Source organism: Rosa rugosa, chromosome 3 (genome assembly GCF_958449725.1).
Source record: "Rosa rugosa chromosome 3, drRosRugo1.1, whole genome shotgun sequence".
NCBI lineage: Eukaryota > Viridiplantae > Streptophyta > Magnoliopsida > Rosales > Rosaceae > Rosa > Rosa rugosa.
Window position 1 is genome coordinate 26,466,494 of NC_084822.1, and position 59,316 is coordinate 26,525,809.

At 42.3% G+C, this 59,316-nt stretch overlaps 1 protein-coding gene and 1 long non-coding RNA gene across 2 annotated transcripts; both read left to right on the top strand.

Annotated features, from left to right (window-relative positions):
• The first annotated feature begins 26,391 nt into the window (after nucleotides 1–26,391).
• Nucleotides 26,392–27,420, top strand: LOC133736872 (ATP synthase subunit delta, chloroplastic). The gene has a single exon (XM_062164472.1). It carries the CDS (start codon nucleotides 26,540–26,542, stop codon nucleotides 27,293–27,295), a length of 756 nt encoding a protein of 251 aa, XP_062020456.1. The 5' UTR covers nucleotides 26,392–26,539; the 3' UTR covers nucleotides 27,296–27,420.
• An 11,873-nt stretch (nucleotides 27,421–39,293) lies between these two features.
• On the top strand, nucleotides 39,294–41,230 carry LOC133741121 (uncharacterized). The gene is made up of 2 exons (XR_009861616.1): nucleotides 39,294–39,514; nucleotides 40,325–41,230. It is a non-coding gene; the product is annotated as an uncharacterized LOC133741121 (long non-coding RNA).
• The last annotated feature ends 18,086 nt before the right edge of the window (nucleotides 41,231–59,316 follow it).

The window sequence follows — 59,316 nt, forward strand, 5'->3', positions numbered from 1 at the left end:
ATGGATCCAGCAATTGATTCAAAAATATGAATTCTAGGAGCCAACTCATATCAACTAATATACTAGTTCTAACAACATTAGCAGGATATAACAGTTCAAGTAATAATAATAGCCGAATAGCATAACATTGTCAATGCATTCAATTTATTTATGATGCAAGAAGCAAGTAGATTTTGGACGCAGGTCACTCCTAATGAACAAATGAAAAGAAACAACTAACATTATCACAGCAAGTATCTATGCTTAATGGTCTCGAACAAGTTCATGGTTTATCATTTCGGCAATGAACTTGCATTTCAAACCAAAAATTTGCTCCTTGAAGTTGAAACTGGGTTAACCAAACAAACATTCTAGATAATAACGGCAATCTAATACCATGAGAGAGTAAAACAGTTTTAGTGTCCTTAATGATTGAATAGTTAAGAATTTCTAATTTCTCTATTTTTCCAGCAACCAAACACAGAATACTCTAAAAATAGAATAATATCAGATTCACTGACCTAAACCAAAGACCCAACTCCTCAACCATACAAAGCAGCCGCTCGTACACCTCGTCTTCCTTGCTTTGAATTAACGAAGCACACTTAGCTAGCGTCCACACCACTTCTCCAAGCCAAGCCCCAAAATCAAATGAATAGCGAGAATAGTAAAAACAAAAACAAAAATTTCCGATGCCATTGAAGAAAGGATAAGAAGCACTCACAGATTACCGATAATGCAAAAACCGAAGCTCTGAATTTTCAGCTCACCGCTCGATCTCGTACCACGACTTGCACACCAGCGAGATCGAGTTTCGGTCGCCGTCAAACTGCAGGAACGAGAACACGTGCTCCAGCACCTCCTCAGGGGAACGACCGCGTGCTCCATTTTCAACATTTTCCAAGCTCGAAATCGATTTCAAATCCAAACAACGTTGTCTCGCTCCAGATGCGAAGCGAGGGCAGAGAAACAGAGAAGAAGAAGAAGAAGAAGAAGCACGCCATTGGAGAGAGAGAGAGAGAGAGAGAGAGAGAGAGAGAGAGAGAGAGAGAGAGAGAGAGAGAGAGAGAGAGAGAGAGAGAGAGAGAGAGAGAGAGAGAGAGAGAGAGAGAGAGAGTTGGGATAAAAAAAAGCTCCGATCAAAATCGAATCAAGGTTTTAGGTTTTGATCAGATAATCGTCTTCTATCTTTTGGATTTCTAATCGTAGCTCTATTTGGGATTTCTGATCAAAATGAAGAAGATTTGAGCTATGAGATTCTTCGATATAAAGTTTTATAGGCTTTAAGGGTAGAATCAGAATTAAAAAATTAAAAACTGACCTTTTTTAACATCACCTGATTAATCATAAGGACTAAATTAATATTAATAACCATTCACGTACAATGGACCTTTTTATCAAATGGGAAACTAGGTGACCTTTTTATCATTTCACTCTCTAAAGTGGCATTTTCAATCATTTCCCTAATAATCAATGAAAAATAGATTTTCTAATAAAAAGAAAAAGAAAAAAAAATACTTCATATTTTTTTGTACCTTTTCTGGTTAATGAATGTTCTTCCTGTATTACCCTCTCTTAATAAAAATATTTTTCTTTTGCATATTGATAAACTATGGGCATGTCAGAAAGTTCAAAAATTTAACAATTCTAAAATAGAATTGGCTTAATATAATAGATTATTAATGAGATTAATCATACAACATTAATATTAAAAATAATTTAATGAATGGTTTTTATTAACAAATCAAATTCTATATGGCACGTTGACCCATAGATATCGTTATCATCAGAAGAAAAAAAAAATATCTATGACAATTGTTAAGATTATTGACTAATCTTTATTTTCCACGTGTTGATTTTAGATATATTTATCTCACAAAAAATATCTATGTTTCTAAGAAGATAATCGCCTAATCTTCATATGACATGTGTTACTACAGATACTGTTATCTTTAGAAAATATATCTAGGATATGTGATATGATTTTTAGCCTAATAATATGTAACACGTGTACTTATCTTAACTTTTTATCTTTCAAGATTAGTAATAAATAAGCGTTAGACTTCATTCTCTACTCACACCTCTCATTCTACACCTACATCTCTTTTAAAATCTTATTATCCATCTCATTTCTCCTCTTTTCGATGGAAGAATAAAACAAATGGTTGTTGAATGGGAAGCGTGAAAATATGGAAGAGCTTGAAATTATTCAAGATAGAAACTCTCAAGTGGTTTTGATGGTGGCGCAATATCAATTATCAGAGACACCTAAAAAATGTGGTTCACGATTTGGCTGTGCCCCAAATGTCGAAAGACATAGAGAAGTCTAGTGTCACGCCCCGAATTTCGAATAAAGAAATTCGAATCCGAAACGCGAAACTTAACAAGCACAAGAAAACACATAGAAAAATCTTCATTTAAATTAAGCGATAAAACAAACAGAGCTCACCAACATCAAGTACGGACTCGTTCTTTAGAGTCACATATTAATGTACAAAGAGTTTACAAATTAAACTAAATGACAATTTAATAAGTAAACACACTCACTACACAACGGAAGAATAAAACTAACGTACACTTCAACGTCCAAGCTACACAGCAACCAACCCTCAGCTTCGATGACTGTTACTCCGACCTGCACAATAAACCCTACACCATGAAATAGTGCACCGGGTTGAAACAACAAACCCGGTAAGCTTTTGCAAGTTCGTGTGAGTAAACCTAAATAATCCCAAAAACGCATTTCCGACTTGAGGACAAAAACCAACACAATGATTAATTCCAATAGCAAAATCCTTTTCTTTTCCTTTTTAGGAACACACACGTCACAACCGTGACAACTCAAATCATTCTAAATGAAAACCAATAATCCCTACATAGAACTTTAGTTCAGGAAATCACCAACAGTATACAAACCAAAACCATAGTAATCCCTGCATATAGTTTAGTTCAGGAGATTACATTTAAAATCGCACAATTAGAATGAAACGGAAAATAGATAAGGAAGTCAAACAAGTCACACTAAAGTCGATGAAATCCCCCTTTTAATTCCATTTCAAATTACTCAACTCAAGAGTAATTTAAAGTAACCAAAATCAACCCCACAATTCATTCGAAATCAAAGTCCCACATGGACGACAAAAGAAAGGACAACCAAAACTCTCTTTTATAAATATATACTCATGAGCACGATAACACAAATTATCCCCCAAGCAGTATATTGTACTCAACAGCACGATAACTCACAGTTATCCCCGAAGCAGTACATTGCACTCAAGAGCACGATAACACAAAGTTATCCCCCAATTGGCAGACAGACTAGAGCTCTAACTGAATCGTTGCCTGTCACCTTGGCCAAGGTTCAAGCATCCGATATTTTGCCTCGATTAACAATGTGATAAAATGTTCCCAGACCGAAACATTTAAAAAGTCCACATGACTCAATGTGTTACCAAAACTCGACTACTCTTTCAACACAATAAAATTAGCAATTCCATGATATAATGTATTTCCACAAAGAGTAAACGCTCGAAATTATAATTCAATCAAATCACAATCATTACTTCACCCTATGCCACACCATCCAAATATATATTACACGTAAATATATATATATATATACACACACACACATAGTCATCCACTCAAGAATACCTACTAATACCAACTATAGTTCACACGTATTAAAACCAAGAAATCCATTTTTTACCTGTGAGCCGTAGCCCTATGAACCGTAGTCGAACGAGTTCATATTATTTCAAACAAATCTTTATTTTCGAAAACGATTTACATTTATCAATCAATTCTGACAATTAAATAACTCGGTTCGTAAATGAACCACGTGAGATTTACTCACCTCTAAATCCTGTTGCGTCTTCTCTTACAGCAGATAATGTATCGAATATGCTCCTTCAGTCACCTAAGTACAATACGATCTTAACTTAGTACTCGAATCGAAAACGATTATATTTCGAACTCCCATTTGCCCTAAAATCCCGAAAGTATTGCCAATTAAGGCGAAACTTCATATGAGACCATCCGAGCTCTTCAGAATACTTATACAATCATTATATCAAAATTACAAGTCGATCGGATGGCTGAATCCTCACGGATCGAAAACCGATTGAACCGAAAACCCTTAAACTTTGAAAATTCATAACTTGCTCATACGATTTCCAAAAATTACAAACTATATATCGAAATGCTCGTATTAACGAGTAGATCACAATGAGGGGCAGAAATGTCCTTGAGGTGGCCGAAAAACACTTCCACAGTGGTGGCGCCGCCGCCAATCCAAAGTCGGAATTTGGCCAAAATTCCTGAATTTTTCCCGAATGCGATAACTTCTTCATACAAACACCTATTTTTGCGTTCCGCATATGCACGAACTCGTATCGATGTGCTCTACGACTTTCGTGAAGGAAGTTTTCACATAATCCAAACGTACAAAAGTCAACTCTTGAGACAAAGCATTCCGAGCGAATAATTGTTCGAAATACTTTCCGCTCCACCCTCGAACCACGAAATTGTGATATCGAACACTTTAATAGTCCACAAAACATTTAGGACTTAATAACAAATTTTCGGAGTCTTACATCTAGGGTCATTTTCTCCTCGAGGATTATTTTGTTGAACGTCTAATGTATGACGATGCAGGCTTTCAGAGGTGGTGCATGATGCAAAGACATGTATTCCAATGCATAATGGAGGACCTTTGCAGCCTCAATAGTTTTTTGGGGAAAAAACCAGATGCCACTGGAAAAATAGGATTGCTTTTCGAACAAAAAATGACATGTGCCCTAAGAATGCTTGTGTACGGGACAATTATTGATCAATGTGACGAAATCACTTTGATGGAGGCTTCTACAACGCTGAAAGCCTGCTTCGTAGACAAGTTTGGTATCTTTACCCGGGATGGTTCCTTTATCCTCCAAATCCCACTGACTTACGTAGTCTTCTCAACAGAGGACAACACAACGATTTTTTAGGCATAATTGAAAGCGTCGACTGCATGCATTGAGAGTGGAAGAATTGCCTAACTAGCTTGGCTGGAGCTTTCACGGGTTGAAAGGGTAAACCAACTATCATTCTTGAAATAGTGGTGTCATACGACACGCATAAAAATTAAACATTTATAACGCACAACTATCATTCTTGAAACAGTGGTGTCATACGACACGCATAAAAATTAAACATTTATAACGCACAAATAATAATAATAATAATAATAATAATAATAATAATAATAATAATAATAATAATAATAATAATCAGTATTAATTAAGCCAATAAGGCTTGAGGTTAATTTTCAAAAAACCTAGTAACAATAACAATAATAGTAATGATTATTATTATTATTATTATTATTATTTTTTTTTTTTTTTGATCAGAAAATAACTTCATTCATTAAAACTGCAATTACACTGCAATCACAGCACCCATCATCAGGGTTTACAACGAAGGACAAACACCAAGAGACTAACAACACAAATTCTCACTCCGACTAAGAGAGAAAGACGCGTCAATGGATCTAACAACCACAATCGAATTGAGCCGCTGCTCGCGCACATTGGACCAAAATAAGTAGCACTAACTAGAATAGGTACTAACCAATAGAACACTATTGGGCGGGCTATCCCAGGATCACCCTTTCTCCTCAACACAGGCTGATAATGAAAACCCAGCACAAAGACCAGGTAGAACTGGATCCGGACAACGAGCCAGCAACCCAAATCGATCCGATTGCCGGAAACCACGACGACAACTGAAACTTTGATTGGAGAATGTTATTATTATTATTATTACATTGGAGAATGTTCGAACCTCTGATCTAGTGTAGTCCTCCTAACTCAATTCTCATCGTTTGGGCTAAGCCCAAAAGGCATTTTTATTTATTTCAAAGCATTCATAATTCTTGTTTCCTATGTTCTATTTTTTTTTTCTTTTTTTTCAAATGGGGATATTTTTTAAAACTGCACATTGTTCTTCAAATCACACATTGTAATTTCAAAATCTCGTCTACTTCCGGAAATCACATTAATTTATTTTTTTCTCAAAAATCTCTATTCCAGAATCTCCCACCAACCCCCACTCTGCCTTTAAAGTGAACGTAGACCGATGGGTTGGTACGTACGTACATAACCCATATCATATCTCCTTCTTCTAATACAATTCCGGCTAATTAAGGTCTAGAGGAACACCAATACGAAGAGCATTATTGCTAGTGGAGAATTTAGTTACCGTTCTCATCGAATCAATGATTTACCAGAGGTATATATATCTACCTCTTTACCTCTTGTACGTGTTCTGTCATGTTTATGATATTTTATTGCTTTTCATAAACCCATATATAATATCTTAATGCATATTCTTTGAAAAGATTTGAGAATTTTTAGATTGATTTTTAATTTTTTTTGTTTACTGATTATCGCTTTTTTTTCATTTCTATATTTTTATTTGTAAACTATTGACTAGAGAAAAAAATTTCTTAAGAACCGGTCTTAACCACGTGGTGTGGTGTGTTGGTCGAATGGCCTAGTCTGGAACCCCCAGGTCTAGCGTTCGAATCCCAGCTCCATCCCGTGGCCAGCAGATTTGAGGGACCCTTTGGGTTCGTGCGTCTGCGGTGCAGTGGATTAGTCTGGCTTTGCCAGGCTTTCGCCGCAATGTCGGTGCAGGTGTCCTGGCGCTGGGATACCACTGCATAGGTGTGTGAGTTACTAACAACTAACCCGATCAAAAAAAAAAAAGAACCGGTCTTTATTTAGTTCAGATTTTTTAATTTTTTATTATTTGGTCAACATAACTGAACTCTTTTGGAGCATGAGATGACCATGAAGTCATGAACTGATGAACCCTCCCCCCGCCCAAAACAAAAAGAAAAAAAAGTTTTACCTAATTTTTCAATTTTCAAATACTTAATGTCATCTTGAATTTGTTTCAAGATTGACTATTCATTTATGTTTCCTCATTTTCATGGGTATTTCTCAGACCTATTTGACTGTGATCTATATTTAGATTTTCATTTACATGTTTCAAACTTTAGGTTAGTTTCTCTATTAGTAATTTTTGTATAATATGCAAATAAAACACGTATTGATTATTATTTTTTTAAAAAAAATACTTCCATACTTTTTGAAAGGGACTCCTTAAATTTTCTGTATTTTTGAGTTAAAAGTAGGGCTAAATACAAATTACTACCCTGTGGTTTAGGTCCAAAATCAATTCAGTCCCTGAACTTCTAATTTCATCAAAAACACCCCTGCACTTTCAATTTTGATCTAATAGGTCCAATTTGTTAGTTTTCCGACAATTGAGTTATTTAATTTGTTAATGTGGATCATATATGGCCTATGTTTTATGATGCGGTGTCAAGGTGGTCTGCATTGTCAATTTAGGAGTGAGTCCTACTATTAAAAATAAATAGTTTTTCAACAAATAATCCAACTATTTGAAAGAATATTAACGAATTGGACCTATTAGATCAAAATTGAAAGTGCAGGGGTGTTTTTGATGAAATTAGAAGTCCAGGGACTAAATTGATTTTGGACCTAAACCACAGGGTACTAACTAGTATTTAGCCCTTAAAAGTATTATACACGTATTCTGCACAATTTTACTTTTTTCCCCTCATATTTTACACATATTATTATTTTTGAAATAGACTGCACTTTCATTAAGAACCAATCAAGCAATATAGAGGTCATATTGCATTACATCATGAATACAATTAGGGGGTCGATGAGCCCAGACCACGTTACAAAGAACAGAGTCAAAAGCATAAGCAGCAAGCTTATGTGCTACTGCATTGCTGGTCTGTTTTACATGCTGAAATCGAACCTGTGGTAAACTCACCAGATTGTGAAGAATGTCATCCACAAGGGCACCCAACTCGTCCAAGTCATGGTCCTTGCTAAGAATTAATTGCACAGCTTCAAGACAGTCACTTTCAATGGTGACTTGCTGCATATTTAATCCCTTAACAAGGTCCAGTCCTTGTCTGATAGCGAGCAATTCAGCATGCTTTGCTGAGCTAACATGAGGCACCGAGTGTGCAAAGGCAGCGATAAACTGACCTTGTGAATCTCGAAGTATTCCTCCAGCTCCACCTCTTGTCATCTGAGACACAAAGGCCCCATCGACATTTAGCTTTGGTATACCATCTCTCTCCGGTTGCCAGGTTTGCTTTGAAGCCAGATTCCCAGACTCTGAAGTGGTCCGAGTCATTTTGAACTCCTCCAACCAAGTGAGCGACTGCAAACTCAGGCTGTGAGGAGTCTGGGATTTATTATTCCATAACCAGTCATTTCTTTTTTTCCAAATTGCCCACAACAGTACCATTACCTTTTCAAATATCTCCAATCGCAGATGTGTCGCACATTCCAGAAGCCATTCTTTGAAATTGTGTGCAGGCAATAATGTGTGTTGTATCTGCAACGAAGGGTCTGACAGTACTTCAAAGTTCAAATGCAGTGGGACATTTACAAAACAGATGCAAGGACTCTTCCATACGATACATGCATACTGGGCATTGCTCATCACCATCATAGCCCTTCGTCCTCAATTGGTCCCTGGTGGGTAACAGGTTATTTGCCGCTCGCCATACACAAATCTGAACTTTACCCGGGACTTTCGCTCTCCAAATTTGGTTCCATAATATCTCATAAGGGTCTCCACTAGAGGAGGAAGCTAGAGCATTACCTAACACTGTTTGACGAGCAATCCAGTAAGCAGATTTCACGGTGAACTTACCTCTCTTTTCTGGGCTCCAGGAGATCTTATCTTGCCTACTACTCCTACTCAACGGTATGGCTAAGACTTTATTAGCAATATCAACTGAAAAGAGGGATCTCACAATATTATATTTCCAACACCGATGCTCCACATCAATTAGCTCTGAAACCCTTACCTCACTAACATGTACCGGTCGCTGGACTAGATATGAAGAGCAGTTTGGTATCCAATTATCCGCCCAAATGTTAATCTGTGTACCATCACCCACTCTCCACTTTATTCCCGCTTTGAGGGTTGGTCTTCCACTAATGATGCTACGCCATGAGAATGAAGGGGAGTCCCCCAATTCTGCATCCCAAAATGTGCCATTGGGATAATATCGGGCCTTATAAACTTGAGCAATAAGTGAGTGAGGATTGGTGACTAGTCGCCATCCCTGTTTTGCTAACATAGCAAGATTGTAGGCATGAATATTTTTAAAAGGGAAAATTTTACAAATAGTACCCGAAATAAAGTTCATTCATCATTTTAGTACCTCAATTTTTAAAACTATAACAATGGTACCTCAATATAGAAATCCCACACAATATTAATGTCTTCCGTTAATAACGCCGTTAGGGCATATTTTTTCCATGGGCAAAATCGTCTCTAGCCCTAGTTTTGAGAAAGAAAAAAAAACTGTTTATTATTTTTTTTCCTGCTGCCACCCTAAACTTTTTTTGTTTTTTTCCTGCCTCGTCCAGCCCTATGGACTGCCTTCGTTTTCCTTCAGTACCGGAGATCGGATTCGTCGCCGTTCCAGATCAGCGCCAAGCCTGACCTCGCCCGCACAAACGCTCGCCTCTGCCCAGCCGCCTCCCGTTCTGCATCGCCGGAGCACGCACAGACCAGCAAGCACCATACCTGTCCCAGAGAAGACTCAGTCGAACCTGAACTCAGCGCAGCAAATCCGGCCAAGTCCCAGTGCCCCAGACCTCTCGGCCGGCGCTTCCTCCGTCAGCTGGCCTCCATTACCACACCCACCACCGTCCCATATTTGCCCAGATAGAACGAACCAGAAGGAAGAAGAAGACGCAAAAAAAAAAAGGAGGAAGAAGAGAAGAAAAATTCCCATGGAGAGACGATTTTGCCCATAGAAAAAATCGGCCCCAACAGCGTTATTAACGGAAGACATCAATATTGGGTGAGATTTCAATGTTGAGGTACCATTGTTATAGTTTTAAAGATTGAGGTACCGAAATGATGAATGGACTTTATTTCGAGTACTATTTGTAAAATTTTCTCTTTTTAAAACCCATACCTCCTTCTTGCTTAGTAAGACAAAGTCTTTCCCAACTCCGCCAGTGAATTTTCTTCTTGTCATCAGTATCCCCCCAAAAGAACGAGGCACAGAGTTGATGAATATCATCACAAAGACTCTTGGGCAACAAATAGCAATTCATGGCGTATAATGGCATTGATTGAGCTACACATATTATTATTGAACAAAAATAGATATAAATTAATATTTTCCGAGTAATACACACTTAGTTTTCTTGTATTATACACGTCCTGTATTTTACTAAGTATGGTCAGTTTATCCTTTTTGTATTTATAAGATTAATTCATGATTTCTAATAATAATTCTTAAAATTTAATTATTGGAAAAACTTACTCTTACAACATTGCACATGACACTTTACGTACACCAAGTCATCGACCCGCATACAGTTGTTTTTTAACTCACTGAGTAGTGCGAAAAACTAAAAATAAAACAACTAACTACCTAACTACTTAATTGAGATAATCCAAAATGTGATTACCAAAAAACTGTATATCTTCTTATATTGATTCATAAGGAAATGTCGTTACCAGAAGAAGAAACTGTATATTTTGACCTCTTCATACAATTTTCCTATATGTGTTATTGACTGAGAAACAAAACCATGAGGACAAAAAAGGTAATAAATCCAAAATATGATTACCAAATATCTCCTCTCCTTATTTTGATTCATAGAGGAAATGTCATTTCCAGAAAATAATGTATATCTTGACCTCTTTATATAGTTAACTCTTTTCCTATGTGTTATTGACTCAGAGAAACGAAAACATGAGAACAAAAAAGGTAATAAATCCAAACAGTATTCAATCAATCCAATGAGGTCAATTAGAACATCGATCACCAACCTTATCTTCAGACTTACCACTCTTCAGTTCTCACCCTATAAATTCAGCTCCCTATAAATAAAATGAACCAGTCACGAAACAAACCAACTGTTAGCTAGCATCTTTAGTGAGTAAGATAATTATATATTTTTTATTTCTAACATAAGAGATGGCCATAGAATTGGAGTTCAGGTCTAGAGTAGACGACGCATGATACGCCGTCAAAATTTTGACGGAAGGTGATAGTGGGGAGCGGTTGAGAGTGAAGTTCTATGACTTCAGAGACGAGGACGATGAGGTGTACGAGGTCAAGGACCTGACGTCCATTAACCACGTGATGAAGTTCCGATCAAGGTCAGGGCTGTGTCTATTCAGGTGTAAGACACAGAATGCCCAAACATGGTGGAGGGCACGCTCGTGTGTGCCGCCGTTTCAATTTCACCAGATGACTGTCGCTTCTATGGTGCCGTTGTTAAGTTGGTGAAGATTCTTATACTCAATACTCTCACTATTATTGTGTTCTTAAACTTTGATGAACAACAATTAACCATTGATTGTGATTTTGAATCATTAGGTGAAACGTAAGAAGCATCATATTGTGGATGGAGAAGAAGAATGCCTATGCAACTTCTCTCTCACTTGGAAACATGGGCCAAAGGGTGGAAGCCTTACGACTCAACCATCGAAGATATCTATAGAGTCCAGCCTCAGACAGAAGTAATAGATTCACTTTTTGCTTTATTTCTACAAACAACAATGAGTAGGATCCTAATCGATTTTCATATCCTTCCATATCATGCTTACATAAATCAGCTCATGACTAAAGCCCACATGCTCTGATTCTCAACCTACCATCCAATCACACAAATCATAGTAAAACAAAATCACCTCAAGTAATGTTTGAAATTATTTTAACGCGCACAGGAGGATTACAAAATCATACATCATTTGTCTCAACCAAAAGGTAATTCTCACCTCAGTGATGTTTCAAATCATTTTAGTCTCAATGACAAAACCACGAAATCACACTCATTTCCTCTCGACAAGAGGCATTTGTCATCTCTATGACATTATAATTCATTTCCCATTTCTCTGCACAGAGAACAATCGTCACTGCTGTGACCATTCAACTCATTTGAACCCTCGACGATAATTCCGCGAAGAAAGCAAGGCAATCAGAATTTAAAACAAGGTAAATCAATTCTTAGTAAACCCTGCGTGTAATTTAGTTTAGGAGGTTACATTAAAACAATCAATTCAAATCATAGTAATCCCTGCATATAGTTTAGTTCAGGAGATTACATTAAAATCAATCAACCAAAATCATAGTAATAATCACAAACTCCATACTCTTGCATCTGTAGGTGGCTCCAATCTTCACAGCAACCATCTCAATCGTTGTTAACTTAATAACAAACCTACCTCCTTTACAGAGCAATGATCACAGCAACCATCTCGATCGTTGTTAACTTAATAACAAACCAACCTCCTTTAAAGTCCAATCATCACACTGATTTCATCGGTCATCATACAGATATTTCCACATCCTTTACATAACAATCATTACAAAGATCACCACACTGGTTTCACCGGTCATCAGCAGATATTCCCACACATGCTACCATATCTTCAATCACAAAATTAAGATGGTCATACTAGACCCATGGTATCTCAACAAATGAAATTCTACAATCACAACTATCCATACACTATTTCACCATTCTCAAAACAATAATGAACTCAATTTCAAAATATTGTTTCGCCTCTCACTTCCATGGTCACTCTGGACCAAAACATTTAAAGAGGTCACTCATGACCTGAAAATGTTACACAATCTCAATACTTTTCAAAACAATAGAAATCATCATTTCCACAACATATTGTTTCTCGAAAAGTCATATCTCAAAACAATAATATGAACAAAACTATGCATATTGTTTTCATCACACATCCAAATCCATCAAGATATATATTTCACGTAAATATATATATATATACATACATACATATATATACATACATACATACATACACACACACACACGTAGTCTTTCACTCAAGAATGCCACTAATACTAACTATAGTTATAGTTAAATAAATAACTCCAAGACGATAAGGTACATTGTTTGTAAATGAACACTGTGAGATTTACTCACCTCTGAATCCTGCTGCGTCTTCACACACAAACCGAGATAAGCACAAATCTCCACAATCCACTCGAAACAACTTTGTCAAGTACTTAATCACATCAAGGTCACAACTCAACACCGCCAAGGTACAAAAGCGTCTAAGTTCGAAACACGTGAACTATAACCCGAAGACTAAGTCAATCAAGACGAAACTTCATCTGAGACCACCCAAGGTCTTCAGAACACTACTCGGGTTAGATCGCCGAAACAAAAGGATAACCCAATGGTCGTGTACATACCTCCAATAATATGGAGTATTTGCTATCTCACCAAGCATAAGTAACGCCCACTTTGGGACATCCACAAGACATGGCAAGGCCCAACCGAGACATACATCGTGTAGCCCTATGTTCAGGCTACGCGGCGGTATCCGGAAGTCGCAAATCCGCCACCGGGAAGCCACCTTCCCGCCCTTGCCAAGATGCCGCCATAACATAGCTTTCTGCATGTTAATTAGACTAAGGAATAGTTGATTGCTTGTCCCACATCGAAGAACAAGTAGAGGAGATGGCTTCCTTGACTTATAAAAGGAATGCCTCCTCCCACAACTCAACACATTCATCATCCCATTACATACTTTGTAATCCCTCTTGGGCCGCAAGGCTCGACACACTAGTATAAGCTTTCAAGTGGACGTAGTCTCCCGCTCATGCGGAGGCGAACCACTATACATCTTGTGTCACTCTCTCTCTCTCTTTACTTATCGTTAATTAGATCCCCACGGATCAAAGCATTAACATTGGCGCCGTCTGTGGGAAGCCGGCACACAAAGGCTTCATCACCTACCACGAGCTTTGGCCCGTCAGCGTCCGGTCAACGCCCAACATGGCTGGTCAACGCCGGTCAACACGTGGTCAACGCTCATAGAGTGGTCAAAACTTGTAGAAACACCAGCATATGGGGCGGTCAATGCTTGGTCAACGCCCGGCGGGGTCGGTCAACGCCTGGCGGAGCAGGTCAACGCCCATCAAGGCTTGGTCAACGCTGACCATGGTTGGTCAACGCCAGCCACACAAAAAATAAAAAAAATTTGGGCGCCAAATTTCTCTGGACACCCATCCATCTTCTCTGGGCACCCAAGGCATGAAGATGACGATCTACAACGCTGCACTATGGCTCCGCTGGTCCTCTCTGATCCGCCGAACAGCTCCGCCCATCTCCGCTGGCCTATCCGTTCCGCCGGTCTCCGCTGGGAAGCTTCCAGCTCCGGAGAGGCACTGCTGGGCTCCGCCGGCGCCAGTCCGCTAGGCTCGAAGCACTACACACCAGGCTCTGGCAGCGATCACCGCTTGGCGTCATCCGCCACCGCTGACCAAGGCTCATTCCGCCGGCCTTCTTCCTCCGCCGAACTTAGCCAGCGGCTCCTCTCAGCCCAACTCCACCGCCAGGCTTGGGCTCCACAAATGTCCGACGACCTTCCACCGCCAACCATCACCTCTAGCACAGCTCCACTCCGCCGAGTTTCCTCCGCTAGCCAGATCGGACGGCAATGCTCCGCTGCACTCTAGCTCCGGCAACCGCCAATTGCAGCGCCATTCGCTAGGCTCCACCGCCAAACTCCTTCGCGGCACCAATTCTCGGCTAAACGCCGACTCACCAACAACCACCGCTGGCGGTTCTTAGCGCCCTAGGACTCCGCCGGCCAAGTTCTGCTGAGCTGCTCCACTGCTGACCATCAACGCCGAGTTTCACCGCTGGACCGAGCTTTTCCTCCGCTGGGTATCAATTCCCAGATTCACTCTAAGCGCCTCCTCCGCTGCGTCAGCTCGTTGACGTTTGAGGCTTGACGCTTGAAAGCCAAAGAACCTCATCAACTCTTTGAAACTTGACGCTTGACTCTCGTCAGTTCACCAACTCTCCGTCGAGTACAATCTCTGGCAACTCTCCAGCCAACCAGCTAAGCTACTTGCTTTTAATCAGTACCTCTGGTTGATTATAATATATATACATGGTGCATTATATCCTATAGTCTATCCTTCAATGCCTACAATTGCACGGCACTTACAAGCCCACGATAGCATGAGACGTGTGCATGTCTCCCATGTGAACAACTGAGCATGGTCATACATCAAGAATTAATATGATGCTTTCACCTTATGCCTATACCGAACACATGCTTTGTTAATTATATATTGGTAATTATGTTGCATGTGCCGCTGAAACCAAATTCCAACACCATGCATACTCATCCATATAATACCAAAACATGCTAGTGCTTGATTGAATTCCTTGTCTCAAAGGTTCTTTACATTGGTTGACTTCAACCATATGCTGCCAGCTCTACATCTTTTGCACATGGCCTCATCAATAGTTTGCCTATATGTCTAAGTGAAAATCATATTGAGTTTGCATACTCCATCTTTACTTGATCACCGACTATGAGGCTAGATTTCAGTTTGCATGCTCCATCTTTACATTTTGTCATGAGCACGTGGGGCTACTGATTCACACATTCACATGTGCAAAAATGAACATCTTCAACTACGTAATCAAATTACATATCAAAGCAGGCATACACATTGCCGATATGTATCCAATCATCACACTTATGCTATGTGATTATTTCATTTGCATATAAACGGTGCATTTGTATGTTATAATGAAAGCTTGTATGTTCCCCGCAAATTCGACATTCAAAGTAGATATATATGCATGTTATTTGGCATAAAAAACTACATTTGCTTGTACACTATGCTTAAAATTTTATCTAAGGTACATATGCAAATTATTGATGTCGATTTTACAAATCCACACATTAATCATCTATTTTGTTTCAAGGAAATTCAACTATTTCTATTGAGCATTCGACCGCAACTACGAGTTGACGAACATTATCGGAATACTTTATCCGCCACAACCAATGGACCGCCATGCTCGGCCAACTCCGCCAGCCTCCAAATCGGCATAAGATAAGTCACTATATCTTCTCTCTCCCGCTCTCGCAATTAGAGCGGGTACTACTTTTAAGCATGCCTACGGCGTGTTATTAACACCTTTACTACATCGTACATGCTTGCTCTGTGTGTTTTGTCATTTTTTCATGCAGATACAAACTTTACGAGTCTACGGTCTACGACCAAACCGCCACGCGGTAAGGCAACGCCTCATAATAGCACTGACCGCTACGCGGCATTGCAGCAAGGGACTAGTTAACACAGCTTACGGCAGCCATTGATCCGGCAGTTAACCCCGACGCTTGGGTACCAAAGATTGAGATCGCTTCCCAACACCCTCTGCTCCGTGCAGCTCCCCCTCAACAAACAAATTACCGACCATCCGGAGGTCCGTCATGGATGGGGAGTCGGGGACTCTCTAGCGGGCCTAGCGGGGGCCCACCCCATTGAGCTTCCGCTCATGCCTTCTCGGCACCCCATTGAGCTTCCGCTCATGCCTTCCCGGCAACCCATTGAGCTTCCGCTCATGCCTTCCCGGCAACCCATTGAGCTTCCGCTCATGCCTTCCCGGCACCCCATTGAGCTTCCGCTCATGCCTTCCCGACAACCCATCGAGCTTCCCGCTCATCCCCCTTGAGCTTCCCGCTCATGCCTTCCCGGCAATCCTCGAGCTTCCCGCTCACGCCTTCCCGGCATTCCCAATCTTCACATTCATGTCTACTCGACACACCACATGTTAATGCATGCCTTCCCGGCAACCCATCGAGCTTCCCGCTCATCCCCCTTGAGCTTCCCGCTCATGCCTTCCCGGCAATCCTCGAGCTTCCCGCTCATGCCTTCCCGGCATTCCCAATCTTCACATTCATGTCTACTCGACACACCACATGTTAATGGAACATGGAATTCTTCTACCATTTGTCGCTCCCGACAAATTGAATTCTTTTCGCGTTCCATTAATACGAGCGACAACCAAACCAACACAAGCGTTCACGTACTCATCATTTACACGTTACAAAACGCTTACCTTCGCAGTGCTCATACAACTTACATTTATCATATGCAATCCATATGCTCACACGACCATACGCGCTCTCGAGTTTGTCCGTCATAATCGATCGTACTCGGCGCCATTCGCGTGTATACATCAACATGTATCACGCTCCCCGTACGTTTATATATGCCCACGCATATCCATACAATTCACATTTTGTTGCTCAATGCAACGAGCATTCTACGTATGCCTGCTTTTTGTTTTTGTTGTGCAGGTTAACGAGTCCCTTCTTGCTTACGGAGTTCGGGGACTTGTAGGGGCTCCGTACCGCCCGGTTACTTATGCTTGATGACTTCATGATTTAAACTCCCCAACCAAGAAGCTCCTCTTACTTGGGGACTTCGGGGACTTGTACATACCTCCAATAATATGGAGTATTTGCTATCTCACCAAGCATAAGTAACGCCCACTTTGGGACATCCACAAGACATGGCAAGGCCCAACCGAGACATACATCGTGTAGCCCTATGTTCAGGCTACGCGGCGGTATCCGGAAGTCGCAAATCCGCCACCGGGAAGCCACCTTCCCGCCCTTGCCAAGATGCCGCCATAACATAGCTTTCTGCATGTTAATTAGACTAAGGAATAGTTGATTGCTTGTCCCACATCGAAGAACAAGTAGAGGAGATGGCTTCCTTGACTTATAAAAGGAATGCCTCCTCCCACAACTCAACACATTCATCATCCCATTACATACTTTGTAATCCCTCTTGGGCCGCAAGGTTCGACACACTAGTATAAGCTTTCAAGTGGACGTAGTCTCCCGCTCATGCGGAGGCGAACCACTATACATCTTGTGTCACTCTCTCTCTCTCTCTCTCTAAAGCTAACTAGAGATCCCACGGATCACTAACGTTAACAGGTCGGATCCTCACGAATTGAACATCATACGAAACAAAATTGAAAATAACTTAATTCGTCCAAAGGATCGAGAAAAGGTAACACAAAGTATATCCACATGTTCGTATCGACAAACACAAGATAACAGAGCAAAGATCTACTCCTGGGGAGGCCAGATGCGCCGCCATGCTCTGCCACAAGCGGCTAGGCATAAGCCTCACACGCCGCCTAACTAATTTCACAAAATGCAAAATCCACTCCAACCAACTTGTAGATCACATCAAAGGGATCAACTTTCATTTCGATCATTAAACTTCAACTGTCGATTCCGTTGCCTACGGTGAGAATCGAGTTGAGCCACTACACAGGAACCTATGCTCGAGAATAGGGCTACAAAATCCAAGTGGTATCAAGCAGGTCAGCGCCGCCTTGAAATTCACCATTCAATCCGTCGTGTATGGCTCGACCTGGGGCAGGACAGTGGCTGGGATCCAACCAGAAGGCCGAGACAAGTCGGTCTGGGCCAGTCTCACTGTTGGAGGACGTTGGAAAAAGAAGAAATCACCTGGTCGATGGTTTGGGTGAGAAAGAAAATTCTGAAAAAAGTTTCCAAAATCAGAAATAATGAATTTATGGATTTTTTTTCCCTATTTATAGAAAAATTTCTGCGAAAATAACTTCCGCTGACCATAACTTTCTCATACAATCTCCGATTTACGTGTGCTACATGTCCACGAACTCGTATCGACACACTCTACAACTTTTGTGAAAGAAGTTATTTGAGAAACTCAATGAATAAAATGTCAACCCTTGACTCCTCTAAAATTGAGTAATTATTCGTCGGAAACACTTTCACTTCACCTCCAAAGCCAATGAAAGGCATCCAAAACAAATAATTGCATAAATCAACAAACTGTTCAAGTAAACCCTAATTTGTGTTTGGCACAAACTCTAGGTTACTTGACCTAGTGGTAATAGGGTTAAATTAGAAGGATCTAGATTCCTATTCAATGTAAGATTACTTTCCTTGTATGATTGAGATTCTATGCATTGTAATCCTCTATATAAAGAGTCCCTTATTATCAATGAGAATACACAGCGAATTTCTCTCAATTTCTGATTCCCTACAACACGTTATCAGCACGAAGCCCTAACCCTAAAACAAATAGCCAAACCCTGATTCAAGAAGCTAAAAACCTTGAATTCGAATACAAAACCTTGAAGCCTTTTCTGCCTCCACCTCAAACCTTGAAGCACTCGTTCCCAGGAGTCCAGAACCGGTGGCGCCACCCCAAGAACCGGCCGGAAACTTACCGAACCGGCCACCGGAAGCTCCAAACAAACCGCAGCAAATATTTCACCGGTTCACCACCTTCCGGACTTCCGATTGCTACCAAATTTTTCCAGCAGTAGCATCTCAAACCCAGAAATCCAGAACCGGAAGAAATTCCCTGAAAACCGGCCTGAAATTTGCTGAACCGGCCGACTGAAAGTCCGGCAAAAAAACCGGCAGAAGAAAAGAAAAAAAAAAAAAAAAAAAAAGGGGGAAGAGGCAGCCCAAGCCGCAGCCCAAACCGAGCCCAAGCCACGGCCCACTGACGCAAGCCATGTCAGCAGCACAGTCAGCAGCCACGTCAGCAGCGGACAGCGCCACGTCAGCATCGGTCAACACTGGTCAACGCCGGTTGACCGTTTCCGGTCAATTTTTCAGCCACTATTCCGGCCGCCGCCGACAACTTTTCCGGCAGTTTTCCGGCCACTTTCCGGCGACATTTTTCCTGCCAACTTTTCGGGTTTTTATTACTTTTCTCTTCTTTTTCTCGGGGACTTCCAACATCCCTTCTTCTACCCCCCTTTCTTTATCATAGGGGAGACCAAATTAAGCCGAACTGTGGGGGTTCGTGCTGACTCCAAGCTTGGAGCTTGTAGAGTCCTCCAAACTTAGAGTTTGTTGAGATAAAACGATCGACCGCAAACATCATTGTTTCGATCTAATCCAACCCCTCTTGGAATTAAATTTCTTGGAAGTGACTACGCTCGGAAATTCCTAATTTCTTGGAAGCGACTACTCTCGGAAATTCCTAATTTCTTGGAAGCGACTACGCTCAGAAATTTTATATGTTTTCGTGGTAGCCTTTTACGCTCCGAAACTAACTCTAATTTCTTGTTCTCTTTCAGGATGAGTAACCTGAACAAATTGGACTTTGCTCCATTGGGAACAATTGGCTCTGAATATCACAGGTGGGTTCGTGATGTCCGCCAGCATCTCAAGGCCGATGGAATCCTGGATACGATTCTCGAGCCTGACCAGGACGTGTTAACTGTTGAGCAAGCTCAAGCTTTGGAAGCAAATAGAGCAGCCTTAGAGGCAAATAAGGCAAAAGCCATCATCCTAATGACTCGTCATATGGATGATTCGCTCCAGTACGAGTGTATGAATGAAGAAGACCCCATAAGGCTGTGGGTCTCACTCGAAGAAAGATTTGGCAACATCCATGACTCCCTGCTTCCTGACCTAGAAGTAAGATGGCATAGCCTCCGCTTCTGTGATTTCAAGTCAGTTCTTAACTACAACTCGGAAGCACTTCGCATTAAATCCTTAATGGAATTCTGTGGTAAAGAAATCACAAATGCGATGTTGATTGAGAAGACTCTCTCTACCTTCCCCGTCTCTACATTGATGGTTGCTAAGAACTATCGAATCGATGTTACTGCAGGATGGATCACAAGGTTTCATGAGCTCATTGGAGCTATGAATGTCGCTGAAAAGCATGACAACATCCTTGTAAAGAACTATAATTCGAGATCCGTGGAAATAGAGCATATTCCGGAATCCAATTATAGTCGCGCCCCCAAGAGCGAAACCCTAACCTTAGGGATACCTCAGGACGTTCTGGTCCATATAATCGCTCTACTTGGGAAGGTAATCGCCAAAATAGGCGAACACGGAACCGAAGAGGTCAACGTGGAAAGAGAGAGGGAGGCAACGCCTCTGTCCATGTTGGTGGCGCCACCAACACTAAGAGCCATCTAAATGACGCTTTCAAAGCGCCTCAATCAATGGAGTTTGAGCAAAGAGATGTATGTTCTCGATGTGGAGTGTCTGATCATTGGGCACACATTTGTAGAGCTCGTGAAGTTTGTCACCGCCTACAAAGCATATTGTGAAGCAAGAGAAGCTCACTAAGTGGAACAAGAAGATCAAGAAGATGATCTAGAGTGAAGGGTTGAAGACTACAAATCTGGCTGTGATCAATAGATCGCCAATTATGTTTAAGTCTTTATTTTTCCAAGAGATGTAATAGGCAATTGCCATATATTTTTGTAGTAAATGCCAATGGTTTGGTCTTTCTTCAAAGTAGGCTCACCCAAAGTAAGTGTGATGTCTAGGAAGGTTTTGAGATAAGTGGTACTTAAGTGAGCTTTGCTCCACCGACATCTCTCTACTCACCTGGTCATATTTATTTGGAGTTACCGAAAGAAGTCAAACGACTAACTTTGTTTTGCATTCGCTAGCATTTGGGTTAGATTCTCCTAATGGTTAAGAGACAATGATGTACTCCGTTGGCCTATGAATAAAATTTCGAGTTCTTTTCATTATGACTCAATTTTGATTCTAAGCATTTGTGACTACGATGGCTGGGTCATCAGTATTAATTCAAGGACATGGAATAGCCCAAGTTCCCCTTGCCAAAAGGCACATTGATTACTGTCGCAAAAACTCTCTACGCTCTTAGGGCAAATCGCACCTATGAATAGCCAACGAATTCCATGCGAAAACGCATGTAGAGAACAGAAATGAGTTCCTTTGCAATACCTCTAATGATTGCGAACAAAGGCACATCTTAGAGAAGTTTATGTGTCTCTCTAGTGGACTCTATGTCACTATTCGAGCTATTAAATCCAATAAAGTTATGAGAGAAGATCTCTTAGATTTAGACACATATTGGCTTTGTCACGACAGGATAGGTCATCCTGGTCATGATATGATGATCCGTCTACTAAAGACTTCACATGGACATCTTTTCTCTCGAGCGAAATGAAGCATGAATCAAAAGTTGATTCCTGGACTAAGTGTGACCGATGCTGCTGCCTAGGGCACCGCCTCCGTCCACCACCAGCCTAGGGCTGGCGTAGTCCCTATCCATGACGCCATGGATGGCGTCCATCATGGTGATGGCGCCCTAGGTGATGCTGCAATCACCAACTTGCTTCAAATAGCGTTTCAGACGCTCAGGCCTAACCAAAATTCTCATTGGTTGCTTCTAAAGCCTCTCGCTCGTTTTACAAAGCCCTTTCCTTAGGGAAACTAGGACTGAGACCGTCCTATGCAAAAGATATGAAAATACTCATTATGTTCTTACATAGAATCCGTAGGGATTCTCTGGATTGATTCAACCAACTTGCAGACGTTTAAATATCTCATGATGTTGGTTGACATGCAAACACGCTGGTCACGTGTTGTGCCATTGTCCACTTGTAATGCTGCTTATGAAACACTCCTAGCACACATCATATGACAACGGGCTCACTCCCCGAATCATCCTATTCAGTCAATTGGATTTGACTATGCTAGTGAGTTTACATCGAGATGGGTCTTCGTTAGAAAGCGTGATAAGAAAAAGAGATGGCAATCTCGCCTTATGGCGCAAGGCTTCTCACAAAAACGCCCTGGAATCAACTACGATGAGACATATTCTCTCGTAATGGATGTCATTGCACTCCACTACCTTGTCAGTTTGGTAGTTTCCGAATAACTGAACATACAGCTTACAAATGTGGTCACTACGTATCTCTATGGGGATCTAGATACGGAATATACATGAAGGTTCATGGTGAACTTCATTTACCCAAGTCAAGTGACTCTAGACCACGGAGCGCGTTTGCAATAAGGTTGAAACGCTCACTAAAGTGACTACTTGATTGGGAAGGGATATGCCCATGCGTTTCCATTACAAGTTTCGGATTCTATCGCGGTTCATGTTGGACATGATCTTCTTTAGAAGCCCTTAAAGAGTTAAGGGAAACCGCTGAACACTTGAAATTCGAGTTTGAGATGAAGGATTTTGGGAGAACACGATTATGACTCGGTTTGGAACTTGAGCATCATGTCGATAGATGCTTAGGCAATTTGACAATGTCAAACCTTCAAGCACCCCCATGATCGTCCGTAGTCTTGATCCTGAAAATGATCCTCTTCGTCCAAAGGATGATGACGAAGATGTGCTAGAGGCAGGAGTGCCTTACTTAGTACAATAGGCGCATTATTGTACTTAGCTCAATGCACAAGACCGAACATCTCATTTGCCATGAACTTGTTAGCTAAGGTATAGCTCTGCGCCAATGCGACGCCATTGGATTAGTGTAAAAGATATCTTTCGATACTAGATGTATGACTGATATGGCCATGCTTTATCACTACAGAGAGATGATGGATTCAGACCCATCACACACCAGGAACGCCGCCAACACTGGCCTGCGTCCTCTATCCCCATCCCAAAACGACATGTGTTTTGGAAGGTTTTGCTGATGTTGGGTATGTCTCTCACCCACACAAAGGTCATTCCCAAACTGGTTAAGTGTTCACCATGGGTAAAGATCGTGATATCATGGAGGTCTACAGAGCAGATCCTAGTCGCTATATCTTCAAACAATGTAGAGATTATTGCTCTTCACGAAGTGATTCGTGAATGTATATGGATTGGATCCATAGTTACGCATGTTCGAACAATTGTGGTTTGAAGTCTACCACAGATGAGCCTACGAGCATATAGGATAATGCTGCTTGGTTTGAAGCAAAGGCTACATCAAAAGCTACAACACCAAGGATAATCAGCAACAATAGACTCTCCTCAAGATCAAAGTGAACTAGGTTCAATCTGAGGTCAGTATGGCAGACTTGCTCACTAAGTCATTGCCTAAATTCCACTTTCGAGAAACATGTTGGTAGCATCGTTTGCGGAAGTTATCCGAACTCCCATGACCGTAGTCATCAGGGGGAGATGTAGTCATCAGGGGGAGATGTCTACATGTATATATGGTCTCGAAACGTGAAGGGTGTGTTGTGCTCTTTTTCCCTTTCGACCGAGGTTATTTTTGTCCCACTGAGTTTTTGTTACTCGGCAAGGTTTTTAACGAGGCAACGAGAGAAGCACCGCGTTTGGGCAACACAAGGGGGAGTGTTCAAGTAAACCCTAATTTGTGTTTGGCCCAAACTCTAGGTTACTTGACCTAGTGGTTATAGGGTTAAATTAGAATGATCTAGATTCCTGTTCAATGTAAGATTACTTTCCTTGTATGATTGAGATTCTATGCATTGTAATCCTCTATATAAAGAGTCCCCTATTATCAATGAGAATACACAGCGAATTTCTCTCAATTTCTGATTCCCTACAACACAAACTAATTAATTTCCAAAAATTATCAGAAATTAATAACAGAAATTCTGGGTATTACATGGATAGCATGAGGAGTTCGGCTTGTTGGTGGACCTACTCAATTTTGCATGTAATCGACATGAACTTTTTCCCATAACCTACTGGAAGTTATACATTTGCTGGTGATTATACGGTCTTACACGCCCAAGAATTGCACAATTAAATTTCTTCATCGACTTGTCAATTAGAACCCGGATCTCTCGTTGTTGAATGACAATTGAAGGAAATGAAGAAGAAATTGATGAAAGAAGAAGATTGGGATAGATAAAATTTTTGAAAATTTTGGTGTAAGAAATTAAGGTGAGGGAATCGGTATTTATAAAATTTATATTCAATTTTTTTTTTTTGGTCTTCTGGATAAATTTTGAGGTGAAAAAAAAAAACCTTTGTCATTTAATTGCAGCCGTCAGATTGAAGATGCAACAATTGCAATTAAATGTCTGGTACGGTTTAAATCGAATTACTATTGGAATGCACGTATACTGTCATCACTAGATGACAAACACGTGCAATACACGTGCCAGACATGAAAAAAAAAAAATTGATCGTTGGCAGCAGGCCCACATGTCTGTGGAGCCCATTGGTAAGGTCGGGCTTTAGATGATTGAAAATTGGTCAGTCAATAGGTAAAACGCATGGTCTCCACTGATTTGTCCGACTCAAGTTTTGCCGCTGCATTTAAAAAAATTGGGCTTTGACCCAATTGATCAGTCAATAACCTTACTGCTGCATTTACTCTAACAATGACATCAGAGACTTCAGTAACAATCCTATTTCAGAATTCAAAAATATTTTATTTCCCTTGTGTTCCGTGTGGTACTGTCATGCAATATCATTCATATGTTCATATTTTTCATTCGTTTTACTTCATACTTTTTTTTTTTACGTAACAAGTCTATATATATTGGAAGTACATGTATAGAGGTAATTATATTTATATCTTGAGTATAAATAATGTTGTCAACTTCAAAATATCGATATTCTTATTGTTACGGTAGGGTTGGACAATGAATGTATTGCATTAGGAAACTGCACGATGTTACTACATGTTTGACATCTAGTAATTTTTTTGGAAAATGAATAAATAAATAAAATAATATAGAGAACCGTGATTCTTATGCAACCAGAGTTTCTTCAAAACTGCCATAGTTTTTATAATTTGACTTTACTTGACCAATATCCAAAATATGTTTGAAACTATCAAAATTTTTGTAGTTTGACTTTACATTTAAACGATATCCCAAATAATGTTAAAACTTTTTTTTTTTTGGGTACCATTATTGACTAAAATATAACAAAATTTCCATTGACACCCAAAACTTCAATCAATATTTCTATAAATCTAAAATCTTACAATTTATGTCAAAACTAGAATTTTAAACTTTTTAATAGTCACATGGAAATTGATTAATTAGCTTAGGCTTTTGTTAAATGGACCAATACTTGAAAGGTTGTGGCTGTTGACTACTAACATCTATAATATTATTAAGAGAATATGTTTTTGTTAGCTAAAATAAAAAATATATTTACAGATTTAATCCTGAAATATTAAAAAACTTTGAGAATAAGTTAAATCATAAGAGTAAATATGACAATTATAAAATAAATTTTTATTAAGAAAACAATAAATAAATGATGGAACAACCCTCACTTTTCTATCTCACTATTTTCTCTCTGCAAACTGCAATAACTGTTTATTTTATTTTGACGAAGTGGTGTTAGCTCAGTGGTTAGAGCACCCACTACCTATGTACGAAGTCATGGGTTCGAGTCACCGTGGGGGCAGGAGTGAAACTCTTTTATCCTCTTTTTAAAAAAGAAGAAGAAAAAAAAAAAAACTGTTTATTTTATTTATTTTTTATTTTAATAAATATTACATATACAGAGCATATGAACAATGCTGGTGTTGTTTTAAGCAATTACAGGAGTTAGGAAACTAGGGATAGTGAACCAGACGAGGCCTTCGAAAAGGTTTGGAAGATTTTCTCGATCGATATAGGATTGTCCTATCAAACTTATCCACGCGTCAAATCCATTATCTCCTCAAAATATAAGTGGCCATGAACCTTCAAATATTGGATAAAATTCCACCACACGACATCTCCAACCGTCCATCTCCTCCATCCCCCTCAATCCCCACCGTCAACCCCTCATATCATCTCCAAACCACCCAAAACCACTGGTCTTCACTTCCCTTCTCTCAAATCATCAAACGGAGAAAAAGAGTCGCAGCAATTCCCATTCATTTCAATTCACCAAATCATTGCAGCAATGGCCACTCTCCAACAAACCCCAATCTCTCTCCAATCCAAAACCCCACCGCCACCGCTCTCCTCCGCCCTCACCGCCAGATCCACCGCCGTCTCCTTCTCCTCCACATTCACCCCCCTCAACCTCAAACTCACCGCCGCAGCAGCATCCACCTCCGTCCGCCGCGGAGGCGGCGCTTGCGGCGCGCGGATGAACGCCACCGCCGCCGCAAGCTACGCGGCGGCTCTGGCCGACGTGGCGATATCCAACAACACCCTGGACGCCACCGTCGCCGACGTGGAGAAGGTCGAGAAGTTCTTCGCGGAGCCGTCGGTGTTCGACTTCTTCACCAACCCCACAGTCAACCTGGAGAAGAAGCGCGGCGTCCTCGACGAAATCGCCAAGTCGTCGGCGCTGCAGCCCCACACGGTGAACTTCCTCAACATTTTGGTTGAGGCCAAGAGAATCGACGTCATCAAGGACATTGTCAAGGAGTTTGAGATCGTTTACAACAAGCTTACGGATACGGAGCTGGCCATAGTGTGCTCGGTGGTGAAGCTGGAGTCGCAGCACTTGGCGCAGATAGCCAAGCAGGTGCAGAAGCTCACTGGCGCCAAGAATGTCAGGATCAAGTCGGAGATTGATCCCAGTTTGGTTGCGGGGTTCACTGTGAGATATGGCAATTCTGGGTCTAAGCTGATTGATATGAGTGTCAAGAAGCAGCTCGAGGAGATTGCTGCTCAGCTTGATTTGGGTGACATCAAGCTCAATCTATAAAACTCCATTGTCTCTTGATTTTCCATTTTTTTGGATCTTACTATTATATATTGAATATATTTTCGGATGCTGTAATGGGAAAAAGCCATGTTTGAAAATATAACGCCTGCATTCCTTCTGGGAAATTTTGGAGTTTGGGTAATTTTTCTCAAACAAAAAATGTTTTTGTTTTTTGGGATGACTGAGGTCAGCCTTTATAAAAATGATACACCCATAATAGTCGGTCAGAAAAAATCATTACATAGATCACACCATATAGAGTACGCATTAAAGCATATCCCTAAATATAGAATAAGCAACCTAACACACTGATAGCACACCCGCTTTTTAGAATTACGCCCAAATTAAAGAAACTAGAGGCACAAAAAGATAACAGAGCTACTAATTTCTTTGCAACTCATTCTCTAAAAAATAAAAGAATAAAATAGTCATAATCACCTATAATAAAGAAGAAAGGATGACCAAAATAAAAAAACAAGACAAAGAAAAAGATAAAGCCCTAATAACCCATAAGGCCCAGCCCAACCATTCACAGCCGAACTTGAGGCCCACAAACTAGTTGAAAGCCTAAAAGGCCTAACTAGTCAAAATTGCTAAGGCTACCCTACGGTCACCACCACCGCACCCCAAGTCACCATGATGGATGACCTTCCATCGCTAGAAGACTTCTAATCCTAGCCAATCCACCCCATCATCGATGACTATACGATGTAGCTTCCAAAGGTAGTTAGAATAGTCACCATCCGCATTGCACCCGGCAATAGGAGAAATCAGAAAACCATCTGCAACGAATGCCATCAAAATCTGGGATGAACCCATCCACTCGCCGCACCGCTGCATTTGTAGTGGACTATTGTTCCTATCCCAAATCCGATACCAATATCCGGGTCCTACTGCCAAACTCTGCCAATCTATTCACCACAAACCCGTCACCAATGGAAGACAGCATCCTAATCAATCCCGGAATCACTACCTGTCCAGCAGCTAGAACGACCTCAAAGACAAAATAGAAGCCAAGAATTAAGAAAATATGTCGAGAAAACTTTCCACCACCGTGCCCTCAAGCCAACCAATGAAGGGAAGGGAATAAATCCCTACCCTCCTAGTCATAGGTTCACCACTATCAGCCATGAAGAAGAAATTTTGTCGAAAGCGCTTGTCGTCGGGCAAACCCTAGCAGAGCTAGGTCAGTAAGGTTTTTAAGTTATTACACAAAAGATATATGGTGGTGTAAGGTTATTGCACAAAAGATATATGGTGGTGTAAGGTTTTTAAGTTAAAGGTTCACTCCGACGGTTTGCAAGATGGCAAAGGCTGGGCTTCGTCAACTGTTGAGCATTAGGTTGGACTGTTTCTTGGGATCATTGGGCTGCGACCCTTCTAATTAGCTTAGGGTCTTTTTTTCTTTCCTACTTCCTATTTTTGTAGGAAACTATGCATTTTTTGTGTTTTTAGGTGCCTATTTACTATGTATGTTTCATAGTTCATAGGCTCGCTTTAAAATAAGTGAGCACTGATTGTCTAACGGGTGGTGCTATCATACCACGTCCTAAACTTGCCCTAGAGATGGCAAGGGAAACTATGTATCTGTGTCATTCTGACTTGCATTGAATGAAATTGATACTTTGATTCAAAAAAAAAAAAAAAAAAAAGGCCAAGTACAATTCCATATCTGGACAAAATACTGTTTACTCTCTATACTTATAGGGTTTCGACGTTTCAGTCCCTGACGATTCAATTTCACCCAGATGCTCCCTAAACTCTCTAATTTCACACAATAGGTCACTGCCGTCAATTTTTCGTCCAAAACTCTGTTATCTGGCTGACGTGACATTTTTTCACGCTAAAATGACTATTATACCCTGACTTTTTTTATTATTATTTATTTATTTTTTCTCTGTTTTTTTCTTTTTACCTCTTCTTCTTCCCCTCTCTCGTCTTCATCCTCATCTTCACCGACGGGGAGCTCTTCTCAACAAAATTGAACAACGTCGAATGAAGCCCACCATACCTCCTCCTCCCTAACCCCTACTCTTCTCATCGATGCAATTTCCACAATTTGTAATTTTACGGGTTTGACCCAACTCGCCCCCGCGCCTCCAATTGACAAGCTTAAATCCAGCTCAATCTAGCCACATCTCTATCCTCCTTTGTTAGTGCATAATGTTAGTTGATCCTTCGATTGTTCTTATTTTGGTTGATTGCAAGATTTTGAGTTGTACGGGTCGAGATTGAACCAGAATAATCAGAGAAGCGTGAATGAGCGGTCGCCGGAGGCATCGGCGACTCCAATTGTGCCTCGACCATCGACATGAGAAGGCCCAGCGATGATCGGGTTTGAGTTTAACCTTGGGATGTTGATCAGGTCGATTTTCTGCTCGTCGGTTAGGGCTCTGGAGGCTGAGGGGTTGCCGGAGGTGGAGTGGTAGCGGCGGCGTTAGGGTTTGATTTGGAAGTTGAACCACCACCGGTTGCAACGGTGGAGGAGGAGGCGGAAGCGGCGGATTGGAGCTTGGTTTTGGCTTCTAATTCTCGCTTCTCTTCCTCTCGCTTCTTTTGGATTTGCTTCTTTTCCATCTCGGCGGTGGCTTTAGCTTCTAATTCAGTCTGGGTTTTGCAGGTTCTTTAATGGCGAAGAAGGATAAAAAAAACTTAGAGGTGTTGATGGGTTGTGGTTTTTGACAAGCCGATTTAATTGAATATGAATAAGTTCTTGTAGGATTGATGCTACGTCAATATGAATGTGTTTGTTTTCTTTGATGTGTGTAAGTTTGCTTGTTTTCTTCCCGTTGGTTTCGCCTTCTAGGTAGATGAGTTTTGCATGAACATCATAACAAGCTCCAGAAGTGCAGTTGAGGAGGTGCAAGGGTAGAGAGAGGAGGTTGGCGACGACGGAGAAGAGGTAAAAAGAAAAGAGAAAGAGAGGAAAAAAAAAAATTGTCAGTGAGGGTAAAATAGACATTTTAATGTGGAAGAGATGCCACGTCAGCAATTTAACAGAGCTTTTGACCGAAAATTGACGGCAGGGACCTATTGTATGAAATTAGAGAGTTTAGGGAGCATCTAGGTGAAATTGAAACGTCAGGGACTGAAATGTCGAGACCCTATAAGTATAGGGAGTATACAGTATTTTGTCCTTAATATTATAAGGGTATTTCTAAATTTCAACTCCAACGTATTCTTCTCAAAAACATAAACAAAAAAAAAGTCTCCAATATGTTCTCATCTCATTCTCTATTTTAGGGATGTTAGAGAATCTCTAAAATTTTTGTTTCCATTACTTATTCTTATATCGAATGAGAGAAATAGAGATAATACAACAATATCAATAGCTAATATAATTATGACACGTAATCAATTACTTCATCTTTTTTTCTTTTTTTAACGGGTAAAAGTTTCATTGAATCAAAATCATAATATATAGTACATACACCATGTTAATGCTCAAAGTTCGGCGGTAGCCAAACCTTCGTTTAACGCGGGTCCGACGGGCGGACCTCTACTCTGTGGACTTGGTGATCTTCGCTAGCTGTCAAACGAAAGACAGGGCGTCAGAGGGAGACCGCGTTGGGCGGTCTTCACTTCTTCGATGCCTAAGTCAGTCAATGCATATAGACAGCATAACAATAAATGAGTAGTAAATGCGTAATTAATGAGGAGAGAGGAGAGAATCTTTTATAGGTGAGGAGGAGGCTGATCTTCTCCTTGTTTTCGATGTGGGACTGATGTGCTTCAGTCCCCAGCGTCAGGAGCTTCTGATGCTTGGCACGGCGCGTCGGCGGTGATCTGGGGGTGATCCGAGGCTCAGGCTGTAGCTCGCCTGGCTGTGTATCCGTAGGCTATTCCTTTGGCGGGAATCAGTACCTCTGGCGGTACCATGAGCGTAGCTCATTATAGCTAATTATGCTTGTAAATGTACATGTATGTACAAGTCCCCCAAGTCCCCAGTCAAGGAGGGCAATCTTGGTTGGGGAGTTGCTCAGCGGTTTAAAGCGTTTCTTCCGCTAGACTTTGCAAAAGCATAATTAGCGTCAGTGCATTGTCAACCATGGATTTACTGAGCGAACGCTTTATACCCTTTCGGGTGGGCCCCTGCTAGGCCCCCCAGGGAGTCCCCCACTCCCCGGCTAAGATGGACCTCCGGATGGTCGGTAAATTGTTTGTTGAGGAGGAGCTGCACGGAGCAGAGGGTGTTGGGTAGGGAGCCCAATCTTTAGTACCCAAGTGACGGGGGTTAATGTACCTGATCAGGGCCGTCGTAGACTGTTGACAAGTCCCCGTGTCCCGTAGGGACGGTCTGACCGTAACGCCGCGTGGCGGTCGTTGTCAGGGTGAGGCGTGGCCTCGGGATCCGTCGCTGGCTGTAGCAGGAAGCAGCGTCCAGTAGACGTGCTTGGCGGTATTTTATTGAGCGATATTGCGCTGAACAAAGTACGCAGCTTGCAAGATGAAAAAGGGGTTCCGCTAGCGGTGTGTCGTGTAGCGGAAGACGCCCCGCTTGCAGGATGACAAGGGAGAAGTTCCGCTGGCGGAAACTTCGTCACCTGGAAGGTGACAAGGGAGAAGCTCCGCTGGCGGGGTTTCGCTCAACGGAGACTTCGTCGCTTGGAAGGTGACAAGGGAGAAGTTCCGCTGGCGGGGTTTCGCTCAGCGGAGGCTTCGTCACTTGGAAGGTGACAAGGGAGAAGTTCCGTTGGCGGGGTTTCGCTCAGTGGAGACTTCCGACGGTTGGCGATTTCTTCCCAAGTGGTTACTTCCATTAGACGCTTCGTCTGATGGTGGTCGACGCGTGGCCAACTCCTAGAGGGTTAGTGTCTGGAGGCGTGTCTCCTCAGCCTGGCCGTCTTCTCGCCATTAATGCGAGTAATTATGGATTTTGTAACCGAGGCGACGCCTCGGTTAATCCGGAGAGTGAGTGGAGACGTGGGACACGTGTACGGCTGTTGCGCGATGTCGTTTTTCAGTGGACGGTTTAGAATTCTTTGACGTTGACATAAAAGGGGGGAACCTAGCGAGATTTGACACTTTGCTAAAGCTTCAAACTCTACTCGTCGTCTTCAAGCTTTGTTCGTCCGAGACTCAAGAAAGAGGCTGCTGGGATTTCATGGAGTTATCGTACCCGGAAAGACGAAGATTTCCCTCATCGAAGACTATTGTTCACCATCACACCGGAGTTTTCGCCTTTGAGGTTGGTATCTTGATTCTCTTCCCTATTTCATTGGGTCTGTTGGTTTCTGGGTTTTGTTGTTTCTGTTTTTGGGGTGTTATCTGTTCTTCTCTGGTGTTTAGGGTGTAAAGTGAGTTGGGGGTGGGTTATGGTGTTTGGCAGAGAGTTGGTGTTTAGGGATTTGCTAGATGGTCGAATCTGGGTTGAGTGTGTTTGTTCTTGTTTTGGCATTTTCTGGGTAACTGTTCTTGATGTTCTTGGCTATAACTGATATAGGCATAGGCTAGATCTTGTTTGAGCTAACTGATTTGGGTTTTAGGGTTTAGGATGGCTAACGTCGTAGAGATTTCGAGCAGTGAGGATTCCAGGTCTGACGTGTCGTTCAGCGTGGCGGATAGAATGTTTATTGACTCGTTGCGTCCGTCTGCCCATGCAGGAACCTCATTGCCAGAACCGCTAGAGGTTGAGCCGCTACAAACCATACCCTGGGAAGTAGCTATGGGTCGTGCCTCGCGTCCAGAGAGTTCTAGGGCAGGGGAGGCTGCCGCTACCAAAAATAGGCGTGATGAGCGGTTAGCAAGTAACAGCGCTGCCAGTGGTTCCGCTGACGGGGGAGGATGCTGAGTCAGCGTGGGTCCTCCAAGACGGCACCCCTGTTGATGAGGCAGGAGGGCGGATGATTGTTGCCGCGGTCAACTTGATGAAGCGGATGTTCCAGTTGCCAGGTGTAGTGAAGCTGCGTCCGCCGACGGTGGACGAGAAGGCATCGATTCTTCCAGAGGCTAGGGATTTGCCGCCATGCACGAGGCGATATTCCGCCAAGGAGTGACATTCCCGCTGGTGCCAAATCTTCAAATCTTGGTGTGCGAGTTTGGCCTTGCTTTTGGGCAAATTTGCCCCAATATGTGGCGGTTAATGTTGGCGCTGAACTCACTATGGCGGCTGTCCGGTTGTGAGGGGCCAACTGTGGCGGAAGTGCTGCACTTCTACGAGCTGGTGTATGTGAAGCGCCAAGGTTGCAGAGGGCAGGTGAATTTGAGCCGTCGTCAGGGGGCGCCCAAGCTGATCGAGAACCTGAGGGATTCCATGTCCTACTGGCGGGGGACCTTCTGTGTTGCCACGGTGGGGTAGGAGTACCAAGCTGGGTCCAACGAGGGGGAGCCGACTTTTAGGATTAAGTCGGAGTTTCAGCCTATCCGAGGTTGTTTGCCGGTCTCCGCTGAACATAGCTGGCGGTTTCTCTTATGCACAGCCTTGTACTGTACTAACGATTACTGTTTTTGTTTGTGCAGCGGGCTTGCGCTATAACCTGACTCGTGAAGAAGAGTGTCGCATGGCACGTATCAAAGGCTGTTGGCGGAATCGCAATTTGCTGGACTTTCGCCTTCTTACCGGTTGGGAGTTGTTGGTCGATCAACAACTGACTCGTGCCGTTGGTAAGAAATCTCTGCCACATTGTACCTTCGATCAGACTCTCTCAGGCTGACCGGTTTGTTTTTTTGTTTTTTTTTTTTAGAAACTCCGCCAGGTAACAAAGCGAGCCGCGACGCTTTTGACAAAGCTATGGACCATGCTGAGATCGATAATTTCTTGGAGACCATGTATGCCTCGGGGCTGGCGGCTCAGCAGAAGGTCGTGAACCAGGAAACTCTAGCACTGAGCCCGTCCGAGGTTCCAGTGGTGTTACCTATGCCGCATCACTCCCACCTTGGTGGTGACGGCCTGCCCGTCGTTCAAGCGGGGCCCAATGTGGACTGCGGGAAAAAGGGGTCTGCTACCACCGCGCCGTAGAAAGAGAGAGTGCCTACCGTTCGGCGTGGGTCACAGAAGGAGAAAGTGGTGCAGCCGGCGGGGACTGTCACCGCCACCGGGTTGGAGCAGCCACAGAAGGGGTTGCAGCCTGCTGCTGGAAACACAAGGGTGCTTCAGCGAATGCGCCGGCAAAATGACTCCGCTGATGAGGAAGAGGGGGACGATGCGGAGACCATCGGGGCCGGCCAGCAGAAGAGGGCTCGACATGCTCCGCCCAAGGCGCCAGTGGCCGCTGAGAGAGAGGTGCCTGCGAGTGACTTGGACTCATTTGCCGCATACGCAGAGTTCATGACCGACGGTGAGCGGTAATTTCTTTACCACCACTGCGAGCGGTTGGGGTTTGGCGGCCTAGCGGGGATTTCGCGCCCAACGGCCATTGACCAGTCACCCTTTAGCTCGGCCTTCGGTCACCTGTCGGTTGGGCTGCACGAAATGTTCCTGGCGGCGTCGAAGCAGCCCCGGGTTGAGCTGGAGCTCAGGGAGGAGATCCAGGGTCTTCAGAGAGAGCTGTCGGAGGCCAGGGACAGGCTGGCGGAGGTGGAACGGCGCCTGACAAATGCGGATTGTGATGTCGCAGATGCCCACGGAAAACTGGCGGTGGCCGTCAAGCGGGACTTGGAGCGGAATGATCATGTCTCCAAGCTGGAGCAAGACATGTCCCTGCTGCTGGAACGGGTGGCCGCCAAGGATAAGAAGATTGATATCCTACAGCGGGAGTCCGCCGCCAGACTAGCCGAGGTGAAAAAGCTGGAGGGTGAGGTCGCCCGCCTGAGAGCTGAAGGGAGCCGCGCTGCGGCCGCCGCTGTTGAGGTATTCAAACAGTCGGCGGATTATAAAAAGGCAATGACTGAGGCGGCGAAGGCTGGGGCCCTAGCCAATGTGGAGATGCTGAAACAGAAGGGCGCTATCGACTGGGTGAAGGCGTCCCAGCCCAACGTGCCGCCAGCTCAGAATGCCCCACCGGAGAAGGGTGTGGTCCCCGCCCAAGCTGAAGGCGCTCGCTCGGGAAGCAGAGAGAGTGGCGCACGCCCGGCGGATGGTTCCCAGCGGACTCCTCCTCCTACCCAGTCGGAAGTGTCGCGTGTTGGTTTCTTGGCGGCTCATACTCGGGCGGATGGTACAATGGAGACTCCAAGTCCCACTGCCCGAGGGTCTAACCAAACAAGCCGCGCACACCCGCCGCCGCATGCCGAAGGTGAAGATGCTGAGGCCAACCCCTGAGAGATGTTGAACTCCTTTTTGTAGCCGTTGAGGAGTAAATTTTTTTTTTTTTTTTTTGTAATGAACACTTTTGGGTGGGTTGTCCCAGCCCTGCGTATATGAATGTGACATTTTGAAATTTTGTTGGGTTTGTCATGATATGTCTATACCGCTAGAGTTTTGACTTGAGTTTTCTTTTGTGAATCAATGAAACATTAAAGGAATTAAGATTGGTCCAAGTGCACAATGTAGCGGATGTGGTCCGCTGACTGTTGTTGGCGTTGCCAGTTGCCCTCAGTGCTAGACTTGGTAACAATGGTTTGAATAATTCCTCGTTTCATTGATAGCTGACTGATCAGCGTTTACAAAAGCGGGGTAGTACCCGTTGGGTAGCTTCCCTTAGCTAAATATTGAACAAAAATTTAGCTAAGTCAAGATGCTCTTGGGTAGCGGTATGACTATTTGTAGTAATACCGAAGGTGTTCGGTATTCCAAGGGTGGGTCGTTGTGACGCCATCCTTGTCCATTAAGTAGAAGGTGCCTGGGCTAACGACTTCCACAATTTTGTATGGACCTTCCTATGTTGGGCGGAGTTTGGTTGGCGGTGGAATTACTTCCTTCATTACCCAGTCCCCCAGTTGAAGGTTCCGGGCTTTGACCCTGGTGTTGTAGAAACGCGATATCCACTGCTTGTTTTGCAGGTTGTGCAAATGGGCCTTGTGTCATTTTTCCTCTAGGAGGTCCTTGTCCAGGTTGACGCCGTCGCTGTTGGTCTCTGGGCAGTAGCCTTCGACCCTAGCGGTAGGTTGAGTTACCTCGACAGGTAGGACAGCCTCTGTTCTGAACATCATACAAAAAGGAGTTTCGCCAGTGGCGGAAGTTGGAGTTGTCCTGATGGCCCATAGAACTTCTGGAAGCTTCTCCGCCCACAAACCCTTGGCGTTGTCGAGTTTTTTTTTCAACAGCTTCTTGATTATCTTGTTTGCTGCTTCGACTTGGCCGTTGGTTTGGGGGTGAGCGACAGACGCAAAACTCATTTTGGTGTCAAGGTTGGCGGTGAAAGATATGAGTTCCTTGTTGTTGAACTGTGTGCCGTTGTCTGTAATGATTGTATGTGGGACACCGTAGCGGCAGTAGATGTTCTTCCAGAGGAAGTGAATTACCTTGGCGGTAGTTATTGCCGTCAGTGGCTCTGCCTCTATCCACTTGCTGTTGTAGTCGATAGCAACAATGATGTACTTGAACTGGCCTTTGGAGGTTTGGAATTTTCCCATCAGGTCGAGGCCCCACGTTGAGTGAACCCATGGGCCGATGATGATTGACAGTGGTTCCGCCGGTGCATGTGGGAGATCAGCATACTGCTGGCACTTGTGGCAAGATCTCGAGATTCGCCGGGCGTCATCGCCGAGTGTGGGCCAAAAGTAGCCTTGTCGCATCGTGCGATTGGCCAAGGATCTGGCGCCCGAGTGGTTTCTGCATTCTCCGCTGTGTATCCTTGTCAACACGACCTTTCCCTCTTCTGGGGTTAGACAGCGGAGGTTGGGGTGGGTGAATCCCTGGTGGTAAAGCTTGCCATTCTGGATGTTGTAGCGGGTTGCTCTCTGCTGAAGCTGTCGTGCTTTGACCTTGTCCTCTGGCAATGTCCCGTTGCGCTTGTACTCGATAATCTCGTCCATCCAGCTGGGATTGACCTCAATGCTGAAGATCTCCGCCAAGGTTTTTGTAATACTTGGCCTGTCAAGACACTCCACTCTTGTGTCCGCTGAACTTTGATGTGGCTGAGCGGTTGCCAGTCTCGCCAGTGAATCAGCCTCGGCGTTCTTTTCCCTGGGGATTTGTGTGATGGTGTGAAATTTGAATTTTTTGAGCAGTGTCTTGACGTACCCCAAGTATGCCGCTAACTGTTGGTCCTTGGCCTGAAAGCTGTCGTTGACCTGGTTAACGACTAACTGAGAATCACTGAAGATGTTGACACTGTCAGCCCCTGAATAGATGGCAAGGAGTAAGCCGGCCATGAGTGCTTCGTACTCCGCCATATTGTTTGAGGCTTTGAAGTTGAATTTTAACGCGTATTCCACGCTCAACCCCCCTGGTCCTCTCAAGATGACCCCGGCGCCGCTGGCCTTGGCACTAGCGGAGCCATCCACATGCAGGTTCTAGTCTGACTGTAGGGGAGCTGGTTCTTCAGCGGTTACCATTTCCGTTCCGAGCTCTGTCTCCATGCCGGGTTCTGGCTGACGCTCGGTGAGTTCAGCAATGAAGTCCGCCACCGCCTGGCCCTTCATGGCGGTTCTTGGTTTGTAATCAATGTCGAACTCGCTGAGCTCAATGGCCCACTTGCTAAGGCGCCCCGAATGTTCAGGGTTCTGCATTACCTGCCTCAGCGGTTGATATATGTGAGCTAATTATATTCACAAAGTGCTTTTCGTTTCTTATATATGTGAGCTATTTGACTGCCTTAAAATATGTTCTCTCACATATAAATGAGTGATTATAAGCTTTTAAGCATTGCCTTGATCTGAGAGAAGAAAGAGTGGATATACCTTGTGAGGATATGAATCATACTTGTCTGAAGCATGCTAAGCTAAACCCCATCACCATTGTTACAACCAAGTCCTACTTGTGTATGTGTGGATCATATGTTTTAATTAACTCTCGAATGCTTAACATTGATTCTTGGTTGAGTGCTAATCTTGGTGTTGTGAAAGTAAGAGATTTCTGAGACAATATGTTAAAGGGCAATAGAGGTCTTTGTGATGTCAACATCTTGGTCTTTGTCTTTGAATTTACTCTTTTATGTGTGACATTTTTTTCTTTGTGTTTTGCTTTGTGTTTTACGTTTTTGGTTTCTTTGAGTCTTTGTGTTTTTGTTTCCATACTTAGTCATTTTTTTTCGTTGGTTTCTTTGTTTTGTGTCATAGTCTTTTTGGTTTGTTAGTTTTTGATTTTGCTAAGGGACTAGCAAAAGCTAAGTGTGAGGGAATTTGATAGGAGCATTTTAAAGTGGTATTTTAATAGTTAATTCCTCACATTTTGCTTAGTTAATTCCTTAACGAATCGATTTTTAACTCAATTTCTATTTTCTTAGGTACATTGGAGTAAATGATGGTGAAATGAGCATTAGGTCCACACTTACCTATAAATGGTGGAGAAAAATGGAAATGTACTAAAATGTCAATTTTACACATTTTCCTACTCCGGCTAGGAGAAACCAAGCCAAGCAAGGAAGAAGGAGCGGCCGCCGGACCAAATGAACTTCAAATGAGCTGAAACTTTCCAGATCCATTCTACACATCCTAAGGATCATTTCTTATGAAGAGTGCCAGAGCTATAATTGAGTGGAAGGCCTTCAAACAGTCAGCCCAATTTCCTGCAGAAGCAAAACTGGAAAACTGGACCTGTAAGAGGTCCAGCAGCATTTCCAGCCCAAAGGCATGGAAATAAATTCTGAAATTTTACCAAAATGATCTACACTCATGGTAGATCATTTCATATGAAGAAGTCACGAGCCAAATCTGAAGTCCTGTTGGAGAAATAATTGAAGGAATAAAGGGGCAGAAACTGATCTAAAAACAGCTCAACACCACATGTTCAAGTTTCCTACCCACATGAAGAAAGCTAGATGCTTTTCTCTTTTTCCTTGGATATATTTTTCTGCTCCAATAGATCATCATCACTTCCATACTTCTGCACCTTCATGCCTTGCTTTCATTTCATCATTACTCCATCTTTTCCATATTTTACAAACCACTTTCATTATTTTTCTTCCATTTATCATTTCACTCTTCTTTTTCTTCCCTATATAAACACATTCTCCTCTCACTCTAAACCATTCCTTCATCCATTCCATCTTCTTTGTCTCTCCATTTCCTTTCCATTTTCCTTTCCAACATCCTCTAGGACAAGCCACGAAGTTCAAGCAAGGCCAAGGAAGAGAAGAACCAAGCCGTGAGCATCATCATCCATCCTCCACCTTTGAAGCTTGCTTTCGAGTCTCAAAGGATTCAACGTTATTCACCCATCTTCATCTTCCATCCACGGTGTAATTCGACCTCTACTTTGTAACCTTTGCTTTGTATTTCGTTGGTTTTGCCTTAGTTGACATATATGTTTGAACAATTGTTAATTTCTGGAATTTTATGATTAATTGAGAATTTTCAGATTCATATATTGTGATTCGAGAGTTGCTTATGTGGGTTTGTTTAATTAAATTTGCATTATGGATAACTTTTGTATTTTAATCTTATGTGGTTGCAAACACTTAGGGTTTCGATATAATTGGTGCTAGGTTTAAGAACATGAAATCGACTTTTCGTTTTGTGTAAACTTGAATCAAAGTAGTAAAGGTTTTGTACAAAGATCGAATTTAATTAAAGAGAATTGCAATTAGGTGGACTTTTCCATACTAAGTTGTACACTTGAGTTGATAGCCTTTCTCTATGTGTAATGCGTTAAACATGACATGATTGACTAGCTTTCTAGGGTTTGATTGCATGTTTGATAGGATTAATCTAGGTGCTTTCGCTTAGGTTAATTAGCATTGAAAAGTAAAAAATGGGAATTCATTTGCTTTCGAATGTTTCACATGATCAACTCCTTTCTCATGACTTAGATGAACAATATTAGGGTTTGAATCAATTTTAATCATAAGTTTCGGTTTTGATCTTTGTTCTCTCATTCCATTCGTTTAATTATGTTTATGTGTTTTATTTGTTTTCTTAACTTAGTTTATTTTCGAATCCAAAATCCAAAATTCCCCCTTTTTCGTAAATATGTTTATACTTGTGAATATCTTTGTGATTATATTACTTTGTTTTAATTTTAATTGTTTAATTGTTTGACAATGACAGGTGTACCCTCAATCCCCGGAATAGAACGATCCCTACTTGCTTATACTACTAATGATATTTTTAGGGTTAAATTATGCGCTTGCTCAAAGCGTATCAATTTTTGGCGCCGTTGCCGGGGAATTGAAAAATCACTTGTTTTTGTTTATAATTATTGTATATAAACTGTTTGAAACTTAGTTAATTAATTAACTAGGTTGTTTTTTTTTTTTATTGTTGAATACGATTTTAATTGTAAGTTGTAAATTGAATGGAATAGGTGAAGTCGTGTTTATTAATATTGGCCTAAACCCCTTATTGGTACCTAGTTCAGGTCCCTTAAGGTTGAGGGCGGCCTTTATTAACATTCATTGAACTGTCTAACACACTTAGGACCTTTTACATCCTAGTAAGAATATCCTATGTGAGATGGTGTCTAGGAAGGGGACAACGTTCATGACGGGTTTTTGAATCCAGAAGTGCTTATAAATGGGCCTAGCTCATGCCAAAATGGATTTTTCCTCTTGTGTTCGCCCTCCTCTACCTGGCCATTTCAGTAAGGTTGCCCAACGGATGTAGGAGGGACTTTGTGTCTAGACGACTATACTTGGGCCGCACGTCCACTTGATTTACCGCTTGGAATTAGATTTGATATCAATAATGTTTATAACAAAAGAAATACTTGTGCATACTCTTTACGTGTAAATTATTTTGTTGTTTCACACTTTATACTTGTAAAAATACTTTTTTTACTTTTTATACTCACTTGTATACTTAACTTGTGTCTTATGTACAAAATACTTGTTAATTATACTTGTAGTTTGTAATTCATAGTTACTTGTTTATTTTTTTTTGTATTTCTTTGTTAATATTAAGTTACTAACTTTATTTAATGTAGGTACCGTCTGGCTGCAAGACGTAAAATACAAGCGCTGCTTGGGAGGCAACCCAATTCAAAATATAATCAGATTTGCTTTCTCTTCCCCTTTTACTCCTCCATTTTCTTTTTGTTTTAGTAGTTATTTTCGTAAATTCCATCCCTATATGCTTACTTATTTCATTGCATGCTTTTAATTGATTACATTGAGGATAATGCAATATTTAAGTGTGGGGGAAGGGATTTATATTTTTGTCTTTCATTTTGAATCCTATAAATATTTTTGTCTTTCATTTTGAGTCCTATAAATATTTTTGAGTCCTATATTTTAAAAAAAAATAAAAATAAAAATAATAATAAAAAATAAAAAATAAAAAATAAAAAATAAAAAATAAAAAAATAATAAAAAAAAAATAAAAATAAAATAAAATGCATTCATTCAGTCTTATTAAATTCAGCTTTTTACAAAAAAAAAAAAAAATAAATAAATAAATAATAAAATAATAATAAAATAATAAAAAAAAAATATCTCCCAAATTGTATATTTTGTATTTCTTAGTTAATTATAGTTACTAACTTTCTAATTTCTATTCTGTCTGGCTGAAAGACGTTAAACTCAAGCGCTGCTTGGGAGGCAACCCAATTCAGAAGTAGCTGTGAAGGAGTCTACCTACACAGATTTGCTTTCTCTTTCCCTATCTCTTTTTATTTTTTAATTTTTTCTCTTTTGTTTTTATTTTAGGATTTATTTTCATAAATGTCTTCTATCTATGCTTATTTGTTTCATTGCATGCTTATGATTGATTACATTGAGGACAATGCAATATTTAAGTGTGGGGGAAGGGATTTATATTTGAGTCTTTTATTTTGAGTCATATATATTGGAAAATACAAAAAAATCGAAAAATGTCAAAAATTAAAAAAATTTCGTTGATTTTATTTATTGAGTCTTAGTCCTTTGTTTTTATTTTTGAGTCATAGGATGCCCTTTTAACTGTCTAGGATGAGCTTATATCTCTGAAATTAAGGCTAAAAGAGGATCACAACATTGAGATGATTTTAACATGGTATTCTTTGGTTAATTGAGATATATGAAAAATGTATGCACTTGTAGTGGATATGGATTGCATGACCTTGGTACAGAATATGAGCATGTTAAGATGAGTTGTGATTCATAAAATCCATGTGAGATAATTGAACCATGTCCCTTTTTCTTGGAGTGAAATGAAAAATATATTCTTAATTTCTTGGCGATGTTTTGATGATCTCATTATTCTTTCATCTTGATTGACTGCTTGCCATAGATTAAGTTTAATTGACTAGAGAATGCTAGAATTCGCTCTTGTGCTTGTTGAGACGTGATATCAATACATGGCCCTGATTCTGGAAGGGATAGAGGTTCTCTAGGAATTACCACCATTGCTAAATAAACTTGTGTCCCCATTTGTGCCCGTCGTGGGACCCCCCTAGATAAACCCCTTTGAGCCTACATTAAGCATTTTCTTTCATCACCCTAAAAATCCTTAACCCCTGAACCTTAGTATAGTGATAATCCTACCCTTTGTTCTAAAAACTTAGTGGAGCTATCTTTTGAGACATACTACATGGGTTTGGTGCTAAGGACGAAGATTGAGAAGAGGTGAAAGTTCAAGTGTGGGGATAGACTTGTCCATAAAGAAAAAGATATGTTGAAGCCGTGAAAAAATGAAAAGAAAAGAGAAAAATTGTGTACGGCTAAAAAGAAAAAGAAAGAAAAAAAATATATATGTTTATGGACTTTCATCCCCCATACTTAGTGATTTTGGAGTTTGCTTTGAATTGAAGGCCCACTACAGAAAAATTTGACCTTTGTCCATTTCACTAGAGTTCAAAGGAAGTTTAGAAGGAAGGTTGGGCCCAACATGAAGACATTAGCCCTTTTATTTTACCTCTATGGGTGTGGCGTTTTGAGTTGGTGGATTTCTAGAAGTCTCTCTACATCTGCATGAGCTCTGCTAGGTTTTTAGGATACTTTGACATTCCATACCTTTCATTTCTGAAAACTTTGAGCCTTAGCCCCATTACAACCCTTTGAGAAGACCTTCTTGATCCTTAAGATGGGACAGCCTTTGATGTGGAGATGAGTTACAAGAGTTGAACCTATGGATTGGGTCCATTCGTGCAAGTAGTTGATATCCTTCATGAGATCTTTTGAAAAAAAAAAATTATATTCACAAAGTGCTTTTCGTTTCTTATATATGTGAGCTATTTGACTGCCTTAAAATATGTTCTCTCACATATAAATGAGTGATTATAAGCTTTTAAGCATTGCCTTGATCTGAGAGAAGAAAGAGTGGATATACCTTGTGAGGATATGAATCATACTTGTCTGAAGCATGCTAAGCTAAACCCCATCACCATTGTTACAACCAAGTCCTACTTGTGTATGTGTGGATCATATGTTTTAATTAACTCTCGAATGCTTAACATTGATTCTTGGTTGAGTGCTAATCTTGGTGTTGTGAAAGTAAGAGATTTCTGAGACAATATGTTAAAGGGCAATAGAGGTCTTTGTGATGTCAACATCTTGGTCTTTGTCTTTGAATTTACTCTTTTATGTGTGACATTTTTTTCTTTGTGTTTTGCTTTGTGTTTTACGTTTTTGGTTTCTTTGAGTCTTTGTGTTTTTGTTTCCATACTTAGTCATTTTTTTTCGTTGGTTTCTTTGTTTTGTGTCATAGTCTTTTTGGTTTGTTAGTTTTTGATTTTGCTAAGGGACTAGCAAAAGCTAAGTGTGAGGGAATTTGATAGGAGCATTTTAAAGTGGTATTTTAATAGTTAATTCCTCACATTTTGCTTAGTTAATTCCTTAACGAATCGATTTTTAACTCAATTTCTATTTTCTTAGGTACATTGGAGTAAATGATGGTGAAATGAGCATTAGGTCCACACTTACCTATAAATGGTGGAGAAAAATGGAAATGTACTAAAATGTCAATTTTACACATTTTCCTACTCCGGCTAGGAGAAACCAAGCCAAGCAAGGAAGAAGGAGCGGCCGCCGGACCAAATGAACTTCAAATGAGCTGAAACTTTCCAGATCCATTCTACACATCCTAAGGATCATTTCTTATGAAGAGTGCCAGAGCTATAATTGAGTGGAAGGCCTTCAAACAGTCAGCCCAATTTCCTGCAGAAGCAAAACTGGAAAACTGGACCTGTAAGAGGTCCAGCAGCATTTCCAGCCCAAAGGCATGGAAATAAATTCTGAAATTTTACCAAAATGATCTACACTCATGGTAGATCATTTCATATGAAGAAGTCACGAGCCAAATCTGAAGTCCTGTTGGAGAAATAATTGAAGGAATAAAGGGGCAGAAACTGATCTAAAAACAGCTCAACACCACATGTTCAAGTTTCCTACCCACATGAAGAAAGCTAGATGCTTTTCTCTTTTTCCTTGGATATATTTTTCTGCTCCAATAGATCATCATCACTTCCATACTTCTGCACCTTCATGCCTTGCTTTCATTTCATCATTACTCCATCTTTTCCATATTTTACAAACCACTTTCATTATTTTTCTTCCATTTATCATTTCACTCTTCTTTTTCTTCCCTATATAAACACCTTCTCCTCTCACTCTAAACCATTCCTTCATCCATTCCATCTTCTTTGTCTCTCCATTTCCTTTCCATTTTCCTTTCCAACATCCTCTAGGACAAGCCACGAAGTTCAAGCAAGGCCAAGGAAGAGAAGAACCAAGCCGTGAGCATCATCATCCATCCTCCACCTTTGAAGCTTGCTTTCGAGTCTCAAAGGATTCAACGTTATTCACCCATCTTCATCTTCCATCCACGGTGTAATTCGACCTCTACTTTGTAACCTTTGCTTTGTATTTCGTTGGTTTTGCCTTAGTTGACATATATGTTTGAACAATTGTTAATTTCTGGAATTTTATGATTAATTGAGAATTTTCAGATTCATATATTGTGATTCGAGAGTTGCTTATGTGGGTTTGTTTAATTAAATTTGCATTATGGATAACTTTTGTATTTTAATCTTATGTGGTTGCAAACACTTAGGGTTTCGATATAATTGGTGCTAGGTTTAAGAACATGAAATCGACTTTTCGTTTTGTGTAAACTTGAATCAAAGTAGTAAAGGTTTTGTACAAAGATCGAATTTAATTAAAGAGAATTGCAATTAGGTGGACTTTTCCATACTAAGTTGTACACTTGAGTTGATAGCCTTTCTCTATGTGTAATGCGTTAAACATGACATGATTGACTAGCTTTCTAGGGTTTGATTGCATGTTTGATAGGATTAATCTAGGTGCTTTCGCTTAGGTTAATTAGCATTGAAAAGTAAAAAATGGGAATTCATTTGCTTTCGAATGTTTCACATGATCAACTCCTTTCTCATGACTTAGATGAACAATATTAGGGTTTGAATCAATTTTAATCATAAGTTTCGGTTTTGATCTTTGTTCTCTCATTCCATTCGTTTAATTATGTTTATGTGTTTTATTTGTTTTCTTAACTTAGTTTATTTTCGAATCCAAAATCCAAAATTCCCCCTTTTTCGTAAATATGTTTATACTTGTGAATATCTTTGTGATTATATTACTTTGTTTTAATTTTAATTGTTTAATTGTTTGACAATGACAGGTGTACCCTCAATCCCCGGAATAGAACGATCCCTACTTGCTTATACTACTAATGATATTTTTAGGGTTAAATTATGCGCTTGCTCAAAGCGTATCAATACCGCTAGGTATATGAACAGTGTCTCTCCTTGCACAGGGATGGAGAGGAGTGGGACTGCTGCTAGGTATTCCTTCAGGCTCTGGAATGCCTCCTTACATTCTGGATTCCAGTTGATGACCTTCTTGTGAGTCGTTTTGAGGAGTTTGAAAAACAGGGCACACTTGTCAGTGAGTCTGGAGATGAATCGAGAAAGGGCGGTTAACTTGCCCTGGAGGCACTGGACGTGTATTTTCCACTCAGGGTCCCTCATGTCGAGGATGAGTTGTACCTTCTCCGGGTTAGCCTCGATGCCTCGCTCGCTGACGATATAACCCAGAAACTTGCTGGTAGTGACGCCAAAGAAACATTTTTCTGGGTTGAGGTGCATACCATAGGCCAAGAGAATGGTTACTATGATCTTAAGGTTTGCCACGTGTCCGCTGGCTTTTATGCTCTTGACCAACATGTCGTCCACGTATACCTCGATTATTTTTCCGAGATGTTCCGCGAACATGGCATTCATCAATCGCTGATAAGTTGCGCCGGCGTTCTTCAGACCGAAAGGCATAACATTGTAGCAGTAGAGGCCCTTGTCGGTGGTGAAGGTGGTGCACTCCTGGTCGCCAGGATGCATCTTGATCTGATTATAGCCGGAGAAAGCGTCTGTCATGCTAAGGAGCTCATGTCCGGCGGTTGCGTCAACCAGTTGATCAATGCGGGGTAGCGGGAAGCTATCCTTTGGGCATGCCTTGTTAAGATTTTTGAAGTCAACACACATTCTCCACTTTCCGCTGGGCTTCTTGACCATAACCAGGTTGGAAATCCATTGAGGATAGATGACTTGGCGGATGAACCCAATGCCCTGGAGCTTGGCAACCTCCTCTCCTATTGCACGGTACTTTTCTTCATCAAAGGCCCTCCACTTCTGTTTGATAGGATAAAAAGATGGTTTGATGCTCAACTTGTGCGTGATGATTTCAAGGGAGATACCTGGCATGTCCACGTATGACCATGCAAAGACGGCAGCGTTATCACGTAGGAATTGAGTGAGTTCCGCCGCTACCGCTGGGTCCAATTGGGCTCCTATGCGGACTGTCCGCTCAGGATGCTCGTCCGAGATGCAGACAACTTTCAATGATGCCTCTGGGTTGACTGGCTCCTTCTTTACATACTTCTTCTCGTCATCTCTAGGGTCCTCGAAGATATTTGGTGGCGGTGCCTGATTTCCCACCGTCAAGATTTCATGGCGGCGCGTTGACCGTGCTATAGTCGTCGAATAACATTCTCGTGCCAACTGCTGACTGCCCCTCACACAGCCCGTGCCGTTGGGTGTGGGGAACTTTATGATAAGCATGTATCAGGCGATGATGCATTTGAGCTTGTTGAGTGCCGGTCGTCCGATGATGGCATTATACGAGCTGAAACAATCGACGACTATGAATTCTGTATGTATCTCCGCCATGCATGGACTAGTGCCAATAGTCAGCCGCATATAGTCAGAACCCAGCGGTTGCGTGACGTCACCGGAGAAGCTGAGCAGTGGCTCATGATCCTGGAGTAATTTCCTGTTCCGCTTGAGGTGGTTGTAGCAACCGCTGAATATGACGTTGACAGCGAAACCGCTATCCACCAGGATTCTCCCCACTGAAAATCTGCCAAGAATGGCGTCGACCAAGAATGGGTCGTCGTGGGGTAGATACACTCCGCGTTCCTCCTCCTCTGAGAAGGTAATGGGCTCCCAACCAGACTTTGGGAGTTTGGCGGATCTTTCGTAGCAGATGTTGCAGACTTCCTTTGGGTGATTAGCTCGTGCATAGCGCTTTCTTGCCCTGTGAGATATGTAGTGATTGGAGCACCGCCGTCGATGGTGTTGATGCGGCCCAAGGTCTCAATGTTGGAGATCACAGGTGGCGGTTGGCGCACCTTGAATTACTCCATCTTGCCGTCACGGTACAAGGTCTCAATGGCCGTTTTAAGAGCATTGCAGCTGTTGGTATTGTGACCGCTATCCTCGTGGTATTTGCACCACCTGCCGGTGTTTCTTGGTTTTCTCGTTTTTGGGTATCTTGGTGGGGGTGGCGGTGGGATCTGATCCTTGCACTGATTGTATATTTCCTCATACGAGGCTGTGAGGAATGTAAACACTGCATACCGCTGAGAGGACTCCGTTTGTTTGTTGCGGTTATCCCCATGGGATGGGCGGTTGCCCTTGTTGTGGTATTGGTCCTTCTGCCGCTTGTTCTGGTAGTGGCCCTGTTGCCATTCCCTCTTCTTGTCAGCTGGCGGCGCTGCAGGGGTCTTGTTAGCGGTCTCCTGGTGACTGGAGGAGGGTTGTGTTGACTTTGTTGGTGTTGCTGGTAGCGGTGGGGTTTCTCCATATGTGATAAATTCTGCCTGGGCATGAATGACCGCTTCACTCATGACGTGGTCATATACCGCATTTGGATGATTGTAGTTGAGGTGATAGAGGAATGGCCCCTTGAGGAGTCCCTGCTTGAAGGTCGCCGAAGTCATTGTTTTGTCTAGATCGCGGCACTGAGATGCTGCCGCTCGCCATCTTGTGAAGAATGCCTTCAGTGATTCGTCCGCCCCTTGCTTGACGCTGAACAGCTGACTTGTGTTGTGACGTCCGGCGGATAATAAGATGAACCGAGAGAGGAAGGCGTGTGATAGTGCATGGAATGAATCAATGGATCCCGGCGGACACTCGAAGAACCAGTTCATTGCCTCACCGTCCAACGTTTCGCTGAACAAGTGGCACAAGGTGGCGTCGTCAAATCCCTTGTTGTTGGTGACCTTCTTGAAGGTGTCCATATGGACGAAGGGGTCAGACATGTCGCTGTAATGTGACATCTTTGGGGTTTTTACGTACGCTGGTCTGATAGCCTGCATAATCGCAGCGGTGAATGGCCCTGGTCTAGAAGCGAAAAGCGGGTTTGGAGTTGGTGTCGGGGCGCCCGACTCCGCCCGGATTAATCTCTGCTCCAACTGTTGCATCCTTTCCAGTATTTGGGCTGTTGCGTTGCTGGCGGGACCTTCCTGGATATTCCGCTGAACATGTCTGCGCCTTGGGGCAGGCGGATTGCCCTCAGTCCTTGCCCTGGCTTCCGAGTGGTTGGTGTGCGGTAGTGACTCCGCCTCCTGCTCCAACATTAGTTGGGGGACTGGCGGTGGTCCCATCCCTAATAGTTCAGGTGGGTTCAGCGGTACCTGCATCTGTATTATTGGTCCCGGTACCAATGTGCCAGTGTTGGGACGACTACGCCCGGTGCTCCGTGACTGCTCGCTCTGCGCTGGACTGGCGTTTGCCTCCAGCGTCCTCTTTAGTTCATCAAAACGTGACATCAGCGTAGCCACTTGTTTTTGGGCCTCGACCTTCTCTCTACGCTCCTCTTCACGCTCTCTGTTTGCCTTATGCAAGTCCGCCAGTGCCAGCTCGTACAGAGCGGTGAGATCCTGGCCCGGTGGGCGGCTACTACTTGGATTTGCCTCACCGCCGGGGTTGGCTGGGGTGCTGAATAATGCGCGGTTAATGCCTACCGCTGGGTTGGTGGGTTGGGGAATGGCGGATTGGTCCGCCTGCTCTTCAGCGTTTCCCCCGCTACCGTTAGTCATGGTAGTTGTGGTGGGATGACCTTTTGTTCAAGGGTTCCCATAGACGGCGCCAATGTTAATGCTCAAAGTTCGGTGGTAGCCAAACCTTCGTTTAACGCGGGTCCGAAGGGCGGACCGCTACTCTGTGGACTTGGTGATCTTCGCTAGCTGTCAAACGAAAGACAGGGCGTCAGAGGGAGACCGCGTTGGGCGGTCTTCACTTCTCTACCAATTTTTTGCTTTCCTTAACGGACAAGGCCAAGCATAGAGTTCTACCTTCAAAATTTTCCACCTCCTCACAAAAGCTTTGAACTAATCGAACACTTTCACCACTCCAATGTTCATCATAGTGTTTGTGAATGTCCTCCCATAGATATTCCTTCCTTCGATCTTTATTCGAAGCCGGCTTTTGGCTAACAAATTTTCAAGACTTGCACAATTAAACGTCTTTCATAGGCCCCCATCTCGTCCTATCAACACCTTGATCTACCGCTTGTGTGTTCATATTGGAATCAAAAAATTTCGGAAGATAAAAGCTATTACGAGGAGGAAGAAAAATTTTTGTGGAACTAGGAAAGAATTTTTTTTGGCATGGGAGATCAAATAGTGGGTAGATATTTATAGGAAATTTTGTACATTTTTTAAATTTTATTTCTTACCATTTATTACTGTTTTTTTTCGTTATACGAAGTCATCAATTATTTACCGTCAGATTCTATTCATAATCATACCAACAGTCCAGATTCATTGACCATTGGTTTCAAATTTCAAAACCCCTCAATGAATATATGACACATCACTCACTACCACAATTATGCCTCCACTACACGACAAAAAACTGGCGCAACACGCGTCAATGACACTAGCATACAAGAATTCGAGCATCACGCGTGATACTTTTCGTGTCTAGTTTTGTTTCTCTTTTTTAAACCCCGCTAGAGGCCCGGGTCACTCTAATTTTGCTTAACTGTTCCAAATCATTCATGTCATCAACAACTATCAGAACTCTTTTATTGCTCAACCTTTCTCTTATCACATTGACGTGCAAAATAAGGGAAAAGAAGAAAAGATTTCATCAATGAGTCAAAAAGGAAGAGTTTCAAGGAAAATCTACTCCATGTGCAATCAGGAAAAGAAAATAAGAAATAATAATTATTGAATTAGATTTTCTGATTACATTTTACATACAAGAAGGTCGAAATATGGACTACATACATTAGAGGATTTCGGTAAAGTCATGCAATCAAGATTCATATTGGATTTTTACTTCTCACGAAATATTTCTATTGGTCAAATGATGCAGAAGAAGTAGATTGCACTCCAAACCTCAACTTTTGCCGTCATCTATATATATAAGGGAGTTGAGACGTTTCAATCATCATTCAAAACCCATAATTAATTTTGAAAACCTCCCCTCTCTCTCTCTCAAAGTTTCGGTAATCTTCCTTTGTGCAAGCCTTGAAGCCGTAAGCAAACTCCATCATCCTCCATCCATCCTTGCCGTAGCCTCCATCCTCTTGAAGATCTTCTTGTGTTCTTGAAGTATCTTTAAAAGTGTAATCATGACCATAACTTCTTTGTTTTTAGTTTCTAATTTGTATAAAACAATTCAAATCTTTTGTTTGTTTAATTGGAAATTTTGATGCTTTGTGATGATTGAGTTTATGTTTTGATGTTTAGTTTCCAATAATCACAAAGCATGAAAATGTTTTAGATTTCTAGAATACATAAATTGCGATTTCTATATGTGATGATTTAGGTTGATTGATTTCGTACTTCAATCCCATCTTTTATGTGTATTATATTCTTTGGTTGCAAACTTAGAATATTGAGCATGTAATTGAATCTAAATTAAGATATGCTAGCATTCTAGGTCTTAATTGTTTAAGTGGAACACCTATAATTCCATCGGTAAATTAATGAAGAGCCTTGCATTCTTGTATGATGTTCCAACTTGTGTTCTTGGCTTAAATCAATCAAACTTTCTAAGTCTTTAATGCGTTAAATATGTTTTGTTGATGACTTGATCTCTCATTAGCATTGCATGTTTAATAGGGTTAACTATGGTGCATTCATCTAGTTAATTTAACTAAGGAAAGTAAAAAGAACTTTGTATGCGTTCATCTATGTTCTTGATTGATTTCTTCATTCACATTTTAAATCCGTGATTTATGTTTAGATAACTTGTTTTCGTGTTAATGATTGTTAACTTCATCTACATATTTCGTTCCCCACTTCTATTTTAATTTATGGTTTGAATCGATCATTGTACTTAGTTTAATTAGATTAGAATACAAACTTTTCAAAACCCCTTTTTCACTTGTAATTTTTGTAAATATTGTATACATGTAATTAATAATTATTTCTTTGACGTTTAAATGACAGGAGTACCCTCAATCCCCGGATAGAACAATCTCTATTTGCTTTATACTAACAATTGTCAACATAGTCAATTTTGAGAACTCATTCCGAGTCCATCACCCACCGATTCCCCATATACCTACCATGCAAACATCATTTTTCCCTACACATAATAGTTCAAGCATATTCTTTACGTGAGACTCGACTCCTGCAGGGTACCTTGCCACCTTTAAATGTGTGTAGGTTAACAATTTGGCCAATATATCTCTAACAATCGTATCAATAACGTCAGCTTCATATCTACCAAATGAAAGAATCTAAAACTTGAATGAATATACAGAAAAACGTAAAGAACATAGTAAACATTAAGGAAATAAACTATCCAACTTAAACCTAGATGATAGTGAGTACCAAGTGGAATTGCAATCTGCAAAATCGAAGACCGCTATTTTTCTTCATTGTATGTCAAACTTTATCCCTAAATCTTTAAAAATGAAAAAACCTATAATTTTATTTAGTGAATGAAGAAAAATTCATCCTAGTTCAATTTAATCTTTTTTTTTAATATTTATCTAGAATTTGATGAAAATATCCTTAATAAAATGTAAAACGATGTGGAAGTTGAGTAACTAAAGTGATATTTTCTACTAAGTAGTTAGGAAACAAACTAATCTCTATTAGAAATTAGGAACATTTACACATAAAGACAATCAAGAAAACATCTAAACAAATAAATACAATATATACATCACATAGTTAGGAATGTACCCTTCGTCAGACAAGTGTTGCCCAGACAGATTTGCTACTTTTGTAAGAGCTGTCTTCCGTCTAGTCACCCTCTCCATTAGGGCTGGGCATTTAGCCCGAAAACCCGAATATTGGCCCGGAACCGGCCCAAACGGTCCGGGCTCTAAAAAATAATTTTATAGTTTTGCAAGGCCCGGCCCGAAAGCAATATAAACGGTCCGGGCCCGGGCCCAAGAAATAAAAAAAAAAAAAAAAAAAAAAAACCCGAAGGCCCGTTTACTGACCTTTTCTATTAACTATATAATATTTAGGTACTTATACCCCTACTTTATCTTCCTCTTTTCACTGCCGCACGTTCCCTCTCTTCTTTTCTCATGCTTTTCTTTTTCTTCTTCAGTTCTTCTTCTCTCATCTCCTCTCTTATTCTCTTATTCTCTCATTTCTTGTCTCCTCCTCTTGTCTTTTTTTCACTGCCGCACATTCTCCTCCTCTTCTTCTGCTTCTTCTTCTTCTTCTTCTTCTTCTTCTTCTTCTTCTTCTTCTCCTCCTCCTCCTCTCATCTCCTCTCTTATTCTTTTCTCTTCCCTTTCTTCTAGCTGTGTTGATGTAAACAGAGTTGCAGAGAGGGGTCAGTTTCGTTTCAGTTTCCAGATCTGAACCAGATCCATGCCATGTTGGGGAGAGGGCCAAGAGAATCATGAGCTTGAAGGCTTGTATATTTTGATTTCGATTGCAATTTTCTTCAATATCTTGTGTTGATCTTCTATTTTCTTCAATATCTTGTGTTGATCTTCAATTTGTGAGAAGTAAAACCAGATCATAAACCAAATCTCAAGATGATGCAAAAGGACCGAAAACCCGAGAAACCCGGCCCGGAAACTTCGGTCCGGGCTCTCCCCGGTCCCGACCACCAGAAAACTTGATTTGAGACCGACCCGGAAACTTCGGGCTCGGTCCCGGTCCCTGTAAATATGGTGCCGGTCTGGGACCGTGCCCAGCCCTACTCTCCATGTCATTTTTGAATCTGCCTTCATGCTCAGCAAATGCCTCATAAAAGCTACCCTTTTAGTTTCGTACATCCGATGGATCTATTTTGTAAAAAACAGGGTAAACCATTTGTTGCTTTGATTCAATGAAGAATCTCACCAATTCATCCAGACACCACCATGATGAAGCATAATTTTTAGAGAAAACCACTACAGAAAATTTTGATTCTTGGATTGCTCTAAGAAGAGCAGATGATATTTCTTCTCCTCTTTTAAGCCCATCGTCCATGAAGGTTTTAATGCCCATGTGAACTAAATTTTTGTGCAAATGGCCTGTAAAACCATTGCGTGTATTACCTCTAAAACTCAGAAAAACATTGTATGCTTATGACTGGGATGTGGAAGAAGAGGAAGATGCTCCAAATTGAGGGAGCATTACTGTAATTTGTTTGAGCGATGGATAACCAAGCAAAGCTGAAGGTTCACCTATCCAACACCTTGATCTACAGCTTTTGCGTTCATATTGGAATAAAAAAATTTTGTAAGATGAAAGCTATTACAAGGAGGAAGAAATTTTTTTGTGGAACTAGGAAAGAATTTTTTTTGGCATGGGAGATCAAATAGTGGGTAGGTATTTATAGGAAATTTTGTACTTTTTTTTTTTGAATTTATTTCTTACCGTTTATTTATGTTTTTTTTCCTGTTATACGAAGTCATCAATTATTTACCGTCAGATTCTATTCATAATCATACCAACGGTCCAAATTCATTGACCGTTGGTTTCAAATTTCAAAACTCTTCAATGAATATATGAGACATCACTCATTACCACAATTCTGTCTCCGCTACGCGACAAAAAACTGGCGCAACATGGGTTAGTCTTTTTCAGCGCTAGCATACAAGAATTCATTGTGCGCGATACTTTTCGTGTCAAGTTTTGTCTCTCTCTTTTTTAGCCCACGCTAGAGGCCCGGGTCGCTCTAGGTCTCGACCTGGGTAGTGGCCTGAGACGCTCATTGTTGGGGTAACAAAAGCTCGGTGGCAAGCTGAAAATCTAAATTTTTTTAGAGTTAATTAGATTGAAGTCCAAAATCTAGACCCCATAATGATTGTAGTCCGCATCAATTTTTTTTGTTAATTGCGGTCCAATGACTCAGCTGCCACCTAAGATTTATTTCATATTTTTTACATGACTAATATGCCTTTATTGAATGTCTTTGAACATAAATGGCAAGAATAATTAATAGGATTAAAATTAGCAATCTGATTAGTAATTTAATATCATATTTGACGTATATCTTTCTTAGATTATTCTGATTGGTCCAGTATAAAATTATGGAATTGATATGAGATTGAATACCATATTTAATGTAAATCATCCCTAAAATTATTCTAATTTAAAAAATGTCTTCAATAAGTTAAGAATCTTTCTGTACATACTAGGGAGGTCTCAACTAAGTTTGGCACTATCGGCTGGGCCCCATCGGTACTCCCATGTACTATGCCATGGGCCGGGTTCACGACCCACCATGGCGGGGCTCATTTGGGATGCCACCCCGGGCACCCAGGGCCCTGGGCAAGGCCAGCACAGCCCAACTATTTACACAACAGGAGGACTGATATGGCATCAGAATAACAACTAGTGTCCCACATCGAAGATGGGGGAGACTTCCTTCACATGCTCGAGTATAAAGGCATTAGCACAACCACCTTTTACGGGTAATAACTCCTTTGTCCACTATTTACTTACTATACATCTATATTAGCTTCTCACTCAGGCATCGGAGAGGTGTAAACCGTCCGGTACGGTTTACCCCTCTAAGCGTGTGTTCTTGGTACAGGATTTAGGAGGTGCATCGGTACCCCAAACGGTATAGCATTCTGTGTGAGGTACCCGGAGAAAGCCACCAGAAACATTGGCGCGCCAGATAGGGGAGTATCATGACTGAGCCGGAAGGAACGGCAGGAGAGGGTAGAAGTGTCGCCCGGGCACTGATATTCTCTCCGGGTACTTCATCAGCAGAAGCGCCAGGTGTTGAAGAAATTCATGGTCTCGGATCCTTGGACCCGCATGTCCCGGACCAAGTGTCTCCGGTATCGGAATTGGAATCCATGCGGGCGGAGATAGCAGCCTTCAGGGAACAATCCAGGATCGATCGGGAACAACAGAGTACCGATAGGGAAACAAACCGCCTTACGCAACAGAAGATGCAGGATCTGGAAGATGAAAACACAGCGCTGGCCCGAGCACTGGACCGGAGGCACCAGCACAACGAGGCGCTCACCCAGGCCCTGGCTAGGGCATCCCAACCAGCAACAGGCGTGAACGCTGCCCAGCGGGTAATCCAAGTACCGGTAGACTTGTTCCCGGAAAGCTTGAGGCATCTACCACCACCACCATTACCACAGCCAGTACCGAATATCCCCCCGGTAACCGACGCAAACACGGCATTACTTGTGCAAATGAGCAACTCTTTGCATGCTCTGCAGGCAAGGGTGCAGGCCACAGAAAACAGGGACACTTGGAGGGCCATGACCACCTACGAGGACCGCCCGGGTCCTTTCACCCAACAGGTTAGAGGAGCCATTCGAGCGGATATGTCGAAGCCACTGAAGATTGACTACACGGGGGTTGGAGACCCCTACCAGCATCTACAGGCCTTCCGCTCGCAAACAAGCGCCAAGGGATACACGGATGAGGTGTGTTGTAATATGTTCCAGGAAACCTTGTCAGGGGAAGCTTTGAGTTGGTTCTACGAACTGCCGGTCGGTTCCGTAGGGAATTTCAAGGAGTTAGCTGACAAGTTTGTAGCTCGATTTATCTTACGCACCGATGGGATGCACACACCAAAGGGCCTGTTAAAGGTCCAGCAGGGAGAGAATGAAACTTTGAAGTCTTTTGTAAATCGGTGGCAGGCGGCTACCGCCAAGTATCGGGACCTTAATAAGGAACTGGCCGAGCTGGCTTTCAGGAGAGGCTTAAGGCGCGGAGAATTTCTCTATGGGATTAACCATAATCCTCCAGCCAACTACGACGAGCTGATGGCCACCGCCATCAGACACGCCCAGGCCGAATTCGAAACCTACGGGGATACCCCCAGACCAGAGCTAAGGGTGCCAACCCCGGCCTCAACTGTCAGGGATGAGCCACGAAAGAGGGAGTGGGCCCATAGTCATGACAGGTCACCCCATACCTCGGGCAAAAGAAGCAAAGAGTCCTCGTCCAGGACTAACAGTTATGGGACCACTCACCATCAGCGGGAGCCAGGGGTACAACAGGCCCCGCGAACACCACCACCCCCCCCGGTATGAGGTGTTCACAATCCTTAACGCTTCATACGAGACTATTTGGAACGAAAGTAAGGATGAGATACCGGGCCCACCCCCAAGGAAGTTCCCGAAGAGTAAACTTACCCAGCAAGATACCGGAAAGTTCTGCACTTATCATGAGGATGCCGGACACAATACCAATCTCTGTGTTGCTTTAAAAAATACTATCGAGTCCCTTATCCAGAGGGGCAAGCTTCAACGGTACCTGCCTGCTAAGGAGATAGGAGTGGTGGACGTGTACGGCCAAATCTTCACGATCCACGGTGGGGGCCCGAAGGAATTACATCCCCAGAGGAAGAGGCGAAATTCTAGTTTCGGTCATCCGGAAGTTTTCAACTTCCACAAGGCCCCGCGGCAAGACGGTGGTACCGGATGGACATCGGTGACATTCCTGCAGGAGGAGGAAGCCGATCTGAAAATGCCCCATGATGATCCCTTCTTAATCACGCTCCAAATGGACCATTATATAATGTCCCGGGTGCTCGTGGACACCGGGGCCTCAGTTAGCGTATTATTTCGCGATGCGTACAAAGCTTTGAACAGAGGGAGAGCCAAGCTGTCGCAGGATAATGAGCCCCTCATTAGCTTTTCAGGGGATATCGTCCAACCACTCGGATCAGATTACCTATCGATCACAGTAGGCGAAGGTCCAAATTGTTCAACCATCAAAACAGAGTTCATCGTGGTGGACTGCGTCTCATCCTATAATGCTATCCTAGGCCGACCGGCACTTTGGCGTCTGAAAACCTTCATTGCAGGTCACATGCTGATGATGAAAGTGCCAACCCCGGTCGGCATTGCTACGATCCGGGGTGACCAGGCCGCAGTGAGGAAATGCTATTCATTGACCGTATCTCGCGGTAGGGGAAAGTCTGAGATGTTGCCCGTGGCTACTAACCCTCTGACGGACAGGTACGAGGATCCCAGGGATGATACTGATTCAGACGAAGAACGGCCCGGTGCCGTAGAGGACAATGAGGAGGTGGTGCTATCAGAGCAGTTCCCGGACAGGACTGTTAAGATAGGTACTAAGCTGTCTCCGGTTATCAGGGAAAGGTTGATCTCGTTCCTCCGCTCAAACTCATCTGCATTCGCCTGGTCATATGAGGACATGCCCGGTATACCAATGGAGATAGCCACGCACAATCTTAGTATTGTCCCTTATTCAGCACCGGTAAGACAAAAGAGGAGGGCCTTCACACACGATAAGTACCGGGCTATCCAGGCTGAAGTAAAGAAGTTGATGGCCATCAACTTTGTCAGGGAAGTCACGTATCCCCGGTGGTTAGCCAACGTGGTCATGGTGCCAAAGAAATCTTCGGGATCATGGCGCATGTGCGTGGACTACACAAACCTCAACCGGGCATGCCCCAAGGATAGCTTCCCGCTCCCGCGAATTGACCAACTAATCGACTCCACTGCTGGGTACCGGTTACTCAGTTTCATGGATGCGTTCAGTGGGTACAACCAAATTCGAATGAACCCGGCAGATGAGGAGCACACTGCCTTTACCACAGACAAGGGTCTCTATTGTTACCAGGTCATGCCTTTCGGATTAAAGAACGCAGGTGCCACTTATCAGCGACTCGTCAACTCTATGTTTGAGGAGGTTATCGGTACTATCATGGAAGTTTACGTGGACGATATGCTGGTAAAAAGTTTAACTCCGGAGGACCACGTAACCAACTTGTCAATCATCTTCACCATCATATTACGCAACGGTATGCGGCTTAACCCGCAGAAGTGCATCTTCGGGGTCGAGGTAGGAAAGTTTCTCGGGTACATCATTAGCCACAGGGGGATCGAGGCCAACCCGGAGAAGGTGCAGGCTATATTAGACATGGTATCCCCAACCTACCGGAACGAGGTCCAATCTCTTACAGGCAAGGTGGCCGCCCTGTCAAGATTCATCTCCAGGCTAACGGACAAGTGTACTCTTTTCTTCAAACTGCTAAAAACCCAGCATGTCGAGGTAATAGCCTGGACAGCTGAGCACGAGACTGCTTTTATTGGCTTGAAGGCGTACTTATCAGCGGTACCTCTACTTTACAAACCTGTTCCGGGAGAAATGCTCTACATATATCTGGCGGCATCTTCAACGGCTGTAAGCTCAGCTCTGATTAGGAAGGATTCCGATTGCGAGTACCCGGTGTACTATGCTGGAAAGGGGTACACTGGTGCAGAATCCAGGTACCCGGACATTGAAAAAATAGCACTGGCCCTCCTGGTATCGGCCCGGAAGCTTAGGCATTACTTCCAAGCACATTCAATCACCGTTTTCACTAATCACCCGCTGAGGCAGGTTTTGCAGAAACCGGAGACATCTGGCAGGTTAATTAAATGGGCCATCGAGCTGGGAGAGTTCGATATCAAGTACCAACCCCGGACAGCTAT

What these genes read in the sequence shown, in the direction of transcription:
- LOC133736872 (XM_062164472.1), top strand. Translation starts at nt 26,540, where the DNA reads ATGGCCACTCTCCAACAAACCCCAATCTCTCTCCAATCCAAAACCCCA.